This window comes from Cucumis melo, chromosome 8, assembly GCF_025177605.1.
Source record: "Cucumis melo cultivar AY chromosome 8, USDA_Cmelo_AY_1.0, whole genome shotgun sequence".
Taxonomy (NCBI): domain Eukaryota; kingdom Viridiplantae; phylum Streptophyta; class Magnoliopsida; order Cucurbitales; family Cucurbitaceae; genus Cucumis; species Cucumis melo.
This window is the reverse complement of record NC_066864.1, coordinates 12,917,006-12,989,094: the sequence shown is the minus strand read 5'-3', so window position 1 is coordinate 12,989,094 and position 72,089 is coordinate 12,917,006. Positions and strand designations below refer to the sequence as shown.

Genomic DNA, 72,089 nt, shown 5'->3' with positions numbered 1-72,089 from the left:
TCGAGAGGGCATAACGAAGGCACATCCTTTCTCTCTCTCTCTTTTTTTTTTTATCTCATTTTAGAACAAGGAAAGAATCCAAATTCCTTATTTAAAGTGAAAGCTAGTTAGTAGGGGAAATCAACATAATCTCAATTCTTAGTCAAAGACGAAGACTTCGGTACGACATCCATTTAAATAGGTAAGATCACATTAAGTCTTGCATTACGCATGGGAATTCCTTCAATCTTTCGATCAGCCTCAATGAGAGAAAAAGTACTCTTTCTAGTTCCCAAAAAAGGAAGCTATCACTAGAGTGTAAACCCCACCCTTTGATCATTAAGGCGGTTCAACTGCAGAGTGGGGAGTGGGGGCCCAAATTCCTCAACCTAGACTGGCTCACTAGCAAGATAAAGATGCTCATACTAGCTCCAAGAGCTTAAGCAACTATATCAGTAGACGGTGCCTCCTTTTAAGATTGATATTAGTTTTTCCTCTTCTTGCTTCTCTTGCTTTAAGCTCTTGCATCTTCGCTCTCTCCTTCTAAGTCTATACTTTTTCACCTATCGGGAGGCTGGCAACCTCTTCTTCTTAACCCAGGTAGTTGTTGTGGTGCGAAATAGGTTTTTCTGCTTTATATCCTACCTATCCCCCCAGGTTAGCCCCTTGTCGAGACTTCGTGAACTACATCTGCTTTCTTTTTCTACTAGCGAAACCCCTTCTTTATCTCTTTCTTCAATTAGAGCTAGAGTAAAAGATAAAAGAACAAAAGCAGCCTTGATCCGCCTTATTATCCTATTTTTTTATTAATTAGTTTGCGGTCATTATGGGCCTATAGTTCGTGAGGCGTCCGGAGGACTCATGAAATGGCATAATAAAATATTTGTGGCGAGATTGAGAACAAAGGTTGCTACTTTGCTCCTTTTCTTTAGCTCGAGCAACTGAACTTCTCTTCTCTGAATTGCTTCCAACCTCGTCTGAAGGACTTATTTATATCTATATTAACTATGATCCATGCGTAAGTACAACTCTAAAAAGAGTGGAAGAGCTCGATGCCATATTTGGTCTAGAGCTTCTTGGTCGTGTTATTCACGTCAAATATCATTTGAAAATAGGAAGAACAGGGGATTTCCTTCAATTCTTCTCGAGTCCAAAATCCTGCAACAAGTCTAGCGCTATGTGGGCTAGTTCCCTTTTTACAGGGACAACTAAGGGTATTGCCATAGGGAGAAGAGCCATAAGGGTGCTTTGAATATGCTTCTGGTACAAATACCACTAGTAAAAAGAGCTAACGTGCTAAAACCCACTCTTGGGCTACTTCGATAACTGACTCTACCTATTATGCTTTTCGATCTTAACCCTTTCACTCATAAAATGAGGAAATAAAGAAAGCCTTCTTCTAAACCTTATCTGATTGGGAAACCAAGAAATCTTCTATGGGCAATCCTTGTGGTGCCTCAACCACCCTATACCCGGTTGGTTGTAGAACAGAGAAAGCAGAACTTATTCCTGGTTCAAAAAATGCTAGAGCTAAAGCTCGAATCTATTGTCGTATTCTGATCATTGAATCACTCCGGTTAGGGCAAGTGACGCTTTATCTCGCTCCTTTGAACTATTTATTTGCTGCTTCACTCAGCTCGTTGAACCAAGCTGTCGAGGTTGAAGTTAGGTTAGTCTTGCATACTCTAATTTTGGGAAAAAATATTCAAAATGAAGAATGAGCTAGGTTTTGGCCTATGCTGAATGAAAGGTTGGGGCTTCTGCCCTTGTTATCTTTTGAGTGGCAATCCCCTCTATGTCTTTCTCCAATAGACGAGAGTGTCCATTTGGTATAACCTTTACTTCGAATCCCTCTCTTGCAACTGCTCTGTGGGCTTCACCCGTCCCTTCTTTTTTAGGTATGGCTGGTAAGATAAGAAGCCAAAGGATAGGCTTTCTCCCTTGTTCAACCACTTATTTCTCCGAAACAAGTGAGAAAAGTGATTTTCCTCCTTTTTCTGAGAAGAAACAAGAAGTTGAAGGTTTGGATTTCTGAAAAGGAAAACGGAGTGGAAGATAAAGAAGAAAGCTCAAAAGGAGTGTCTTTCTATTTCTCAAGAGGTTGAAAGTGTGAAAGGGTAGGTGCGCCTACAAGGGTTTCGAAGACATACTCTGTGCGCCCTAGAAACGGGGATTCCCAAATGAGCTCCATCCACTTAGGTCTTGAGTCATGGATTATGACATCTTATCTTGCACCCTTTCTCGATTAGGAATCAAATGACTAACCGAAAGAGGAAGAGTAGTTCATAGCTTGGACGAGATTACATAGACTAAGCCCCCTTACGAAGTTAACACCCAAAAAAATGGAATAAGAGATCATAGTCTACAATCCTTTATTCAAGAATGAAATACCTTCCTGGAAGTCTTCTAAGGTCGAGCAACAAGTGATCTGCCAATAATTGAATAAGATGCCTTTTCAATTGGGACGAGGATAGGCTAGCTAAGCCCTAAAATATTTCTTGAAATTCAATCGAAGAACTGGGTACTGACCAGGAATACGAGGAGGGGACGTAGTCAGGCCGCAGTTCAATCCTTCTAGAAAGAAAAAGAGGGAAAGAAGAAACAAGTAGGGGCAACCCTGGTAATCTTTTTCTCTTTCAGGGCATGGATAACCTTTCACTCTTCCATGTCCCGTTGGGAATTCCAGATCGAAGAAGCTACAAATCTAAATATGGCAGATGAGTGGCTGGTTTCACACCTCGTACATATATGGACGGGATTCCTCTTCTCTTCTTGCATCCTCATCCCCACTGTCTAGTTGGTGGAAAAGGACCTTTTGGGCGGCTCCGTGGGAACTTTTTTCTAAAAGGGAACAAACAAAAGAAAGAGAGGATGTCTCCTCAATTTCTTTGAGCCTCCGCCCAAAATAAAAGCCTAAAAGAACATTTCGTGCTCTGATACCAATTGTGAGGTTCCTCACCCTTTTCATACACTATTTCTCTAGGCTAAGGTAGACTCCCTCAGCCGCCAACCTCCTCTCTTACCAATACATTCTCCATATATTTCTCATACCTAGCTTACTACCCTCCCTTTGCTATTTATAAAACAAGTGTCTGGATAGGACAAATAATATTATCCTGTAGGGCTCACTTGCTGTTCCACTATCCCACTGCTCCATTTCAATTCTTTCATTCCTCCATGTTGTCTTGTGTAATTCCTTTCTTGCCCTTCCTTTTATACACATTAATAATAGGAGGTCTTACAATACCCCGAGGTTCCAAAATCACCTTGTCCTCTAGGTGGAATGAGGGGAATTGTTGGTTCATTGAGTAAACGGATTCCCAGGTGGCTTCACTGTCGGGTAATCCTTTCCATTTCACCAGCCATTCATTTGCTCCCAATTCAGGACTCCAACGGATGCCTAAGACTGTCTCCGGCCAAAGTTGCAATTCAAATTCTGCTGTGAGCTTTGGTTGTTGGGCTTGGATTGTGTGCTGTTTGCCTAGTTTAAGTTTGAGCTGCGAAATGTGGAAAACATTGTGAATTGAAGCTTCTGGAGGCAGATCAAGTCGATAGGCCACCTCCCCTATGCGATATGGGCCATAATACTTAGGAGCTAGTTTTTCGGCCCTTTTCTTTGCTAAGGAACGCTGACGGTAGGGCCTTAGCTTGAGATAGACTTCATCTCCCACCTTAAACTTAAGTTCTCTTCTCTTTAAATCAACAAATTTCTTCATTCTGTTTTGAGCAATAGTGAGGTTTTCCTTAAGCGCGCTAATCGTCAAATCTCTCTTTTAGCATTGTTTCAACTTCATCATTAGGTGTCTTCTTCTCTCCATAGGTTATCAAGGGTGGTGGGGGTCTACCATACACGGCTTGGAAGGGGGTCGTGTGTGTTGAGGAATGGAAGGTGGTATTGTACCATAATTCTGCCCATGGTATGAATTGATGCCATTTGTTCGGTTGCTCATTACAAAAACATCTTAAGTAGGTTTCTAAACACTGATTGACCCTTTCTGTCTGGCCGTCGGTTTGGGGATGAAAAGCGGTGCTTCGTTTAAGGATAGTATCCATGGCATAGAATAATTCCTTCCAAAAGTTGCTTAAGAAGATTTTATCTCTGTCTGATATGATTGACTTAGGAATGCCATGTCTCCAAACTATCTTATCAATGAATTCGATGGCTACTTGCTTTGCTGAGAACGGGTGCTTCATGGTGACAAAGTAAGCATATTTGCTCGGCCGGTCAACCACCACCATAATCACATTCATACCTCCTGCTTTAGGCAACCCTTCGATGAAGTCCATAGTCCAATCTTTCAATATGCGGTTGGGTATGGGTAATGGTTGAAGAACCCCTGCCGGTTTGGTTGCTTCACTCTTATTTCTTTGACAGATTCCACACTGTTCAACATACTTCTTAATATCTGCCTTCATACCTTTCCAGAACAACTCACCACTCATCCGCTTGTAGGTCCTCAAAAATCCCGAATGTCCTCCCAATATAGAATCGTGAAAAGTGTGTAAGAGGCTGGGTATAAGTGAAGAAGATTTGGACAGCACCACCCTTCCTTTATACAGTAGCTTGCCATTCGACAAGGAATATTTTCCCTCCATTGTCGGGTCAGCCTGCAACTGTTGTGTTATAAGTTGAAGTTCTTCATCCTTCTCGACTTCCTTTGTAACTATTTTCATGTCTACAATGCCTGCCGTTGACATTGCCTTTAATTCTAACGAGTGATCCATTCTTGAAAGTGCATAAGCTGCTTTATTTTGGAGTCCCGGTTGATATAAAATTTCAAAGTCATATCCCAACAGCTTGGTCAACCACTTTTGGAACTGTGGTTGCACCTCTCTCTGCTCCAATAAAAACTTTAGAGCTTTTTGGTCCGATATAATGGTGAACCTTCTTCCTAAGAGATAATGCGACCACTTCTGCATTGATAGTACTACATCCATCAATTCTCTTTCGTAGATGGACTTGGCTTGGGCCCTTGTAGACAACTTCTGGCTGAAGAATGCGATGGGATGGCCGTTCTAAGATAGTACTGCTCCCAATTCACTGCCTGATGCATCAGTTTCTATCATAAAAGGTAAAGACCAATCGGGTAGTGCGAGTACGGGTATGGTAGACATAGCGGATTTCAGACTTTCAAATGCAAGGGTGGCGCTCGCATCCCATTTGAAGGCATTCTTCTGCAGTAGTTTGGTCAAGGGTGTTGCAATCTCACCATAACTTTTGACAAAACGTCTATAATAGCCCGCCAGCCCTAAAAATCCCCTTAAGCCTGTTACATCTTTAGGTTGTGGCCATTGGAGCATACACCTAACCTTATCTTGGTCTGCTTCTACTCCTTGTTTTGAAATAATATGGCCCAAGTAATGTATTTGTGAATGAGCGAAAACACATTTCTTGCGATTAGCATACAATTGGTTATTCCTTAGAATTGCAAACACCATCCCTAAGTGTTTCTCATGCTCCGTTATGTCCGAACTATAAACCAATATATCATTAAAGAAAACCAATACACAACGTCGTAGGAAAGGCTTAAATACCTGATTCATGAGGGATTGAAAAGTGGCAGGTGCGTTTGTTAGTCCAAATGGCATCACCATGAATTCATAATGGCCTTCATGCATCCTAAACGCAATCTTTTCTATATCTTCTTCTTTCATTCGGATTTGATGGTAACCTAATTTTAAATCGAGCTTGGAGAACACCGTGGCCCCATGTAATTCATCCAATAGTTCTTCAATAACTGGAATGGGGAATTTATCGGCTATTGTAATCTTGTTCAACTTCCTATAATCCACGCAAAACCTCCAGCCCCCATCATTTTTCTTAACTAACAACACTGGACTTGAGAACGGGCTGTGACTTGGTCTAATGATTCCGGTCTGCAGCATTTCAGTGACCAATTTCTCTATCTCTTCCTTCTGTTGATGGTCGTATTTATATGGCCTGACATTGATTGGCTTCTGCCCGGGCATGGTGAATATGCGATGATCGACAGCTCCCTTTGGTGGCAAAGTAATAAGGATGTCAAACACATCCGAATATTGATTAAGTAAGAACTGAATCATTGGTAATCCCTCTTCATCGCCTTGCTGACCCGTTTTCTTGCTTTCTTTGCAATCATTTTCTATCTCATACCCTTGCGAGTCAATCAGAAAACCTTGATCTTCCGCTTCCCATGTCTTCTCTAAAGTCTTGAGTGAACATTCTGCTCTTATCAAGGCCGGGTCTCCTTTTAAAACAATCTTATTTCCTTCCTTCCAGAAAACCATTGTCAACGATGGCCAATGTATCTTCATGGTACCTGTTGTATCCAACCACTGCATTCCCAAAACCACGTCTACTTTTCCCAGACCCACTACTAACAGGTCAGTTACTACTTTTAGCCCTTCAAGCTGGATTTCCACTTTGCTGCAAATGCCCTCTCCTTTACAACTTGTGTCATTCCCAATGGTAACCCCAAACTGAGTGTTTCTGTCTATAGGGATTTTCCTCTCCATGACCAGCTCATAGTGAATGAAATTGTGGGTTGCCCCACTGTCAATTAAGACAATAATCTCTTTCCCTTTGACTATTCCTTTTAGCTTCATAGTTCCCTTGGTTGTCAAGCTAGTGATGGCCCGATATTCTATCATAGTTTCCTCTAGCCCCTCCAACTGATTTATCTCTACTGGCCCTGAGTTTGCGTCTCTCAACTTTCCCCTTCCTCGGTACTTTCTTCTTCATTCAAGATAAAGAGCATGAGCTCCCTTTTTTCTTTGATTTTGCAGCGATATCCATGAGAATATTTCTCATTACACCTAAAACAGAGACCCTTGTCTAAACGTGCTCTAAACTCGGTGTCGGAAAATCTTTTAACAGGGGGCTCTCCTTTTTGATAACTTCCTTTGAGTGGTATAGTTATTTGTTTCATTTGGAACTCATTTTTCCTCATATTTCCTTTATCGTTGTTCCATGGCACCTTAGTACTTGTGGCTTCGTTTCTTTTTGGCTCAACAATACCCATCTATGCTTGTGCTAATTTGAGGGTTAAGTTACGGTCGTTAACCAGTTGGGCTGCCATCATACATTCTTCTAGCGTTTGAGGGTGACGACTCATCACTTCAGCTTGTAGCGCCGGTTCTAAGCCAGTTAAGAAAGCATCACGGAGCACGCTTTCTACCATGTGTAGGAGAGGTGCCGAGTAGTTCACGAACTTCTTGACATAATCATTGTAGGATCCTTCTTGCTGAATACGTATAAGCCTGGCCCCCAAGCTTTTCTGTCCGGTGTCTCTAAAGAATTCAAACATTCGGGTCTTCAAATCCTCCCATGACTCTACCTTTTTCCTGTTGTGGCTCCACCTGTACCGGTCCACTTCATCTTGTCCAAAGCTCACCACAACCACCTTAACTTTCTCTGCTTCTGGTAAGTTATTGATCTCAAAAAAATGCTCTGCACGGTAAATCCAAGATTCCGAATTTTCTCCCAAAAACATGAGCATTTCCAGCTTTTTATACTTACTTCGATCGACCAGGTGTGTGTTTACTTCCTTGGTTAAATCTGTCTCTTCCATTTTTCCTTTCATTTTCATGATGGACCCATCAGATGTGTCGGATTCTTCCTTCTTCTTATAAGATTGGTCTCTCAACTCATCGGCCAGCCTGTCCATGCTTTTCTTCATTTCCAGCATCATTTCCTTGAGGTTCAACACCTCCTTTTCCGTTCCTTCTAACCTTTCTTCCATTTGTCGCTGCGCCATTAGTCTCGTTATCACTCCCAGTTTAACAAAGCTCTGATACCAATTGTGAGGTTCCTCACCCTTTTCATACACTATTTCTCTAGGCTAAGGTAGACTCCCTCAGCCGCCAACCTCCTCTCTTACCAATACATTCTCTGTATATTTCTCATACCTACCTTACTACCCTCCCCTTGCTATTTATAAGACAAGTGTCCGGATAGGAAAAATAATATTATCCTGTAGGGCCCACTTGCTGTTCCACTATCCCACTGCTCCATTTCAATTCTTTCTTTCCTCCATGCTGTCTTGTGTAATTCCTTTCTTGCCCTTCCTTTTATACACATTAATAATAGGAGGTCTTACACATTCACATCTTAATATGCAAATATTTTTATTTCCTTTCATTGAGCTTCTTTCTTGGGTTGACTAAACCTCATGCTAGTCTATCTTCAGGTAAATGAAATGGTATTCCAATACCAATTGGGGTTATGGATTTTCAGTTTATAGGGGGTAGTATGGGATTTGAAAGCTTAAAGAATTTGAGAAGTCCTGCCAAAAAAGCATGAGAGGAATCCTAAAAAGTGTGATCTTTTACCCTCAATTTTTCAGTATTTGCCGCCCCTAAACCTTCGTACTCTTGAAGTAGACAAGACCTGAGTGGGCTTCCTTACCTGCCCTAACTCCATTCTACCAACAGTTACCAAGAACATATGTAGATCGTTCCCAATTAACAATAGCTTCTGTCTTCTAAGTATCAACCTTAATTCCATCAGCAGCCACCACATGACCTAGGAATACAACTTGATCAAGCTAAAACTCACACTTGCTGAACTTTGCATATAACTATCGTGAATTTGCAAAATAATTCTCAAATTTTCCATATGTTTTATCTCTATTCTCCGAATATACTAAGATATTATCATAAATAAATACTGTAACGAATTTATCCAAATAAGGATGAAATATCATGTTCATAAGATCCATAAATACAGTAGGAGCATTAGTCAACCCAAATGGCATCACCACAAACTCACAATGACCATACCTGGTACAAAAACCAGTTTTAGGAACATCAGACTCCCTAACTTTCAATTAGTGATAACCTATTCTCATACCAATTTTAGAGAATATCAAAGCTCCCTTAACTTGATCGAATAAATCATCTATACGAGGTAAATGACACTTATTTCATATTGTTCTTATTCAACTTCCTGTAATTAATACATAACCTTATAGTGCCATCATTCTTTCTTACAAATAACACTGGTGCACCCAATGGAGAAACACTGAATTGGATATAGCCCTTCTTAAGTAATTCGTGTAGCTTAATATTAAATTCTTTTAACTCTGTAGGTGTCATCCTATACGGTACTTGTGAAACAAGAGTTGTTCCTTGAATTAGGTCAATAGTAAACCCCACCTCTTGATCAAGGGGTAAACATGTTGATTCCACACGAAACACATTCAAAAATTCACATACCATAGCAACATCCTCTGGTTTAGTCTTACATGCTTGAAGATATATAACAAAGGCTAAGTAAGAACTACACCCTTTACTCAACAACCTCTCAGCTTTTATTAAGGATATAATACCAATAGGAAGTTGTTTCTTATCACCTCTGAAAACCACTTCTAATTCATCTGGTTTTCTAAACATAACCTCATTCATATGGCAGTCCATGTGGGCATAATATTTAAACAGAAAGCGCATCCCAAGAATAGCATCAAGCTCTTATAACTCTAGAGGTAATAAATCACATGCATATCAACCCCTCTATAATTACTACACAATTTTTACAAACACAATCAACAACCAACACATCACAAACAAGAGTGGATATAAATAGATCTTCAAACAAATATTTTGTTTCTCTTGAAATGCCTGAGCAAATCCTCCCAAGGAATACTACTTGTATCTGATCTTCTACTCTTAATGATCCTTTATCAATCCTCTGCTCTTTTTTTAAGCAGGAACGTGGCTAATTCCACTTTTCTGTCTTCCAGACAATGCATAACCCAGAAACATTTCTCTATCAACGTCAACCATGCCTCCACTTCAACAGAATCTACAGTCCCCTTAAACGGAGTGGCACCTAGAGCTTTCATCCTCTCAATGCCATATTTCTTCTCAAGATCTGCTTGAGCTAACCTAACACCGTCAGCCAACCTCTGAGCTATCTTATTAAAGATACGCTCTTCCATATTCTCCTGAGCTAAAGAATGGTTAGAATCTCCCACTGTAAACTCTCTAGGACTTCTGGTAGCCTTGCATGTTCCAAACTCCGCAGCTTGTCTTCGTGTGACTCGTCATGGTGACATTGCTCCTATAATGTTACGTAACAATTATTATGCAGTTAACATATACTTCACGCTAAATGCATGATCTCATTTCCCTAACAGAACAACCTATGCTCTAATACCAAACTGTCGCCTTCTCTGAGACCATCTCTGAACCTAGAAGAAGATGTGAAGATATCAAGCATCACCCCATGGCAACACTCAAGATCCAAAAATAGCATAACAACTTAAACTAATATTTAGCAAAATAATAGGAAATAACATTCAACATCAGAGTACTACTGCAACATTGCTACAAAGCTCTATCTCAAGTACGCCCACAATGATATATATATACAAACACACATAAACAAGATCACGTAATCCTTAAATAGATAGGACATTCAACTATCCTTCTCTCTCAAAACTATATAAGTGACAACAACCTAAGGAGGTTGGCTATTTACAACAATGTCAAAGTCTTGATTCTTGATGCACACTCGAGTCACACAAGATATATGTTTGGAACAACTTGGCCACCTAAAAAGAAACAAAACAATGAAAAAGAGTGGGCTAATAAGCCCATTGAGTAACAGTTTTCGAAAACAACTTTGTTTAGATTTAGGTAGTCACCCAAATCTAAACGATGGTGTACAAAAAATAGCCAAATCTAAACAGTTGTACCAAAGAATCTTAAAAAAATTCGTTTGGGTAGCCAAATATAAACGATCGTATAAAGAAATAAACGATTGTGTAGCCAAATCTAAACAATCGTGTACAAAAAAAATCTTGAAAAAAAATCGTTTAGCCAGATTTAAACGATTGTATAGCAAAATTTAATCGATCATGTACCAAAGAATCTTAAAAACAAATTGTTTAGATTTAGCTAAATCTAAACGATCGTGTACATGAAATGTTGAAAAAAAATTGTTTAGATTTAGACGATCAAATCTATTTTTTGTATTATTCTTTATGGGTTAATATTTTGCCGTTTTGTTATATTTTTGAAAGGACGCCTTATAACTAATTGTATAAAATATAAAATATTTATCAATTAAATTGGAATAATGGTTAAATTTATAGTTTACAGTAAAAAGAGTTTGTAAATTCATTAAATTCGTTATTTGTTAGAGTTTTTTAGATAATTATTTTGTGCAATTAATTTCTACAGTATTTTATTTAATTGATTGTTATAATCAAATAACATAAATATTGATTAAATTGATATTGTTTTTAGATTAAAAACCTTAAATAATGAATTGATTAAATATTTTTTTATTTTGATTAATTAATTATTTGTTTTTAAAAGAGAAATTCTTATAGATATCGATATATTTTTACTGTTTCTTAGATTTATGAAAATTTCTCTTAAAACAACTTTCATTGATATATCTATAAAATTAAAATTTTGATATCAATATCAAGTTTTATTACTTTCTTGTTGATATTTTTACCCCTCTTAGATGCCTTTTATGAGGTCTTTTTTAAATAAAATAATTGAAAAGAAAAGAAAAAGTAAATCCCCTCTCTAACCTAATTGTCTTCCATAGCTTCTCAAAAAAGGAGGGAAAAGGAAAAATCCCCACCCAAAGATTAGATATCTGCATCACACAATCATAGTTTACGGTACTACCAATTTGGGCGGTAGCAGCAACGATGGCAGCGTAACCCACGGTGTCTAATTGTTCCGACGGTATAGGTTTCACCACCACCATGATGACCCTTTCAACTATGTAAGGCTTTAAATAAATGCACGTATATTTCAACTATCAAGATGCACATTTACAAAAGTATCATTTGTCGGAACAACCACCATGGCACCGCTTCTAAGAACATGGTTAACAAATTGAGCTCTGATATGTCCTACCGTGAACACAATATATATCAAACGATTCATTCTCAAATAATCCCCTTGACAAAAACTTGTTCTCTATTACTACATCGGCTCCCATTCTTCTCAAATAATCTGCATAATCATTCAGAGCATCGATGTTTAAATATGAGGATTCTATAATGAACATGACGCTTTTTTTATCCTCTATGAGAATTTCGACGGTTTCCAACTTGTCGATTAAGTCATGGAATTCTTGTTTGGTTATGGAGTTAGGGTTTTTGAAATCGAATAAGATGAATTTTCCTTGGTCCTTGAATACTGGAGTAATGTGAGGAATCAAGAGGAGAATCAAATTAAAGAACAATGATCGAGAAATTACTCTTGCGATTCTTGATTGAGGACTTGATAAAATAGGTGTGTTTTGGTTTAATCTTCTTCCATTTGAGTATCTTCTTTCATTTTCACTTTGAGTTTGATCAGAATCCATGGACAGAGTTTTCAAACAAACACAACTTACTTTTATCGGACGGAAGCTTGAACTTCAAGCTGGAATCACACCATTAAACTAAAGAGTAATTTGAGACCTTAATAAAAATAAGTTTATATGTCTTTTTGTTGATTTTTTTTCAAAAGGTTTATTTTATATATCTAGAAATCGTTTATCATATTTTCATGGGAAATGTCATGTATATAGCCAAAAAAAAAAAAAAAAAAAAAAATGAAACTTACAAAATAGAGTAAAATATAGCAAAAATTCCATATGAACTATAGGGCAATAGAGAGGGTTAGATAAATTTTATTACATTTTCTAAAATAGTTTCAATATTTTGCTATTTTTAAAACGACTAATCATTTTATAGGTATAATTTTCCTAAAAGAACAAAATTAAAAAGTTTTCAAAATATCAAAATAAATTAAAATATAGTAAAACATCACACTATATCTTTTGATTTCTTGTAATCTATTATAGATTATGATATTTTATAAAAATAAAATAATAGTGAGAATAATAAAAATCTTCCTATCCATTTTAAATTCTAAGTTGGTTAAAATAAATAATTATAGTTTACTCGAAAAAAATGTAAAATCACCGATGGATAACAATGATTTTCCTTTTACTGTCACATTATTCTATTTTTTAACATACTTTTTTTTTTTTACTTTTTTTTATGTATAGGATTGATATTTTTTTTTGTCAAAACAAATATCAATTCTGAAGACTTTTATTCATTTAGTTTGGATGTATAGCATTGATTTTTTTTTTTTTTTTGATCAAGTCAAATTATCAATTCCAAAGACTTTATTCATTTAGTTTTTGAAATACTTTTCGTAAAATTTCACCAGTTTTGTTTAACTGTAAATAGAATCAAATATTCCTTCAACAAATTCACACATGGACATATCAATTTTATAAATATATCATTTTACCAACAAAAAAATATTTCAATTTTTATAATAGACAGTATTTTTTTTATATCCATGAGTATCTAAGTTTAGGGGTGAGCATGGTGGGCCGAAAAACCGAAACGACCGATCGAAATCGAACGAACCGATGTCGGGCGGGCGAAAAATGGTATGGGCGGTCGGGTTTCGGGTTTTGTAATTTGAAAACCGACTTTGAATCGGTCGGTTCAAGATATGAGGTCGGTCGGTCTGGTAAACTGACCGAACCGACCTCCTCTTTAAAATATATATATATATATATATATATATATATATATATATATATATATATATATATATATATATATATATATATATATATATATATATATATTATATTTAGGTTTCTTAACTTTCTTTCGTCCTCAGTTCCTCGCGCCGCGCCATCAGCCGATCTCTCTCCTTTTCTTTCGCAATCGTTTTCGTTTCGCACAGATCTCTCTCCTTTTCCCCCTCGCCGTCGTAATCACCGTCGTCACGCCTCGCCATCAGCCGCAGTCCGCAATCGCCGTCAGTTATTCCCCCTCAGTCGCAACTCGCAATCGCCGTCATGCCTCGCCATCAGCCGCAGTCCGTGATCGCCGTCACGCCTTGCCATCGCCGCTGTAGGTATTTTTTTTTCTTTTCTTTCTGAATATATGTGTATGCAATAAGCTTAAATGCTTAATTATATCATTATTCATACTGGAAAAGTGGGTATATACGATGTTTGCACAGTTGCGGTAATGGAGGTGGCACCCTCCTTTGTAGATCTTGTAGAGTTTGGTGTGTTGTATCAGTTGAGGAAATCGATATTGTGTGGTTTGATTCATTGATTTTTTTTCCTTTCTCTTTTCTGGTCACTTGTTAGTGTCGTTTACTTTCGCTTTGCTGCTGTATTATTTGCAAAGATTATGACAAACTGTGAATTTTGGTTGTGAGAGTTGCTTCTTCTTTTCTTCTTATAAATATGTAATAAAGGGTGTTCCCTATTGATCTCCTCATGCTTTTAAGAAAAAAAATGTAATGTCTTAGCTTCACATTTCCCTTCTTTCTACTACTTGTCATTGTTCTTTTATTTATTTTAAAATTGGATTCTTAATCTATACTTCAAATCCATATCTTTCTTAAACTAGTCTATAGTTTGGTTGTTTTAAAGGTCTAAATCGGTTCAGTTTAATCACTTTTCTCGTTTTTAAACCACTTTGAAGTATGCTTTTAGTTATGCAAAAAAAAATTATGTTCAAAGGTATAAAATTAAGAATTAAATTTACTTTGAATGATTAAAGGCGTAATTTAAAATAACTTTGAACATAACAAAATCACTCTCAAACGCGTATTTAATGTATTTGTCGATTTTAACTGGTTCTTTTGGTTATTGAATTTTTTAGTTTTGTTTTTTGGTCAGTTTATATTTTGTTGTTTCTTTCTTAAACTGATATGCCAATTTGATGTTTATTTTGACCAAAATCTTACATTATTATATGTAGATTTGTGAATAAATATCACTAAAACGTTTTAGTAATATTTATTGATCATAGTTAAATTTGATAAGTTTTAGTATTGTGAGCATAAATGACTAGAAATGAGCCCTTTAGCATTTTGTAGTATTTAAATTATTGTCCTCTATATATGATTTCATGAGCTATTGTCTTAGTTGAATTTTATTTTTTTGTGAAATAATTGGAGATATGTATTGGGTTTCTTTTATTCTTCCCACACACACTAAAATGGAATATCTTTTTTTTACTCTTATTACAGTTAAATCAAATGGATTCAATGGATATGGAGTTAGAGTGTGATGGGAGTTGTGAAGCTTCAAAAATCGTAAGGGACGAAGATACGAATGACAAGCGTAAAACCATTGATGTTGATCTTGATTCATATGGGAGAGAAGATGTTCCAAATCCCCCAAAAATAAGAAAGAACGTCAAACAATCAATGGTTTGGGACCACTTTGAGAGGCTTAAAGGTGATCCTAATGACCCTCGTGCTAAATGTAAATATTGTGGAGTTGTTTATGAATGTCATTCTAAACGTAATGGTACTGGAACTATGAAGCATCATTTAGAAAATTGCAAAAAGTACCCTTACCAAAAAAAGAGAGACCAAACTCAAATGACATTAGCTTTTAAACCTAAAGACAAAGTTGGAGATAATTCTTCACAACTTGTATGTGAATCATTTAGTTTAGATGGCTGTCGGGATGCTTTGGTTGAGATGATAATAGTTGATGAATTGCCCTTTAAGTTTGTGGAGGGTAAGGGATTTAAGAAGTTTGTGGATAAATTAACATGTGGAAATCATACTAGATTTGTTGTTCCATCTCGATTTACTGTGGCTAGAGATGTGCTTAAGTTGTATGTTAATGAGAAGAATCGTTTGAGAGACATGTTTGTAAAAAATAAGTATAGAGTTTCTCTCACCACTGATTGTTGGACATCGGGACAAAATATTAATTACATGGTCCTAACAGCCCTTTTCATTGATTTTGATTGGAAATTACATAAGAGAATACTTAGTTTTTCTCCAATTGAGAATCATAAAGGTGATACTATCGGTAAAACCATTGAAAAGAATTTGAAGGATTGGGGCATTGAGAGGGTAATGACTTTGACGATTGATAATGCAAGTTCGAATGACACTGCTGTTGCTTATCTTTTAAAGAGATTCAATAAAGGATTATTGTTTGGTAGGGAATTTTTGCATGTTCGTTGTTGTGCCCATATATTGAATCTTATAGTAACTGATGCTTTTAAGGAACATAATGATTGTATTGATAGGATTCGATATGCTGTGCGATTTATAAGGTCTTCTCCTGCTCGTTTTTTGAATTTTAAAAAGTGCATTGAACTTGAAAAAATTGCTTGTAAGAGTTATGTGTGTCTTGATGTTTCTACAAGATGGAACTCCACATATATGATGCTTGAAGATGCTGTTAAGTTTGAAAAAGCTTTTGATAGATTAGAAGATGAAGATGCCTCGTATAGACATGATATGTCACCGAATAAGGAAGATTGGACAAATGCTAGGATGTTAATACGATTTTTAAAAGTATTTTATGATGTCACATTAAAGATTTCGGGTTCTTTGTATACTACTTCGAACTTGGTTTTCCATTAGATTACAGTGGTTCAGAATTGTATACGTTTGAATACGGGTAGTGCAAATGCATTGTTAGTTGGAATGGCTAATAACATGAAGGCAAAATTCGAGAAATATTGGGGAAACAATGAAAAGAATAATTTGTTGTTGTATGTTGCTATTGTGTTGGATCCTCGAAAGAAATTAAGATTTGTATCTTTTTGTTTGAAAAATTTTTTTGGTCCCGAGGTTGCTGAATCCATGGGAAATGTAGTGGAACAATGTTGTAGACATCTCTTTCATGAGTATAGTACTACTCGAAGTGGAAGTAGACAAGGATGTAGTAGTACTAGTACAACTAGTACACAAACTGTTTCAGGCTTGGATGCTAATATTGATTTTGATTCGAATGAAAATGTGGGTGAAGTTTTGTCTACGACACGATTGTTGAGGAATTTGAAGATGATTCTACTACACCTTTCGATCAGGGATCATCGGAGATTGATATCTATTTGTTGGAAGCCAATGTTAGGACCGAAGGTGATTTTGACATACTACAGTGGTGGAAGATGAACAGTGATTGATTTGAGGTTCTTAGTCATATGGCTAGAGATATTTTGGCTATTCTAGTTTCTACTGTAGCGTCTGAGTCGGCTTTTAGTACTGGAGGATGTGTTGTTGACTCATCACGCTGCTCATTGGCTCCTAAAACAGTGGAGGCTCTCATATGTACTCAAAATTGGCTAAATTTTGATCCAATACATCTTCAATTTCAACATGAATTGGAAGAGGCTTCAAAATTTGAAGAAGGTATTTTCAAATCTTTACATGATATCTTTTGTAGTTGTAATGTGTAACTTTAGTGAAATCTTAAATTATTTAATAAATTCTTCATATTGATTATGTAGGATTTCGGGTGGTTATGGAGAATGAAAAGGAGCTTGAAGACCTTCCAGATTTTGATAAGTTGTCAATTACCAATTATTAACTAATTCTGATCCAAGACTTGTAATATTTCTATTGACTAGATTATCATAGTGTTTTTGTTTCATACTTTGGTTGTATTTGTGACTATTAATAGTAATGTGGTGAACTGAATTGAACTTGGATGTTTCTAACCCTATAATATTTGATATATATTTCATTTTGGTAGTATGTTTAGATTCTTATTTTTATGTTGTTTATTTTATTAATTTGTGTAATACCTATGAACTAAGCATTGAAATTAATAGAACTTGATTTTATTTTTTAATCACAATTATATGATCTTATGACAATATAGAATATATATCGTAGACTTTTTTATTGAAATTAAAAAGTGAAATAAAACATAATAACGTCATTTAAAATCGTTTGTTTATAAAAAAGAAAGCAAGAAACATAGAAAAGGAAGGAGGAGGAGGAGAAGAAACAGGAAAGAAAGAAAGAAGGAGAGGGGAAAAAAAGAAAAAAAAGGAAAACCGATCGACCCGAACCGACCCGACCGTCGGTTGGACCGGCCGGTATCGTTAGAACCGGCGGTCGAGGCCGGTTTTCATACTTCCGTGCCGACTTGTAGTCGGTTCGGGGCGGTTTGGTCGGAAAACCGACCCCGACCGCCCGATGCTTACCCCTATCTAAGTTAGCTTACGTACTTCAACTAATAAACAATATTATTATTGGTATTAAAAGACGTGAATAACAAATCTTGTTTGCAAACTAATTACAATATGTTCAATTTAGAGTATAATTAAATAATTAACCTACCCATATCCGATTTAGAGTATATTCATTAGCTTACTCATCATGTCATGAGTCCCTCCATTCTACTCATCCAACTAAAAATTGAAAAAAATCAAATTAATATGATTTTGATATAATTTGAAATGGAATAGAAGTTGCTCTATTTAAAAGGGATATAGACATTTGTAAAAATAACAAAAAAATGTATGAAAATAGGATCCATGTCACTACATTTTCTAAACTGCAAAAGTAAGAAATTTAAAAGCAGATAATTCTCTGATAACCGTTTGATATCATTAATTACTTGTCATACTTGTCATATTCGCAATGCGCAAAAAAGGTGTGCTATGGACTGTTTTTTTTATTTTTTCGTCTAATGTGATTTCCCATATAAAAAACTATTATATATAAGGATTAGTGTTTTTTTCTCTCTTTTCTTACATTGAATCTAACCTCTACTGATCATGAATCACAATCCATCTATCCCATAATCTTTCACTCTTAAACTCACAGTCACGTCTTTACTCCACCAGCCAACGCTCCATCTCTCCTATAATGTTTCACTCTTAAACTCACATTCACGGCTTCACTCCATCAGCCAACGCTCCATCTGTGACTCTTACCTCATGCCTCACCTTCGACCGGCGGTCATACCACTTTTAGTCTTTCAAATTTGGTTGTCTCCACTCACAACATCTCTCACTCTTACTATTACCAACCACGCCACTCTAACTCTCTGATATGCATATCACTCAAGAAATTAAAAAATATATAACCAAACCACAGTTCAATTCCAAAAAACCCAAGCTACAAACCAAGCTGTGAACACACCCTTGTATAATAGGGTAGATTATTAATTTAGTCTCTTTTTTCACATTTTTTTCAAAATATTTAATGACAAATTTTACTTTATATAAGGAAAATTAGCTTACAATAACGTTAACACTATTAGGCCAACCAATAAATAACAACAATAAAATCTATAGGTACGTGATTTTATATATCAATACTTCATCTACCTAACATATATGTGCAACCATAACATATTGCTTATGCTTATGGATGTCTCTTAGCAATTGCCAAACAACATGGCTAATTAAGCAATAACGAAGACAGGTAAGTGTCGATGATATATACATCGATAATTGTTAATCAACTTGACTTTTTATGCTTCTATGGAGTGCATAAAGTATTTTATGTTATATATATATATCCTAAAATAATGATAAAAAAGAGAAATCACCAACATGTGCGTCCTAATTTTTTTTGAAATTGACGCATTGTCGTGTCATGTCATATCTGTATCCATGTCGTGTTCGTGTCCACACTTCTAGCTCCTATTTTAAGTTTATACAAATAATATGTGTAAATATATGATACTTTTAAATGCATAATTCTAAATATTAAAGAATCCAAATCAGGTTTGTATTTGCATTTTGTCTAATAATGTTGTGCAAGGTTGTAGGACTTTTTGAGTAGTCAAAGTGCAGAAATGACTTGAACGATAGGAGTTTGATGGAATCAATACAATCAAATAAAAAAAATTAAGAGATTGAGCATTTTATTCTAAACAAGTCACAAATACAACCAAATCAAGTAAAAGATCATATTTCAAGATTGAAATTTCATAGTCCAGGATTCTACGTACCTTGCCTCAACTGGTAATCTGTCACCCCAAACTACTAATGATTCATTAAGTCAACCAAGAAATTCCCCACACGCAACATTTCTGCTCACAAGTGAATCCTACAATACAATTATACCTTAATCAAGAATTATAATAAAAAAAGAAAGATGTATGAGGCCCTGGAGCGAATTCCAATGACCTAAAATCTTGGATCTAGAACTCATCAACAGAGTTAGAATACTAGAAAATAAAATCTTAGGTGTGCATACCAGTTCACTCCCTTCAATATTTTTCTGCAAGAAAAAACTCCTAAGAGAGTAGAATGATATATACATTTCAACAATGAATTCCCAATTTTCTATTTCAGACTAGTATATCTCCACTAAATTACAAGAAAATGGGCTCGGAGGATAGTCCTTTTAAAATGGGCTATTGAAAAGAAAGGAGGGGGGGGGGGGGATCACAACTAAAGAAAAGAAAAATAGGGAAAAAAAGGGGCAATGCGTGTTTTCTTTTCTTTTCTTTTTTTTTTTTTTGCAAGTGTACACCGAATGAAAAGGGATCTGCCAAACTAAAGAACGAGAAGGGATCTACCGAAAAAAAGAACAAAAAACCCTTGTCCCTAGATCTCACGATCTCTGTTCGTTTCTCCACTATCAACGGCCTTTCTCGACGATGACCGTTCAACTGAAAAGCGGAGCGAAAAATCCTTCCCTCTCTCAACGGCCATTCAACCGATGACGATGACGTCTCTCCCGGTAAGTAACGTTCTCTATTTCTTGACTCTCTATTTCATTGTTAAGATAGTGGTTGTGTTGGTGATTTCATTGTTTCTTTAGCTTAATACCCCAATAAAGTGTTGTTTGCAAGTCAAAATCATGTTGTGGATACAAGTTTGGGGCTTAGGCTTTTATAAATAACCTCTTCTGTTCCTTTCCTTTTTTACTCACTAATCTGAAACACAATAATTGGATTGTTTGTCGCTTCTATATGTATATATGTATTAAAATAAAAAATAATCAATAGTTGTTGGCATACCAAATCGAATCTGACAATGAAAGGGAAAAATCTGGGTTTTTTTAAATATCAAGATTAAAGATGCAGAGGAGGCCAAAGAGCAGAAGGGTTCATAGTTTGATCAATTTAACCGAACAACTTTGAATTTTCCATTTTTGTTGGTTTTAACTTGCTGTTTGAAACTGGCATTGGGTTTTTTTTATCTCTCCATTCTACTTTGACTCTAGCACCTGTGAACAAATAGTATAACCTTACAAATAATTGTCAACAGAAAAAAAAAACAAAAAATACAACATGAGATGAAATGATGGTGGGTTCTTTTAAATCATTGATTTTTGGCTAACACTCTTCTCATCTTTTATCCTGAAATAGAAATAATTTTGCAAAGGTTCAAACACAAGACCTAAGACACTCAAAACCGAAATTGAATAAAAATCGCTTCTTGTACCACTTATTTTGATAACATTTTGAACCATCAATTGATTCAATATTATATAATATAAGAAAATCAATTTTGTAGATGAAACGTAGTTGAAATAAGAAGAAGGAAAAGAATTAAAGAACCTGAGATGAAATGGTGAGAACTGGAAGATGTTGTTGGAAGCAAGTATCACAGAAGACAGTACCGACAACAACAGTAGGTCGAAGTTTATTGTTGTCGTAAAGAAGAGGCTTAAAGAAACCATTATTAAAATTAAGGTTAAGAAACAGAAAGAACAGAAGTGTTGTTGGACAGTTCATCTGCCTTGTCTTGCTCTAATGTACCATAATGTTGTGGTTTGCAACAAACATAGACACTCAACAACTTAATGTGTTTCTTAAATTAAAATTTCTCGTATGTATTATTGTTTGGCTTTTGTGCAGAACTGATTTAATGGAAATGTGACAAGAAGTATGTTGTGAAAGTAGAAACCAGTCATCAAGAAGTAATGGCATAGTAAGGCAGCCGCGGATGATGAAGCTTTAAGACAAGAAGTTTCGAATCCATCTACTCCTAAAATTGAGTTAGAAGATGCAGCTGTGAAGAATAGTTTTCCAGGCTCCCGGTTAGAATTGAGGTAACATTCTATGACAATTAGGGCTTGCTTAAGTTCTGTTATTTTAGTTATAGTTAAACATCTATTTTAATTTTTAACAGAAAAAGAGGTTTCGATGATTGTACTTATTCCATTAAATGATTAGTTAAGAAAAGATCATCTTATAGCATTGCTTCATGAACTCTGCAACATATGATATTTGAGATCACAATGTGTTTTTTACTTATCAAAAGAATTTGGTTGCAAATATTGACCTTTCAATTTTATTTATTTTTCCTACTCTTCTACTGTTTTAAGTTTTGGTGATTGTACTTATTCCTTTAAATGATTAGTTAAGAGAAAATCATCTTATCGCATTGCTTCATGAACTCTACAACATATGATATTTAGATCACTGTGTGTTTTTTACTTGTCGAAAGAATTTCGTTGCAAATATTGACCTTTCAATTTTATTTATTTTTCCTACTCTTCTGTTGTTTTAGGCTATGACATTTTCATTTTACTTGAAGGCTTACACGGTAGCATGGTTGCATAATAATTTTCTTAAGGGCTATTTATAAATAGAAGCTTTTGACCCTTGATTAAATTTTCTGATTTTATATCTTCTCTATTTCTTTTGTGCACACTAGATAGGTCACACACTAGATAGGTCCTAATTTGAAACTTCCAATATCTATTTTATGTTTTCCAATATCTTTTGTTGTTGATAGCAATGATAGGGACAGAGTTGTAGAGGCAAGAGATGAGTTGCATAGGATGTTGAATGAGGTATGTTTGTTGATGCTTTTATCTTTTCATTCTACTTGACTTACCTACTAGAAGTATTTTGTGTTCCATCTCATAGAATAGTTTCAATTTACTTGAAGTTCCAAGTCCTGACAATGACTTACCCGAAGTTTAAAATTTTTGTTTTCCTTTTTAGTTTCCTTTCAAATTTTATTTTGCTGTAAATATAGATCCCTTTCACGCATTCAATAACTTTCATTTGGACTTTCGTTTTAATTTTGGAGAATTCCCTTTAATTTTTTAGGCTACACAAGATTTTTACTATCTCTTGTATAATTCATTCTTATGGTGCTACACCATATATTAGCAAAGCTTCCTTGCAAAATAAGGAGGTGAGGATTGTCCGAGATCGAAAAGCATGTATTATTGTTTGTCTTTTGTGTAGAACTGATTTGTGAACTTTTTGTTGCTTGTCGGTTGTGTTTTCTGTAATGAAAGTTGCTTAATGAAAGTTCCCTGCAATTGAATTTTTTGTTGCTTGTCAGTTGTGTTTGCAAAGTTGTACTTTTGCGCCTACCCGATATCAACATTCCTTTGTCTATTGAGCGTAGGCCACAGCAGTAATGGACTGACCGGAAATTTCATGGGATGATATTACATATAAAGGAGCATGTTGCAGCGGTAATTCCACATCTTGTCATATCAGCTTGTATTAAATGTATAAACAGATGGTTGATTTTGAACTTTCCCCTTTATTGTTCTTTCAAGCTCATTTGGTACAGTGCATCGTGCTGAATGGCATGGATCGGTTAGTCTCTTTTATCTTATCTCTAACTTATGGTTCAACATTCATGTTCAGTTTATAGTGTAACAAGTTCCAACAAACAACTTTTAATCTAATAGTTTCATTACCTTGTTTATTTTCTAACGAGAATGGTTAGTTGGAATGCTAGTTTTCTTTTGGAGTTATCAGCTTTTTGAGCTATTGCAGAGCCCTCTACCTAATCGCTTGATATAATAAGTACACATCTGGTACTGCAAAATACTATGTTCACTCATTCATATTCCTCAATAAATGTGTAATCATAGGATAATTATTTGGCTATATATGTTAGATTTCCTTTAGGGAAATATTTTAAAAATCTTTAAATGCTCTATTCTTAGAATCAATATCATGTCTACTTTGGTTTCTAGCTTAGAAAAGCATGTCTACTCAACCCTTAAGCATGGAGCTCAGGTTTGTGATTGCATGTCTCTTGGAAAATTACTGTGCATGCTCTCTTTTCCTCTTCTTGCTTATAGTATATGCATGATCTTTACTATTCTTGCTTTTTAATACATGTCTTCTTCTCTAAATAACATAGAATAACATAGAAACCTTTGAAGGCATATGATTAATAGAAAAAAGATTAAGAGGAGAGAGGAGAGAAAGAAACCTAGAAGAAACTACTTTAGGGCCAAACAATCCTCAAGAAGATCCTACCATAAAAAACAATTTTGAGCAAAACTTAGAACAACCTAGAATGGGGCAATGCAAATGCAAGCTTAGAGAAAAACGTAAGCTTAAAACAAAATGATTTCTTTGACTTTGATTATTGCATTGAGGCTTAAAACTTTAAGCTTGTTATAAACTTTATCTTTGTAAGGCAAAAATATGCAAGGAATAAAATTTTTCTATCTAACATTTCTTGCTTTCCTCTTTCTTTTCCATCCACTCCCAACTTGGAAGGTCCTCCATCGGTAGTCAACCAAAGCTTGGAAGGTTTTCAAGAATCATAGGAAGAGGAAAGAAACCGCTAGTCATTGATCCGGGTTGAATTAGGGAGAGTACGGTCGTGCAACCGACCTTAAACAATGCAAAATTTAACTGCTTCGTTCTAAATTCTGCACATTTTTTAAGCTTTTTGTTTAACCTCTTGAATAAAATTTGATGGAAAATTTTGTTTTCTTTTTGTAGGAATAAAGGAAAATAAAGTATAACAAAACTTGTAACCTTTGCAAGCAAGCTTATATGAAGAACTAGACTACAATGGGAGGTTTTTTGTGTCCCTTCTCTTTCTTTTCCATCCTTAGAACCATGCTTAGAGTGCTTTGAGGACAAAGTAAGCTGTTAAGTGGGGGGTAAGGTTGTAGCCTTGCATGTTCCTGTCCTTTGGGAAATTTTTATTTTGCCAAAAATGCCCAGATTTTAAAAACTTTTAAATTCTCTATTCTTAGAATAAATACCATGTCTACTTTGCTTTCTAGCTTAGAAAAGCATGTCTACCCAACCCTGGAGCATGGTGCTCGGGTTTTTGATTGCATTTCCTTTGGGAAATTACATTGCATGCTCTCTTTTCCTCTTTTTGCTTATAGTATATGCATGATATTTACTCTTCTTGCTTTTTGATGCATGTCTTCTCCTCTAAATAACATAGAATAACATAGAAACCTTTAAAGACATAAGATGAATAGAACAAAAATTAAGAAGAGTGAGAAGAGAAATAAACTTAGAAGAAACTACTTTAGGGCCAAACAATCCTCAAGAAGATTCAATCTTAATTCCCCACTTTGAGCAAAACCTAGAACAATCTAAAATTGGGCGATGCAAATGGAAGCTTAGAGCAAAATGTAAACTTAGAACAAGATGATTTCTTTGACTTTGATTTTTGCATTGAGGCTTCAAACTTGAAATATGTTATCAACTACATCTTTTTAAGGAAAAAATATGAAAGGAATAAAACTTTTTCATCTAAGATTTCTTGCTTTCCATTTTCTTTTCCATCAACTCCTAGCTTGGAAGGTCCTCCATTGGTAGTCAACTAGAGCTTAGGAGATCTTCAAGAATCACACGAATAGGAAAGAAACCCTTGGTCATTGATCTGAGTTGTATTTGAGAGAGTACGGTCGTGCAACCGACCTTAAACAACACTGCTTTCTTTTATATTATGCACATTTTTTAAAGCTTTTATATTATGAAGGATCTTTACTCTTCTTGCTTTTTGATGCATGTCTTCTTCTTTAAATAACATAGAATTATATAGAAACCTTTGAAGCCATATGATTAATAGAAAAAAGATTAAGAAGATAGAGGAGAGAAAGAAACATATAAGAAACTACTTTAGAGCCAAACAATCCTTAAGATGATCCTACCTTAAAACCCCATTTTGTGTAAAATGTAGAACAACCTAGAACAGAGGGATGAAAATGCAATCATAGAGTAAAACGTAAGCTTAGAACAAAATGATTTCTTTGACTTTGATTATTACATTAAGGCCTCAAACTTTAAGCTTGTTATAAACTACATCTTTCAAAGCCAAAAATATGCAAGGAATAAAAGTTTTCTATCTAACATTTCTTGCTTTCCTCTTTCTTTTCCATCCACTTTTAGCTTCGAAGGTCCTCCATCGGTAGTCAACCAAAGCTTGGAAGGTCTTCAAGAATCACAAGTAGAGGAAAGAAACCCTTGGTCATTGATCTGGGTTGTATTAGGGAGAGTACGGTCGTGCAACCAACCTTAAACAATGTAAAATTTTACTACTTTCTTTTGATTAAAACTTCAAAGGAAACCAACTACTAGACGGTTCGATTAGTCTTTGGCCCCTATACCTAAGTCAAACGAATGGTTTGTACGTTAGTATCAATACTGGCCTCCACTAGAGTTTCCTCTGGCTTCACCTCGCTCAGGCATAGTTCACAATCTTTTGGTTCCTAACACGTATGCTCACACTCGAACCCTTTTCAAATGATCAAGGTCGGTAGGTTATGCAACCCACTAGAGGATCCCACCAGTTAGCTTCCTTATGCCTTACGGGTTTACTTGCCCATTAACTTATACACATGTAAGACTCTTTGGTTCGTGATTCAAGACGGGTTAAATGGGGAGCCTATAGGTCGATGCCAGGAGTTGCAAATGTTGAAGCTCGCCAAAAGGCGTGCTACCAACCACGATCAGAACGATGACGTCTCCACAGGCATAACAAAGACCTGGGCGTAAGCCGCCATCTTAAACCACATTAGTCCATACCCAAGTTGATTGACGGACCGACTCGTCATCGTTCCACATCAAACTGAGGCACATTACCGGCCCTTATCCGCTTCCCTCTCGACAATTTCAAGCACTATTTTACTCTTTCCAAAGTCCTTTTCATCTTTCTCTTACGATACTTGTTTACTATCAATCTCTCACCCATATTTAGCCTTGGATAGAATTTACCGCCTGATTGGGACTGCATTCCCAAACAATCCGACTCGTTGACAACAACTCGTGGTGCGATAGGGTTCGAGTGCAACGAGGCTTTCACCATCTCTAGCGCCCCCTTCTAGAGAACTTATGCTCGATCCGCTGCTGAGGATGCATCTCTAAACTACAATTCATACATCAACGATGCCCAATTCTCAAGCTAGGCTCTTCTCTGTTTGCTTGTCGTTACTAAGGGAATCCTTGTAAGTTTCTTTTCCTTCGCTTATTCATATGCTTAAACTCAGCGAGTAGTCCCGCTTGACCTGGGGTTGCATCGAGAGCGCCATCCTTTTGAGGGTGGCATTCGGAGGGTCGTAAAGGAGTCCGTAGAGGCAACGTCAAGGTTGAGATGTATCATTAAGATTGGATCAACCATCATAATGTTGCGACGATGAGCATCGAGGACTCGAATTTAAGCCATCTGCACGACGGTGCGCATGGAAGGCCAGTATGTACCCTCTACCTTCACAACGATCTCGCATAAGAAGAGTTGTATGATGGGAGTAGCGATGCATGCCACCCAGGCAGACGTGCCCTTGTCCAAAAGGCTCCGGGCGTGAATTGCGTTCAAAGACTCAGTGGTTCGTGGGATCCTGCAATTCACACCAAGTATCACATTTCACTACATTTTTCATCGATGCAAGAGCCAAGATATCCGTTGCTGAGAGTCATTATGAGTAATACGACTAGAGTGCTCTGCCCCATGTACGCCGAGCCTGGAATAGGGGCAGGCGAATTCACTTCAAGTTCCTTGGCATGATCTGTGTCAGGGTTTTGTTTAGACGCATCGGAAGGGGAAGAAGGAGGCAAAGAGCATGCTTTCCCCTACCCCTGACGGAGATAATTTGTTTTTAAACGTGTTCGCGAGTCATTTGATGTTTAGGCATCGACAATGATCCTTCTGCATGTTCACCTATGAAAACCTTGTTACGACTTCTCCATCGTCTAAATGATAAGGTTTAGTGGACTTCTCGCAACATCACAGGCAGCGAACTGCCTACGTCACCGCAATTCGAACACTCTACCGAACCATTCAATTTGTAGGAGTGACAGGCGGTGTGTACAAAGGACAGGGACGTAGCCAACGCGAGCTGATGACTCGCGCTTACTAGGAATTCCTCATTGAAGACCAACAATTGCAATGATCTATCCCCATCACGATGAAATTTCAAAGATTATCTGGACCTGTAGGCCAAGGCTATAGACTCGTTGAATACATCTGTGTAGCGCGTGTGTGGCCCAGAACATCTATGCGCATCACAAATCTGTTATTGCCTTAAACTTCCTTAGCCTAAATGGCCATAGTCCCTCTAAGAAGCTGGTCGCGGAGGGGTACTGTTTGACGGGCTGAGGTTCCGTTCGTTAACGAAATTAATCAGACAAATCGTTCCACCAACTAAGAACGATCATGCACCACCACCCATAGAATCAAGAAAGAGCTCTCAGTCTATTAATCCTGACTATGTCTGAACTTGGTAAGTTTTCCCGTGTTGAGTCAAATTATGTCGTAGGCTCCACTTCTAGTGGTGCCCTTCCGTCAATTCCTTTAAATTTTAGCCTTGCGACCATACTCCCCCCGGAACCCAAAGACTTTGATTTTTCATAAGGTGCTAACGGAGTCCTTAAAGCAACATCTGCCAATCCATGGTTAACATCGTTTATGGTTAAGACTAGGACGGTATCTGATCATCTTCGATCCCCCAACTTTCGTTCTTGAATAATGAAAACATACTTGGCAAATGCTTTCGCAATTATCGTCTTTCATAAATCCAAGAATTTCACCTTTTACTATGAAATACAAATGCCCCCGACTGTTCCTGTTAATCATTACTCCGATCCCGAAGGCCAATAAAATAGGATTGAAATCATATGATGTTATCCCATGTTAATGTATACAGAGTGTAGTGTCACATCCCGTGAAACGAAACCGAAATCACCCCCAAATTTACGATGTTATGTGCCCATAACTCCTTTGGGATGGGCACAAAGGAGCCCCAATGTGGCCCCAAGATAGCCCGTGGGTGGCCACACCTGCCCATGACACTGGCGTGTGCCTCTCGAGGACAGCTCACTGGCCCGCTACATGCCACGTCGAATGCCTAAGATAGCCCAGGTGCACATCCCCACATGCACGGCCCCATGACACGCTCAAATGCCCATTGATACGACCATAAGTCCCCAGCACTAGTGCCTAGTACAGCCAATGCGCACGGGCATATGTGCATGGCCAGGTGACCAGCCTTACATGCACGCGGACATGCAAGCCCGCCCACTCAACACCGCCCATGCTCGCCCAGAAAAGGTATGCACGGCATCATGTGTGCGCACCCCTAAAAGGCTACAGATACATGGTACGTGCAGCACAACGCATGCCCACCCCTGAGCAAGCGCGCAGTCCATACACGCGCCCATGCCTACCCAAGGCCCAGATGATCCTAAACGTCTATAGAACTTTGGATGATGGATGGGAAGAATCCAAAGGTCTGCAAACGCCCATTATGGGGCTGGAATGCGTGGAAAAGACCATGATAGCATATGTCGGTGTACGCCTAGCCTAGCACCATCCAGACACATCCAGAAGCTTCCATGACGATTTAGAAGGATGTGATGATGGTCAAAAGTGTCATGGTAGGCCTATAATGTTTTAGAGTCAATTGTAAGAAGCCAAACCGCCTTGGATGTTCTAGTAGCTCCTCAATCGACCTTCTAAGCACCTAGGTCAGTTGTGGAGGTTATAAATAGAAGTAAAGGTTGGGGCTCATTTGTAATCAACCTTGGTACTTGGCATGTCCAAGCCAACCAAGGAAACCTTACCTCATCCTTTGCAAATGGCAATATCCTGGCAAAGGATAACCCAATGTAATGCATTTTAATTTATCATTCTTGGACTAAAGGGAATAATTCCAAGGAAGTGCTAAGCGTAGCTCCCTCATTCGCCTAGACTCTCTCTTGCCCATCAAGCATGTCAAATACTTCCACTGCACATTCATCGTTAGTGCTTGGTGCACTAAACTTCATAAAAGGCTTACATGGCTAATTCAGGTGTATTATTTAGCCAAGTGCCACATGTTCGGTTAGCTTCAGATCAAACCATGTGACAGTAGGCTTGCTTTGAGCACTATAATTTCTTCAATGTAATAGCACCGGAGGCATGACTCAGTTAGTTAAGGCGAGGAGTGCATCGTCGATAGAAAGGACGAGCAGACCGATGCTTACCATAGGCGAACCGATCGACCCAACCCAAGCTCCAACTACGAGCTTTTTAACTGCAACAACTTAAATATACGCTATTAGAGCTGAAATTACCACGACTGTAGGCACCAGATTTTCCCTCCAATTGATCCTCGTTAAGCGATTTAGATCATACTCATTCCAATTACCAGACTCGAAGAGCATGGTATTGTTATTTATTATCACTAACTCCTCGAGTCAAGATTGGGTAATTTGCACGTCTGTTGCCTTCCTTGGATGTGGTAACCTTTTCTCAGGCTCCTTCTCTGATATCGAACCCTATTTCTCCGTCGCCCGTCACTACCATAGTAGGCCACTATCCTACCATCGAAAGTTGATAAGGCAGGAATTTGAATGATGCATTACCGGCACAATGGTTGTGCGATTCGTTGAGTTATCATCAATAATCAAAGCAACAGGCAGAGTCCACATCGATCTTTTATCTAATAAATGCATCCTTTCCACATGTCGGAGTTTGTTGCACGTATTAGATCTAGAATTACTATGATTATCCGAGTAGCACATACCATTAAACAAACAATAACTGATTTCATGAGCCATTTTGCAGTTTCACAGTTTGAATTAGTTCATACATACACATGCATGGCTTAATCTTTGAGACAAGCATTTGACTACTGGTAGGATCAACCAGGTAGGATTCCTACACGACTTTACTGAATGAATGGAATTCCCAAAGTGGAAGCGTATGAACGCCGTGCAAATGGAATTCAATTTGTAAAACCCAAAAAAAAATCAGAGAAAATAAAACTAAAACCTAAGCATGCTTCTACGGAAGAAAAGGGGAAAAGAAACTAAGCTTTGTAGAACCTCCAAGAAATCTTCTCTGAATCTTTCAAGAACACCATGAAGTCTTCCTCGTTATTCTCAAGGAAAGAATCAACAGAAAGTTGTGGACTTCTGTAATTTGGTGAGGGAAAATTTTGAGAGATAATTCTTTTTCTTTTTGGAATAGAGAGATCGTTCAAAAAAGAGAGAGCACGGAGATGAGAATACATAATGATTCTGTATATCTCAACCAACTTAAGAGAGATTGAGGGAAGTTATCAAAATACCTCCCTCACACTCTCTACACGTAAAATAACTTTATTAATTAAATATATATTAATAAAATAAAATAAATATAAATTTAATTCATATTATCTGTCATATAATATAAACTTTATATTATATCATATATAATATAAGCAATGATTTAAATCTCTCATATAATCTATAGTGCTAATATGAATCGAATCCATATTAATTTAACCTATAGTTTATTTATGAATCTTATTCATATTATTATTATTATTTGAATCATATTCAAATATTAACTTCTCTCATAAAAACTTTATATTATAATGTATCAAATACATTACATTAATTGTATCATATACAATTTGTTCCCTTTAATCAATTTGAACAAGTTAAACTAAAATAAATTTGATTCTCATTTATACTTATTGAGCTAACAAGGGGACCTTATGAATCTATAAATTGAAGCTCCAATGATATGAGATCAATTAATTAAACTCTGTAATTAAATTAATCTCCATTCATTAACTATCAGTCATTCCACTAAAGAGTAATGGTTGCACTCTTCTTATTATAAATATATTTATGTGTCCATTAGATATAACCAATCAACAGCGCAATGACCCTTGACAAATTTCTCGGAAGTACAGCCTAGACCAAAAATTTGCCCCTATAGTTACATCTAACTTCTTAAGTACCATTGATTTCTTTAATGAACAATAATTATAGTTCCACTATAACTGAACTCCTTTGGGGCCAAGAAAGGGTGTGGTGCCACATTGTTCAAGTCTTAAAATCAGCCCTTAAAAGAGCAATTTCTCTACTTATTCTATCTATAGAGGAGTGAATTCCTTCTTGTGTAATTGTGTTTCCAATTCCCCAATCAGACGAATCCCTAAAGTAGTAGGCATATTGAGTCGGCGACATAGACCACTCTCAACCATGCAAATCAAAGGATCGTCTTCATAGCCAGGAGTTCACAACTCACTCAAGATTCAAGTCAAGTCGCTTATGGTCATCCTGGTGAAATGTAGCCTCAACTAGTAACGGTGTTAATAAAAGAGACTATTCATTTCACGGTCCGATCTTATACAAACTCTTTGTATAGAATATCCCCGCTTTAATGTCTTAACATGAACGATTAGGATCAAATCATTTGTAGCACTTTAGAATAATTGTAACAACTACAAAGAAAAACGTATTCCTAGTGTCATCAGGATAAGGTATCCAACCTTATCCATCTACTACAGATCATTTAGATTATCACTTAAACATGATCCACTTGTATGTCTCCACATACATGTTTAAGTTATAGAATATAACCTTGGATGTTAGTTTATTGGTTTTGTGGGTTAATGCAACTAAATATCAAATAAAATAACACACTTTATTTTATTAGATAAATAAAATGTTTGTATAATATATACAATTACAAACTACAAGACCACGATATTTAGGGCATCAACACCAACAATCTCCTACTTGTCCTAAAGCTAGTAGGGTGTACAACATAAATGTTAAAATACTATAATAGTACATAAAACAAGAAACTAAGGCATACAATACGCACCCAGTAAATCTCTCACTTGCCCTAGATTAAATGTGGCATGTCATGTAGACCCAAACTCTCTAGGTGACCCTCAAACACCTTAGCCGTGAGGGGCTTTGTAAACGGATTAGCAACATTGTACGCCAAAGCTATCTGCGTGACGATCACATTCCCTCAATGCACTATCTCTCGAATCAAGTGATACTTGCATTCAATATGCTTTCCACGCTTGTGGCTTCTGGTCTCTTAGAATTAGCCACGGCCCCACTATTATCACAGTAAAGAGTAATTGACTTTGACATGTTTGAAACTACTTCCAAATCAATCAAGAATTTCCTAAGCCAAACAGCCTTTTTGGCAGCTTCACAAGCTGCAACATACTCTGCCTCCATGGTGGACTCAACAATACATCCTTGCTTAATACTTCTCCAAACTACAGCTCCTCCGTTAAGAGTGAACACTGAACCTGAAGTAGATTTCCTAGAATCTTATAAGTCTGAAAATCAGAGTCTTTGTATCCTGTAAGAATCAAATCGTTAGAACCATACACAAGCATGTAGTCCCTCGTCCTCCTAAGATACTCGAGGATAGTTTTAACGATAGTCCAGTGAGCTAATCCTAGATTAGATTAATATCTACTAATTATTCCCACTGTATAGCAGATGTCAAATCTAGTACATAACATCGCATACATCAAGCTGCCAACAGCTGATGCATAGGGGATTATGTCTCATTTTTTCAACCTCTTGGGGTGTCTTAGGACACTATTCCTTAGACAAAGAAACTCCATGCCTGAAAGGTAGTAAGCTTCTCTTAGAGTTTGCATTATTGTCAATATACGATGCTTGTGACAAAGCTAGCATTTTGTTCTTACGTTTTCTAAAGATTTGAATACCTAGAACAAATTGTGCCTTTCCCAAACCTTTCATTTGAAAGTGTGCTATCAGCCATTGTTCGATGTCAATTAATAAACCTACATCATTCTATCTACGTACATAACTAAAAAAATTTACGAAATTATTGATGATTCTTTTGTAAACACAAGACTCATCAACAATTTGATCAAATCCATAAGATTTTATTGCGATATCAAATCTTATGCTCCAAGATTGAGAAGCTTGTTTCAATCCATAAATGGAACAATTAAGCTTGCAAACCTTTTGCTCTTGACTTGGAGTTATGAATCCTTCTGGTTGTTGTATATAGATGGTCTCCTCAAGATTGTCATTCAAATAGGTAATCTTAGTGTCCATTTGTCAAATCTCATAGTCATAATATGCAGCAATGGACAAAAGTATTCGAATAGACTTTACCATGGCAACATGAGAGAAAGTCTCCTCATAGTCAACTCCCTCAAGTTGGGTATAACCCTTTGCCACTAGTCTAGCTTTAAAAGTGTGTACCCTACCATATGCACCCCTTTTTCTCTTATAGATCCATTTACAACCTATAGGTTTTACCCCACCAGGTTGATCTACAAGATCCCAGACTGAATTAAAGTACATAGACTCCAATTCAAGATTCATAACTTTGATCCACATCCTCCATTGCCTTCCTAAAAGTCAATGGATCCTTAATGTTGCCATCAGATATGATAGTTAAGGTTTCATTTAAACTCATATAATAAATAGGTAAGTTTGTAACTCTCCCCCTTCGTCGAGGTTTCCTCAACGATTGAGGTTGATGTGTCCCACTAGATGAACCAAAATGAACAACTCTTGTTAATGCACTAGGCTCTTCAACAACTCTTATTGAAGGTTCAGTAGTTTCATTAGAAAGTTCATTTAATACTATCTTACTATACGGTTTGTGCTCCCTTATGCGATCATCTTCTAAAAATGTACTATTTATCGATACAAACACTTTATTATTTTTAGGATCATAGAAGTAACCACCTCTTGTTCCTTTGGGGTAGCCTATAAATAAACATAATTTTGAACGAGGTTCTAATTTTTTAGGATTAGTCTCAAGCACGTGTGCTGGACAACCCCAGATTCTGAAATGACGTAAACTACCTTTACGACCATTCCATAATTTCAAAGGTGTTTCAAAAACACTTTTAGATGGAACACAATTCAAAATATAGACTGCAGTTTGCAGTGCATAACCCTAAAACGAATTAGGTAAGTAAGCATAACTCATCATCGACTAAACCATGTCCAACAAGGTTCAATTTATCCTTTCTAATACACCATTCTGTTGAGGTGTACCTAGTGCTGAAAGTTTGGATACAATTTCACATTCCATCAAATAGTTTTGGAATTTCAAATCCATATACTCTCCACCTCGATCCGATCAAAATGTTTTAATAATTTTACTTAATGCATTTTCAACTTCAGTCTTGTATTCCTTAAACTTTTCAAGGGCTTCAAACTTATGTTGCATTAAATAAACATACCCATATCTTGAATAATAATCAGTAAAAGTGATGAAATATTCAAATCTTCATCTTGCTTTAACATTCATAAGATCACATAGATCTGAATGTACAAGTTTCAGGGGTTCGTTGGCCCTATGAACTTTTCCAATAAAAGGTCTTTTGGTCATCTTACTTTCAAGGCATGACTCACATACAAGTAAAGAATTTTCTTCTAACTCACTTAGAAGTCCATTCTTTACAATCTATCAATCCTATTAAGATTTATGTGCCCTAATCTTAGGTACCAAAGATGAGCATTTTCTCTTGGAGAAATTTTAAGTCTTTTATTTTGAGTCACTGCACTTTTGAACATTTTAGTATTAAGGAAGACTTTAGATGTTAATGATCTTAACACATAAAGATTATTTTCTAACTTTGCAAAACAAAACTCAACACTATTTTTGCAAATAAACACTTTATTTACATTAAAAGTTAACGAGTAAGATTGTTCTAGTAAGCACTTTACAGAAATCAAGTTCCTTTTTAAATCAGGAACAACATATACATTTTCTAATAAAAGAAAAGATTTCTGTAAACAAAGTCGAAGCCCTCCCACTGCAACCGCTAAGACAACTTGCATTGTCATCTCTTCAGTCTTCAACTGCCACCAGGAACTAATCTCTTGAAATGAAGAACAAACATGGTTAGTGGCACCTGAATCCATTATCCAAGCTAAATCATCATTTTCCACTAAACAAGTCTCCAGCACTAGTAAATCATATTTACCTTATTTGGCCTTCTTCTTTTCTGCCAAGTACTTGGGACAGTTTCTCATCCAATGTCCCTCCTAGTTGCAATGGAAACATATTCCCTTTGCAGCCTTGGCTTTCTTGCTCGTTTTAGCAGCAATGGTGTTAGCTTTTTTTCCTTGACCACCCTTTTTCTTCTTCCACTTCTTAGTGCCAAATGAAGAAGACACAGACTTAGGTCCGAAGGTCGAACCACTATAGAACTTTTTTCTTGAAGTAGCAACATTTGCCTCTCCCTTCTATCCCTTGATTTTCATCAGAGACTCAAAAGTTTGTAGCTCGTTGAGAAGGGTGGTAAAGGTATAAGCAATCTTATCCATAACAACATTGCTTCTAAATTGCAAGAAACTCTCTGGCAGAGTTTCCAAAATAAAGCTAACGTGACTAGTTTCATCAATGACAACCCCATTCATTTTTGCCACGTTGAAATGAACCATCATATTGAGAATATGTTCCCACACTGAGGCTTTCCCGTTCATACGGGCATTATAAATGTATTTTAGAGCATCATGTAAGATCTAATAAGAGACCTAACCAAACATCTCCTGCAAGGAGTCCATAATCTCACGAGTAGTAAGCATTGATTCTTGTTTCTTGGCCAATACTTCATATAAGCTTGCCAAGATGTATGCTTAGGCTTTTTCATTTGTCTTGACCCACCGCTCATGTGCTTCTTGAACAGCTTGAGTTGCATTAGCAACTAGGACTGAGGACACTCCTCAACTAGGACAAATCTAAGGTCATGATGATTAGCACAGTGTTGATAGTACTTTTCCAAGATTCATAATTATTGCCATTAAGTTTATCAGTAGTCAGCATATTCAAAGTAGCACTCGTCATTATCAAATTGCTAAAAACATACAATTTATTTATATTAGTTATACTAGCATTTTTCATATAGAAAATCAATAAATTTAGCAAAATTTTAATATATCCTAAGTGATATCTATTTTGCAATGATGCTTTAATAAGGTAGGATTAAAAACTCCGCAGGGTAATTAATTATCCCTTTACTGAATTAAGACACCCTCAACTAAATATTAGACCATAATGATTGTGCGAGGTTGAGCACAGAACATCATGCGCGCTCGATCTGAGCATTGTAACCCATGTGAACATTGCTACCGAAACACCTTCATTGTTATGGGGTGAGCCCTTTCGCCAAATGGGGATCAATTGCAGCACCTCAAGTTTCGAAAGAGTCAAGCATGTTAGGAACACGCCCGCAACGAGGTGCAAGCATTATCCAAGCAAGGCCATACTCCACCTCAGCCGCACATCCTGCTCTCTATCCTCGCCTGACGTAGGGACGTGAAGGGCACCGACTAAACCCTTCCACCAAGAAAAAAAAATCACAAAACATCTCGTATTGCCAAGGACAAGCATACCTAGACTACGCCCACAACGAGGTGCAAGCATTATGCAAGCAAGCCCATCCAAGTATAAAAACTCGACATCCCGCACTCACTCCCTGCCTGACGGGGCCCGATATTCCATCAATTTCGACCAAACCCTTTCACCAAGCAAGAAGCAATCATAATACCTTTTGTATTTCCACGAACAAGCATACCGAGCATAAGCCCACAACGAGGTGCAAGCATTATCCAAGCAAGCCCATCTGAGTACATCAACTCGACATCCCACTTTCACTCCCCGTCCGACATAGGGTCTCGGCATTCTGCCAATTCCAACCAAACCCTTCCACTAAGCAAGAAGCAATTGCAAGATCTCTTGTATCACATCGAACAAGCACGTCAAGAATATGCCCACAACAAGGTGCAAGCATTATCCAAGGAAGCCCATCCAAGTACATCAACTCGACATCCCGCTCTTACTCCCCATCCAACGTAAAAGACCCGACATTCGATCAATTCCAACCAAACCCTTCCACCAAGCAAGAAGCAATCACATGACATCTTGTATCACCACGGACAAACACGCCGATAATACACCCACAAAAAAGTGCAAGTATTATCCAAGAAAGTCCATCCGAGTACATCAACTCGACATCCCGTTCTCACTCCTCACCTGATATAGGGGCCCGACATTCCGTCAGTTCTGACCAAACCCTTCCACCAAGAAAGAAGCAGTTGCAAGACATCTTGTATCACCATGGACAAGCACGTCGAGAATACGCCCACAGCAGAGTGCAAGCATTATCCAAGCAAGCTCATTCGAGTACATTAGCTCCACATCCTGCTCTCACTCCCCGCCCAGTATCTGATCGTCTTCGAGCCCCTAACTTTCATTCTTGAATAATGAAAACATCCTTGGCAAATGCTTTCGAAGTTGTTCGTCTTTCATAAATCTAAGAATTTTACCTCTGACTATGAAATATAAATGCCCCCTACTGTCCCTGTTAATCATTACTCCGATCCCCAAGGCCAACAGAATAGGATTGAAATCATATGATGTAATCCCATGCTAATGTATACAGAGCGTAGGCTTGCTTTGAGCACTCTAATTTCTTCAAAGTAACAGTGTTGGTAGTACGATCCGACCAGTTAAGGTCAGGAGCGCATCGTTGATAGAAGGGACAAGTCAACTGATGCTCAATGTAGATGGATCGATTGATCCAACCCAAGGTCCAACTACGAGCTTTTCAACTACAATAACTTAAATATATGCTATTGGAGCTAGAATTATTACGGCAACTGGCACTAGACTTGCCCTCCAATTAATCCTCGTTAAGGGATTTAGATTGTACTCATTCCAATTACCAGACTTGATGACCCCGGTATTGTTATTTATTGTCACTATCTCTCCATGTTAGGACTGGGTAATTGCGCGTCTATTGCCTTCCTTGGATGTGGTAGCCGTTTCTCAGGCTTCCTTTTCAAAATCGAACCCTAATTCTCTATCAAAGCAAGAACGTCCAAGTACATTAACTCGACATCCCGCTCTCACTTCCCGACTGACGTAGAGGCCTAACATTCCATCAATTTCGACCAAACCCTTCCACCAAGCAAGAAGCAATCGCAAGGCATCGTGTATCATCATGGACAAGCACGTCGAGAATATACCCACAACAAGGTGCAAGCATTATCCAAGCAAGCAAATCCAAGTAGGACCAACTCAACATCCCGCTCTCTCTCCCCGTCTGACGGTTAGACGTGGTACTCCAATGAAACCCATCCACCAAGCACGAAGCAATCGCAAGATATCTTGCATCGCCAAAGACAGCATGCTAGACTATGGCCACAACGAGGTGCAAGCATTATCCAAGCAAGCCCATCCTAGTACATCAACTCGACATCCCACTCTCACTCCCCACCTGATGTACAGGTTCGTTATTCTGGCCAAACCTATCACACCCCCTCTCGGACCACATACTAACTAAGATCGAAAGATGGCATGAAGCCGACCGACAACGCTTTTCTCTACCGATATCTGTTGACTCTGCTGAATTCATTAACGTGATAAACTTGCTAATCTAGTATATAAATAATTATACATGCAACACAACACGGTGGAACCTAGACTAATCATATACATACATAAAGTGTAGCCCGGAAATAACTGATTCCGCAAGTAAACCTGAAGACACCTTAACCAAAACATAACCAACAAAGGTTTACACAAACGCAACTCATAAAGCTTATACAAACTGTAAAGTATCTATATCATATACAAATATATACATCATAACACAATAGACTCTATGCACAACTATAACCACGTACTGGCAATCGATATCGGAGCTTCAGCAGACTCCGGCAGTCTATCAGGCACCGGGAACTCGATCTCTACCTGGAAAGTGGGTAAAACATTTTGGAAAGGTAAGCTATAAAGCCTAGTGAGTGAAAATACTTTAAAACTATAATTCATAACTCATGATAATCATTGAAAACTTATAAGTCTAACAAGCAAAGCGTTAACTGTAAATATTTTCAGAAAACAGCTCATTCAACATTCAATACGTATATCTATAAAATCTAGCAAGACATTTCCTGTTTATAAACTATTTAACTAACATGGCTTCATTACGTTGTGTAAGGCACGCCAAGTACAACCAACGTTTACTAGTTCTACGATGTAGTGGGGTCCGTCCAGCACTCCCATCATCTTTGACATAGTGGGACTCACCTAGCACTCACGACAGCATCGTTATCAAGGAGTACACTCAACGTCAACAACAAAACGTAACCTGTGTGCACACGGTATCCTCTAGCCTTAGGCTCAAGATCTCAGTCATGTAGTCAATGGAAATATCATAAATCATATGAAAACAATAAAAACATGTATGCTTATCTTAATCTTGCATAAACTCAAACTTACTCACCTTGTTTGTGGAATAACCAAAAATCTTAAAATAATTATTGCTTAAATTATTCTTTGCTTAAACAAATACTATTTCAACTGCTTTTCAAAACTCATTAATTACGTGCTAACATCTGGATTCCATTATGAAATCTAAGCTCGAAACTCATACTCGAAAACTAAACATAGAAATCATATATTATTTATAAACTTGTAGTCAAGCACGTTAAACATTTAGTTAGAAGAAATAGTTTTTTTAAAAAGAATCATTTTCAAAACTTGTTTTTGTCACTCACAATCTTAGATTAGTTTTTTGGTGTGTAAACCCAACCTATTTCCTCTTGGCCTGTCAAAAACCAAAACCAAGTATTAGAAACCTAAATATTATGATCTTCAAATGCTATGCTTGATATGGCTCAGTAAAGATGATGCTTAAGAAGTCTAACTTTAAGAAACAAAACCATATTTCACACGTTTCTCAAAATTTTCCAGATTCGCAGCATGACATTCAAATGATCATAACTCTTCCAATACTTAACCAAAGTGAGAGTTCTTTATGTCACAATCATCATTTTAAGGTCCTCTATAACTTACCGCAAGAAATGTAAATCTGATTCCCTGTGTATAATCTCAGACGTCCGTTGAAACAGAACCGCTCCAATAATCGTGTACACCACGACCCCTTTAACTTGTCCCTACAATTTAACTTATTTTAAGTCATTTTTGGCTCACAATATCTTCATGAAAGTTGTACTCAATTGAATAGGATTTTCAACCATGCCAAATAGAGATCCTAACTCCACTAGTACACCCTGAAATACTAAACAAACCAAAGATTTCCTGATTTCACGTGAAAACAATCTACCCCGTCTTCTCTGTCATAATTCACCCAATGAACATCAAATTTGCTCAAGCTTTCTTCATAAAATTTGTTTGAAAATGAATTAGCTTTCAGTAAATTTAAACCTCGCCTCTTAATTCTTTTTGTATGGCTCGAAATCAATAAAAAAAACCAGAGATGTGCTTAATGAACTATAGAGAAGTTTGTGTTGCAAACTCCTTGTCTTCTTCAACATACATCTTTTGAACTTCTTCTTCTTTCTTTCTCAGTCTTCTACCCTTTGAAACACCTCTAAAATTTGGTGAAGAAATGGTGAAATAAATGGTAAAGAATGGAATGAGGGAAGCTTGGCAGTGGAGGGAAAGAGAAGAAGAAAAAGAGAGAATTTCTCTTTTCTCTACTCTTTTTTCTTCTTTTATAACCTTTCTTTTCTTTTCTTTTTTCATTTTGTAAAAACCATAAATATATAAAAAAAATTATATACTTAATTTCCAATTTTTTAATTCCTTTTCTATTTTTTAAAAAAAATCCAAAGAAAATATCGGGTTTACAAAACCCCTACACCAAGCACGAAGCAATCACAAGTCGTCTTGTATCGCTGTAGACAAGCATGCCCTGATTACGCCCACAAAACGATACAGACATTATCAAGCAAGCCCATCCAGTATATCAACTCAACATCCCGATTTCACTCCCCGTCCGACGTAGAGACCCGACATTTCATTAATTTCGACCAAACCCAAACCAAGCAAGAAGCAATTGCAAAATCTCTTGTATCGCCACAGACAAGCACACTGAGAATACGCCCACAACGAGGTTCAAGCATTATCCAAGCAAGCCCATCCGAGTACATCAACTCGACATCCCACTCTGCCTCTCCGTCCGATGTAAAGGCTCGACATTTCGTCAATTCCAACCAAACTCTTCCACCAAGCAAGAAGCAATCGCAATACATATTGTATCGCCACAGACAAGCACGCCGAGAATTCACCCACAACGAGGTGCAAGCATTATCCAAGCAAGCCCATCCAAGTACATCAACTCGACATCCTGCTCTCACTCCCCACCCGATGTACAGGCCCATCGTTTTAGCCAAACACCTCCCCCGAGCACGAAGTAATTTCCAGTCGTCACGTATCACCACGGACTAGCACAGCCAGACTACGCCCACACCGAGGTGCAAGCATTATCCAAGCAAGCCCATCCGAGTACATCAACTTGACATCCCGTTATCAATCCCCGCCCGATATACATATCCGTTATTCTGGTCAAACCCCGCTACTGAGCACAAAGCTATCGCAAGTCATCTCGTATCCCTACAGACAAGCATGCCCAGACTACGAGGTGCAAGGATTATCCAAGCAAGCCTATATGAGTACATCAACTCGACATCTCGCTTTCACTACCCATCCAACAGTTGGATGTGGCACTCCAACCAAACCCCTCCACTGAGCATGAAGCAACCACAAGTTATCTCATAATTCCACGGATAAGTACGCCCAAACTACGACTACAACGAGGTGCAAGCATTATCCAAGCAAGCCTATTCGAGTACATCAACTCGACATCCTGCTCTCACTCCTCGCTTGGTAGTCAGACATGGCACTCAGGCCAAACCCGTCCACCAAGCATGAAGCAATCTAGGAAATACAAAAAAATGATCAAGCAGTTACTTTGGTTGAGATACAAAAAAAATGAACCAGTAACTGAGGAACAAAGTTTAACAATTGGCAAGGTGCAGCCATCTACTTCGACTAAAAAAATTGAATCTCAATTGGATGTATACACAACAACTGTGTAGTCCTTTGAATTAAGAGTTTGTTTCTTTCTAATATTATACATTTTAGAAAATACAAAAAATGATCAAGCAGTTACTTTGGTTGAGATACAAAAAGAAAATGAACCAGTAACTGATGAACAAAGTTTAACAATTGACAATGTGCAGCAATATACTTCAACTGAAAAAATAGAATCTCAATTGGTATGTATACACAACAACTGTGTAGTCCATTGAATTAAGAGTTTGATTCTTATCTAATAATATGCTTTGTAGGAAATACAAAAAAATGATCAAGCAGTTACTTTGGTTGAGATACAAAAAGAAATTGCACCAATAAATGAGAAACAAAGTTCTACAATTGATTTAGAATCTCAAGTGGTATGTATACACAACAATTATGTAGTCCTTTAAATTAAGAGTTTGTTTCTTGTCTAATATCATATATTACAGGAAAGACCTAAACAACAGGTTGAGATTCAAAAAAATGATGAAGCAGTTACTTCGGATCAAAATGAACTCGTAACTGAGAAACAAACTTCTACAATTGACTTAGAATCTCTATTGGTATGTATATATAAGAACTCTGAAGTACTTTAAATCAATTATTTTTTTTATTTTGTTATTTAACATTGTGCATTATAGGAAATGAAGGAAGAGCAAAAACCAATAGAAATAAGGTATGTAAAATATCAGATAAAAAAGTGTCTGATCAATAAGTTAATCCACCCACAACATCTACTGAGGTCATATTAAAACCTGACCTGTCCCATATGTCAAATTGCGAGATGTAGATAGTTATGATCTCGTGTGGCCAGTGAATCCAACATTGTGGAAGGTATACTTATCTTGGAAGAGATCTCGAAAAACAACTAATAAAGAGAGGACAGTAGTGTTCACAAAAAGAAAGAAGGAATTTTTCAAAAAGCTTAAAGAAAACACATGGATACTAGGAGATGTAAGTACTCTTTCTAAATTTTATTTTATATATAAAACTACATGATGGAGTACAATATTCTTTATCTAACTAAACGATCATTTATATATAATACACGATCGTTTTATTAGATAAGCAAACAAAAAATGTTGTACATGATCGCTTAGTATACAGAAGAATGTTGTAAACGATCACTTGTATTTGCTAAACGATGGCTTGAATTTTCATAAACTATCGCTTCTATTCACGAAACGATCGTTTGATTTTTTTTTGTAGACCATGGATTTGTTATTGTACTGCATGCAGAAAAAAAATGTTGCATATGAAACATCTTTGCAAATATACTTTTACAGTACTAGATTTGTCATTTATGGTAAGTTATTATTCTTTTTTTTTTTTTTTTGTATAGAAGTTAAACTGCATAATTATATTTTGACTAAATTTTTTTATTTGTTCTTCTAGACTAGAATCAACAAAGAACATTGCATAATTAGGCAACGACTTTTTTATAATCATGTGCTGACAGCATACAATAAGGAAGTTAAATGGACAGACACAACAGCACACTTAGCACTATGGTCAAAACTAGATTTAGATTACTATTTTAGTTGTTGGTAAAATCCAAGATAAAGTAGGTTGGGGAGATGTCAACTACGTGATTGGCTGCATCAACATAAAAGAATACTGGTTGGATATTGCAGCTGATATGAAGAAATGCAAGATTTATGTATTTGACTCAATGACAAAATATGTTGAATAAAAACTTGTTGATGCAGCTCTTGCAATACACGCACGATGCATCCTCTCACTGGTAATTGCTATTGGAATACATGCGCATAGAAAACGTTTCACGTATTGCCCCTAGCTAGTACCAAGATCGAATACCACATTACGAAAAGGCATTTCATTAGATTGCAATATTTTTTGTGCCAAATTTGTTGAATGCTTGTAACAAATGCAGACTGTGATTGTATAATTATTGGAACATGAAATTGTTTAAACAATAGTATGTAGTAGAATTTTGGACAAATAAATTCTATTAGTAAATAAAATGTTTGTTTTGGTTGATGAACATGTACAATTTTTACTTTTTAATTTTAGTTAACTTTTGACTGAATATTTGTATTCGTTTAGATAGATATCAGAAAACAATTGTACAAAGATATGAAAACATTCATGTAGAGAGACGTAAAAGATCGTGCAGATAGCTTTAAGCGATTGTTTATATTTACCACACTAATGTCTAAATGATCGTAAATTTTCCAATTAATCTAAACAATCATGTAAGACATCATAGACCACCACGTACTTAAGTCAAACCGATTTCCTAAACTATATGTAAACATACAATTATCAAGCATAAACGATCAAGTGATGCAAATCACATGATCATTTAGTAAAGTCTAAACGATCTTCTTAATACATGTAAATGATATTAAACGATCGTTTATATACCACACTAATGTCTAAACGATATTAAATCTCCATCAACTTTGATATCAAACATTTATACATAATAATGAATGAAAGAGATTACAAATTTTCATTAATTGTCCAAACCTTGCTTACAATTCTTACTATTATGTCCTCCACAATTACAATTGGACTATCTGGTTGAACTACTAAACTCACCAACAGATGGAATTCTTTGTTTTCTTGGTCTTCCAGATTACCGTTTAACGACTTGAGGTAATATTTTCATGACAGAATCTACAACTCTCCAATCGAAATAAGATCCAACAGGTTGAATACAACCATTGTATGTTGTTGATAGTATTTCTCTATAATAAAACTCAAATACATAAGAATAGGTATCTAAATTAAGCATTCGTAGAACAGCAAGAGCATGCGCACAAGAAATTTCTTCAACATCCCATACTCGATAACTACAACATCCCACATTTAACTTCACAATAAACTATTGATTTCTATATGTTACTTGGTATTCAATCATAATAATTGGATCAACCTAATACGTAAGACAAATAAGGACAATTAATAAAATAATAACAAATAGATTTCAATCTCTGTATACATCAGATATATATAGGTAGCAATTTATCTGTGCTTATTTAAAACATGAAGAGAAAATTTGATATATATATCTATCGGATAGACAAAGATAGCAATCTATCTTTAATCGTCCGAGATAAAAAAAACTTATCAATAATCTTCTCGACTTTTCATATTCTAAACGCAAAACATTCTCAATCCAAGAAGTCAAACGACTCTTCATTGTAGAAGCAACTTTACTTCGTTCATAAAATCACTTTTGCAATACATCCCTAATTGAACTAAGCATCGTAACCACAGGTAGTTCTCTAAGATCTTTAAACACTGAATTTACACTTTTGGCACAATTTGATATCATCATTCTATACCTTTGTCTACGTGAAAATGTCTGATACCACTTCTCACAACCAACACTACTAAGATAATCTCTGATATTTGGACAAACAGACTCCATGCATCTCATGTAGTACTCAAATTCATCAACGGTGTAAGCATAAGCACAGCTAAAAAAATATTTATCAAGTAATGGATCTTTAAAATGGAGCTTCAAGTTACTTAAAAGATGTTTTTTGCACACACAATACTCAATCTCAGGAAACACTCTTAAAACTCCTTTAGGGATGCTAAGATGTGTGTACGAAACAATGACTAAATTAGCCCACTCTGAAAAACTACCTCGTATCTTCTAAAAAAACCATGTCCATGATACATCATTTTCAGAATCTACAATGGCAAAAGCAAGAGGGAAGATTTTATTTTTACCATCTTGTGATGAGGCTGTTAATAAGATGCTACCAAACTCACACTTCAAAAATGTCTCATCAACAGAAATAATAGGTCTACAATATTTCCACCCCTCAATTGAAGCACCAAAAGTCATAAAAGAAAACTTGAAATGACAAATATCATCCATTTCTAAAACAGTGTATGTAACTATAGTAATTACAAACACATATCTATTGACACGAACAAAAAATAATAGAAAGAATGTGAAATATGCTAATATTGGTCTATCTAGATAGACTATGATATTAGTCCATCCACATCTATCTGCAAATGAATTTAAATTTGATATACAAAACTGATCATACATGTGTTATGTTCAACCAATTTATCAAAGAATCTTTGCATCAATGCATATGATTCAACTACACCACCGTGTAATATCTTTACCATATGTTCTTTCGCCCTCCAAGCTTTTTACTAACTTATATTAACTCCAAGATTTGTACAAGTCTTACGCACAATCTCTTTAGGAATGGAACGATTAGTAGACATAAATCTAAAATTATCTATCAAACAGCTACCAATTACTATTGAAGAAGTATGCAATTGAGAACTTTGGGCAGTACTCAACGAACAATCATGGTCAAAAGTGTATTTTCGTAGCATCCACAAATCACTCTTCTTATAACGAGATGCCCGAACATACCATTGCAGCCTTCTTACAGACATCTAAATTCAAGATACCTCAAATTTGATACTGTAGTCCTAAATTGAAAGCTGGTTTTCGCTGCTATTATGGAAAAACACTTTGAAAGTACTTATTTACATTGAAATAAACTTTTTTCCTTGAAACCTGAATAATAAGAAATGTTTCTTATAACTTCATCATTTGAAACAGAAGAAGAAAAACCTATATTGAGTGACATATCAACATTCTCCCGTACACTACTAGATGAAGAACACATTCTCAAACAATTAACACTTACATGGGCAGCTAATGGATGTCTACTAGTTGCATCTTTAGCAAAAGTTAAATACCAAACAACATCATTGTCTTTCTTTATTGGCATCACAGTTTGTACATTGGTTTTACCAAAATCAAGTAAAACAGATAATTTTACTGATTCATCCAATTCAATTTGTTTACATGCTAAAACAACCAAAGAATTAAAGTTGATTCGCATATCTACCAAAATTCCGAACACTAAGTAATTCTCATGAACATTACAGTCATTCCATTGACCTCCATAAAAAACAACAATAGGAATAGACATTCTAATATGGAACAAATATAATTAAGTATTTAATGGTGAAAAGAAGAATTAGATAGATATCTATCACAAAATAAGAGAATAAAATGTATTAAACAATAAAAATAAACACAATGCAAAAAATAAATAAATGATTGTACAAAAAAGATAATAAATACTAAACGGTCATTTAACAACAACAGACAATCATATAAAATAATAGAGATTAACGAGCAGAGCGGAAGAAATACCGAAATTCTACCCTAATTGTAATTAATTAACAATAAACCATAAATCGAAATAAAGTTAAATATAGGATTTTTTAAGAAAAACTTACGTTGAGCTTCGATTGATGCTTGAATCACCACTAAGGTTGATCTACTATCCTCCGAACTCAGAACCGGGTTGTGGGACCCGTTGGATGAAGAAAACTGGAAGAGAGAAAAAATATGGAAAAAATATGGATAAGGGTTGGGTTTTAATATTTGATTATAGAGAACCAAATAAAAAATATTATAGCCCAATGTAGTTTAAGAAAAATTACCAAGCCTTTTTCTTAAAGCCCTAAGAGCCCAATTTTGACTATTTCCATCTTTTTTGAGCTTCCGAGTATGAATCCACATTCATATCTTTAATATTGAAATCTCATTTAAGCATAAAACTCTATTAGTAATCTAAAACCGACAGATATCACATATACTTGTCAGTTTTCCTCTCCTCTCCTATTTCAAACAATTCAACTCATTCCATCGTACTATTCTAAGTTTATTCCATATGAGCTAGCAGAGGAACCTAATGGACCTATAGATCATGGGCTCCAATGATCTGAGATTAACAGACGAAACTCTTTTATACCAAGTTAATCAACATTCGTTAACTAAACGAGTCATTCCACTAAAGTCCCGTAGTTGCACTCCCTCACTATACATATATTTGTGTCCATTTGATATAACCAGGATCAATAAGTTAATCCTTCACAGGTTGTTTGTAAGCGTGGATGGGTCAAAAAGTACCATTTTACCCCTAAGACTACATTTTTCTCCTTAAGTCCCTCTGATCCACTATTGAATAATTGATTTTAAGGTACAACCTATAAACCGAATCCCTCTCGTGCCAATGAGAGCGTAGGACCCCTTTGTTCAAGATTTAGATTCAGTCCTTAAGGAAACAACTTATCTACTAACCCTAAAGAGGGTAAGAGTGAATTTTGTCGTGCACCCTATGTTCCTAACTATCCACCGATCTTACCCCTAAAATGGAAAGCTTATTGGGCTAATGCTAATGAGTTGTCCTCACTTATTGCAGATTTAAGAATAATCTCATGTGAACAGGAATTCACAGTTAGCTCAAGATTAAGATTAAGTTACCTAGGTCATCAATAATCGAGATAGTCAATTTTGAACAGTAGACGGCGTTATAACGTAAAAGTGACTATTTCATGGTTCTGTCTTATGTAAACGCTTTACATAGAATGCCCTCACTTTCATGTCTCTACATTAACAATTTAGGATTATCTCGTTTGTACTAACTACAAAGCGGGTCGCATCCATAATATCTCTAAATAAGGCGCCCAACCTTTATCCATATACTATAGACTATTTAGGCTATTTACTCGAACTTAATCCATGTTTATGTCTCTATATAAAGTTCAAGTTTACTCAAAATAGCATTGGGATCTTAGTTTATTAGATTTAAGATTATAGTATTTAATTTCTCAATAACGACTTTATTGAATATAATATAATTACAAACTATGAGTTTTAACATATAAATTCCAACAAAAATAAATTAAACTATCGTATAAAATAAACTAAACAATCGTTTAAAGACGCTATCGTATTGACTTAGATACATGGTCGTTTAAAGATGATGATCATACAAAATATTGAAAATTTTCGGGTTCATAAAGATGAATGATCGTGTTCATATAGCAAAAAAATCGTCTCTGTATTGATAAACAATGATGTTGATAGAGGTAAATGACCAAGTAATTCAATAAAAATTATCGTGAAAAACTTCAACCTATCGATTGTCATAATGAAATATACAATTCTTAGCATGATTCTTAAAAGTTCTAAACGAAAAAAAAACTTTAAATTATGACAAAGAACAAAAAACAAAAACAACATTTATACTGAAATATAAATTCTTAGTTCGACGTAAACAATCATCAAAATCTTCAACGATCTTCATAACGAAATACTGGATGTCTTATATTAATACCTACATATTCTAAACATTCTATCTAGACGTCGAAATATATAATTATGAACGAAATTTTATAATCGACTAAATAGTTCAAACAAAAAAAAATATTTAGAATACTCACCGAAACCAAAATCACTGAGATGATATTAACATTGCAATATAAACGATCTTGATTGTCCAATATGACAAGAAGAGAAACGATGTTATCGAAGATGATGAATATAAGAGCGAATGTTGTCGAAAATTATGAAAAATACAAAGAATGATCAAGATAAAAGATATATAAAAGACGAGATGAATAACTCGAAAACAACGATCATGAAAAAATCGAGAAAAAGAACTATCGTATTTAAAAGATTATTTTAAAAGAGTAAGAACAAATAAGAAATTTTAAAAAAATAATTTGACTTAATGAACTTGTTATACGGACCGTAAATAGTTTACAGTTTTGTAATATCCATGAAAATTCCCATATACATATTAAGCTTAAGAGTATTATAATAATGTTTGAAAGTTCAAATTCATTTTTTAAACAGAGTAGTAATAGTTTTCCTTCCATACTAGCCATAAGAATATTTTTTTAAAAAACATTTTGAGGTAGAATGTTATATTAATAAAACTTTTAAAAGGTAAGAAATTTAGGGATTTTTCTCCTCACAATAATTCATATCTTCAAAGTTCAAATAAATGAAAAATGGAAAATTTAGAAAGAATTGAAGTGGTCCCACGGTGAAACTGATATGAAATCACTTCTTTTAAGAATGAAAAGTAAAAAGATTCTTTTTAACTAAAAATATGACAATGCCTCGAATGGACAATTGGGAGAAAGCATAAAAAATATATATATAAAATATAAAATAAAATAAAAACTATGGTCAATTGGTTGGGAATGATGTAATGCAATATACTTCTAATTCTATTGGCCAAGATAGTGGAATCTGAATGTGTTTTTCTCAACATGGTATATTTAAAATAATAATAATAACAATAAAAGTGAAAAAAGAAATATCACCTTCGTTCTTTTTAAGTTCTCATGAGCAGCCACTCTAAAATATGATTTGCCATTTGCATAATCTACACTCAAGAAGCATCTTTCAATATCTAAAAAGGCATAACTAATAGAAGTAACACTGAACAATATCATATGGGCTTAATATTGAGCAAGCAAATGGCTTCTTTGCCTTTATTTACTGAAAATGCTACTATCAACTAAGTAGTCTTCTTAGTAACATATATAAGTTAGTAAGCTGTGCATCAAATTCTATTCACAGTATTCCCCACTAATCTGGCCTCCTAAGTAAATCTCAAACGAAAGAAGTAAGCTATCTATCTACAGTTTGGCCATTAAGGAAATTATTTCCTCTTTCAAAGAGGAAAAAAAAGGGCAAGGCCTCCCTTTCAACAAGACTTTACCCTCCCCCACCCGTCTCAATCTCAAATCAACATATGTTAAGAGACGATATACATGACCTGTGTGGTTACGTTGTCAAAGATCTTGTCCCAGCCTCAAGAATGCTCCGACTCGATCAAAAGTTGAATCAGACCAAGGAATCCCCTTGTCCGATGCTGAATTTGCAGAGGGGGCAGGTTGCGTTTATTCGAAGCCATTTGACAATGCATCGAGTATGGAAATGATGATTACAAGGAAGCATGCACAATTGTACTCCATGTACATACTGAGCAAGGCATATGCAGCATGCCTGCAGATATAATACCATAGAGTTAATCAAATAGTAAAGAGTCCTACAATGCTATAATAAAAGGCACTATGAAGGATAGAAAAAGGTTCTTTTGAGACAAGGAATCATGATTCAGTTTGCGTCAGATAAAGCATTTTTAAAGACGAAAACTCCATGGAGAAATATCTTGTAAAGGTAACCAGGATACCTTGTTAATGGTATACATGTAAAAATAGGAAAATTTTGTAGAAGTAATGATACAAGATGTCTATTTTATGAGTTTGATGATAAGGGGCAAAGTAGAAAATGTGCAGATAAATTATCGGTTAAATTATAAAAATATACTTGAACTTTGGCGTTTGTTTAAAAAAAACTCTTATACTTTCAAAAGTTGTAATAACCCTTGAACTTTCATAAATGTTTCAGAAATACTCTTGCGGTAGAAATTCTTTAGAATTTAGAAAGAAATTGAGATAGGAAATGATGCAGTAACTGATGTGGAATGAAAATTTGAATCATCTCATCATTTTAGGTCATCGTCATGCAATTCTAAATCCTAATCTTTATACAACATTCTAAAGAATTAATAATCCAAGGGTAGTTTTGAAACATTTATGAATGTTTAGAGGTAACATTGCAACATTTGAAAGTATAGGGGTATTTTTTAAACAAAGAGGGAAGTTCAAGGGTATTTGTTATAATTTAGCCTAAATTATTCCTTCCAAGAAATATTTTACAGAGCAAAATTTTTCATTTACCATGGTGGTATGAAAAGAGAATGAAAGTATAAATAAGATTGTTGCTCACCGAGTCCTCTGCATTTAGAGTGTGTTCAGTTGTATGACCATTGTAGCCAGGCTCCAATGTCATCCCAACTTCTTGTTTCTTGTCATTGTCGAACGACTCAAGTGGATTGTCTTGGTGAAACCTGTACTTGGGAAGTGCCCTAATTTCATCCTCAGAGGCACCTTCTAGGAAATTCATGGTATAACCATATGCTAAAAATGGTATTATGCAGCAAACAGCAAATAAACCAACAAACGCCATCCCGGTGCAGAAGATAATAAAAAACACATCAAAGGCTAAGAAAACCACTGCCAACCTGCATTTGATACCATGAGTCCATCAGTGAAGCCTCATATTTGACTTCCATCAAGTCAAACGAGAAGTTTTCACACACAAAAATGACAATGACATTGAAATGATAACAACAACAAAAATATATATATATATATATATATATATATGTATGTATATATATATATATGTATGTATATATATATATATGTATGTATATATATATATATGTATGTATATATATATATATGTATGTATATATATATATATGTATGTATATATATATATATGTATGTATATATATATATATGTATGTATATATATATATGTATGTATATATATATATATGTATATAAAAAGGCTATCACCAAGAAGCAATGCAGAACCCAAGGGAAATATAATCACAGGTCCACAAGCAGAAACTCAAAGGAACTAAAAAATAATATGAAAACACGACATGAGTGCTTTTTTCAGTGATGACAGGAGTTAGTGAAAAAGAAAGCGCATTAATCACAAATAACATATTTTAGACTCACACATTTACGGAAGTAATATAAGAATTGAGATCACAAAATGAAAAATGCATTATTTATTCTCATAAATAATTCGAGAAATTAGTAAATCTAATTGAATTTTAGAAGCTGCAGTAGCTAGAGATGGAGAGTAAATACATTTCAAGCAAACTGGTACGTATAATGAACATCCCATATTTCATCATTATCCTACTAAATTGCCGATAAACCACAGGCGTTGTTAAGTAGGAAAGAAAAGGGTTTCAAGACCCTAGAAGAGAGTATTTACCAGTACAGTCGGGGAGAACCTTCCAGAAGAGCTTGGCCACCCATCACAATCCAATAGAATCCAAATACCCACCAAATATATGCTACCATTGTGTTCAGTGCTTCCAACCTTTTCATAACTCTAGGGAAAAAAAAAACAGAGGAGGTAAAAAGAGAGTCGAACTACATTGGAAATACAAAGATTTTTCTACATGTGGTGTCACAAAAAGAAAAATAAGTGAACGTGCAAATATCTTGACAGGAAATAAATTCCTGCTAAAAAGTGTAAAACCCTTCAGAGACATGGAAACCAAAAACCTAATCCAACAAATTTTTAAATCGAGAAACAAGATTTATTACCATAAATGAAATAAAGATTCCTAAGGAAATCCATTACCAAGGGGAAACCCAAAGCACCTAGGTGATACATAGTTTCTTACCATACATAATCAAAGTCATTACCATATATAATACGTGCTAGATTCTTAAGATGGGACGACAAAACAACATTCCAGATATAAATTAAGTAAACAGCACATAGTAACCACTTTAAAAGCAAAAAGTTCAAATCTACAAGAACCATGTCAAAACTATCAAATTTGTCACTAGTTCACCCTCATTAGTAATGGTTGAATTCAGTAACAATGTTGCATTAGATACCAAAAACTTTCCTCCTACATTCTAAAAGTATCAATTTATGATTTGACATGGAAAAGAAAACTCAATTCAACCGACTGTCAAAATATAGAATCCATTCGAAATTAAACTAGTAGAACTCCATTCATCAAGTTGGCTTAACATCCAAAAGAACTCTATTCCAACAACTTGAGTAGTTTTCTTTCCCCCTTCCCAACACTATGAAGAAAATGAAAGAAATAATATATGGGATGACACATGCATATAATCCGATAGTTAATTATAGTGATCGTAATCCATTGGACGAAAATCTCCACAAACTAGCAGAAAATCTTCGCACAAGAATCATTCTAAGAACCCAATTAGTAAATTCATCGGAAAACCGAATACAGTCTAAAATTAGACATAAAAGAGAAACCAATTCAAACCAAAAACCACCACCCCAACAAAATTTTCCTCAAAATAGAAGTTACCTTATACGATTATGAGAAAGGCGAAGTTCATCCTGAGCCCCACGATTCTCAAAACCAAGTCGATAGCGACTACTCCTTCTCAAGTAAGCAACGAACACAAAAAAGACATGGAAAAGGCACTGAACAGCATAACCCGAAAGCCAGAATCTGAGAGGAGCAGTAGGTTTCTCTTCTGCAGACAATACCAGCACTGTGACAGATAAAAAGACGAAGAACAAATTCCAGAACAAGTCGAGTACCAGAATAGGCTTGATAAAGGAAGACCCATTCCGGAATAGAACACGACGGTCGTATTCATTATCATCTTCCTCATCGTCGACTCGAGGATCGGCACAGTCACCAAATATTACGCCGCGGTGTTCCATGATCAAATTAGCAGCGTCTTGAATCAAGGGAAGCGCGAATCTGGAGCTCATGGTTCGCTGCCAGGACAAGAAAGCGGAGTTGGATGGTCGAACGTCGTCCATGAAAAGAGAAGTTGGGGGAAGAGTGACGGGAGGGGCGGGGGGAAAAGGCGCCGGTGAAGAAAGCGAGGAGTTGTAGTGAAAGTGGGAATAGGAGGAAGGAAGGAAGAGGAATACTGAATAATAAAATAAAAATAAAAATAAAAATAATGGAATTGGGTATATCCTTCAAAACGACGTCGCCCGTTAAGTGGGTATGAATGAATTAACGCCTTTGTTCGGATGGTGGTTGTTTATGTTCGGATAAGGGATAAATGGAGGAATTTAATTGATTGTTTTGTTTAATTAATTTCATTTGATTACATCCTCTCTTATATTTTTCATTCAATTTATCATTATTTCATTAAGCAACTTCATAATTAATTAATCCACTTCGGTTTCAATTTTAATATTCTTAATTATCTATTCATCCATTTAATTCAAATTCAATATATATATATATATATATATAGTTTTATCCCACATTATTTTTTATTATTAAATACTCGCTTTTCATTTTAGTAATATTATTATTCTACATTAATTAATTTAAAAAATTAAATGATCATAAATTAAAATTTCTAAAAAAATATTTATAAATAAATATTTTAGTTTATCTTCAAATTTAAAATAATTATATAGTAACTTAGATGTCACTTTTCTTTATGAATATTCAAACAAAATTACTGCATAACTGTAAACATTAACATTAAATAGTTGAAGTGAGTATTAAGTAAAAAAACAATGTTAAGAGTAAAAATTTTGAAACTAATAATCAACTTGAACCAATACCTAAATTTCAAAAATAACATTTTAACATTATTTATGATGAAAACATGATTAAAATTAGAGATTAAATAAAAATTACATACATTCAAAATTTAAGAACCAAACAAATAATTTCAAGAACAAGAAATAGAATGAACTAAAATCAAAATTGTAATACTGACTTTTGTTAAAATTATTCTACAATTATCAAAATGTGCCTAACTCAATAATAAACGATAATAAAATTGATGATGTTTCTTAATAATTAAAAAATAAATCATACAATTTAAATTAATCATGTTTTTTAATAATTAAAAAAAATAAAATAATACATATAGACAAGAGATATAGAAAACGAATCAAAATATAACAAAATTTCATATTTATCATTCGTAAATTAGCCGATTGATATCAATTATCCATAGAATTTTAAAGTTTGCTATATTTTATAATTTTATCATTTATAATAATTATATTGAAAATAAAATAAAAGAAGTATTATAGAGTTGAAATAAAAGAGGTAGTTAGTATAATAATTGAATCAAATTAATATGGAAGGAAATTATTAAAAGAAATAAAAATAATAAAGTCGGTTGAATTTGATCACTAATACTTAGAATGATAATTGAATGGAATTAAATATAGAACCAATGTATTTTAGGAAAAGAAAATAGAAGTGATAAAAAGATGGATAAAAGAATATGCAGTCTTCTTCAAGTTAAAGGAATCTCCTTCATATTCATATTTATGGATCATAACGGTATTCCTTTAATTTCAAGGACTTTTATTTTCATTTATAATCCAACTTTGTCCAATAATATTATACATAACATTTATCTATTCATAACTAATGGTTCCACAAAAGTTCATGGGACCAACACTTCAAACTTTTTCAACTCTCTAAACCTGCATTTGATTTGGTGTGTTTACATCACATTTTCAAATATTTAATTTAAAATATAAGTTATTTTAAAAAAGAAAAAACTAGAATATTTGTAACTCACTCAAAATAGTTTTTTAAGTATATTTTAAATTATTTTCATAAAAATGAATTTAAACAAGAAAAAAATAAGTTTCTCAAAAAAACATTCTTTTTTTTTTAAATCAATCTAAACAGACCTCTAGAAAAATAAGTCTAAATTAATAAGTAGATATTTGACAGTTGTAAGATCGAGTCTCTCAATAATTATGAAAAGTAAATTGAAAAAATAAGTTTGAATTTATTGGTAAATGTGAAAGTGAAGATAAAAGAGAATATTATGTTTATCCTAGATGAAGTTGCACGGAATAGTGAAGTTAAGTTGTTTGCACCTAGTCGAAGTCGATGTACTAAATGATTGCGAAACATGTATTTGTTTCAACTTAAACTTTTAAATTGTTCTAAATAAATCAATTTAAACACTACTTTATTAAGATTATTGGTGTGTTTGCATTACATTTTCAAGTGTTTAATTTAAAAAATAAGTTATTTTGAAAAAAAACTAAAGTGTTTGAAAGACACTAAACTTATTTTTTTTAAGTATATTTTAAATAATTTTTTTAAAAAAAATGTTTAAACAAAAATGATTTTCTTGAAAAACATTTTTTTTTTGTAAGTCAACAGTTTAAAAGAGGTTACATTTGAGAAATCATCTACATTCAATTTTGGGTCTTTTCAAAAATATAAAAAAGCGGCAAAATATTTACACTGTATAGAACAATTTCAAAAATAGAAAAAGTTCAGATGCCCAATGTGTAAAATATCAAAAATTCCCCGTCAACTATGCCATCAATAACGTGCGTGTAATCTATATATTTGCGATTGTTTAGATTTGTCTATTGTTTGATACACGATCGTTTAGATATGGCTATAATTTATTTTTCAATTCTATCGTTTAATACGATCGTTTAATTGGTTACGTTTGAATTTGGTTACACGATCTCGTTTAGATTTGATCGTTTAGATTTGGATTTGGCTATTGTTTGGTACACGATCGTTTAGATATGACTACAATTTATTTTTTCGATTCTATCGTTTAATTTTGTTACACTATCGCTTAATTTGGTTACGATTAAATTTGTTACACGATCATTTAAATTTGGACCCAAATCTAAACCGTTTTTTTTTTCAAAATTTGGTACACGATCGTTTAGATTTGGCTAAACGATTATTTTAAATTCTTTTGCTACACAATCGTTTATTTTTTTTATACGATCGTTTAAATTTGTCTACACGATCATTTAGATTTAGCTAAACGATTTTTTTAAATTCTTTTACTACACGATCGTTTATTTTTTTTATACCATCATTTAGATTTGTCTACATGATCGTTTAGATTTGTCCACATGGTCGTTTAGATTTGGCTAAATGATTTTTTTAATTCTTTTGTGTAACGCCCCAAAATCCGGGGAACTTAGTTTTATTGGCTTAAGGGTAAATTTGGAATTTTGGGTGTTATTTAATGTGGAAGTACCGGATATTTGAAAAATATCGAATTGTCTAAATGTTTGGAATTAATGATTGTTTTGGTTGGCCTTAGTTTTTTTTGTGTTTGGATACTTAGTTAATGAGGTTTAAGGATAAAATAATTATTTGTGAAGGTTTTTTTTTTTTTTTTGAAAGGGCATTTGAATTTAAATGGAGACTTAAGTGATCTAATTGGTTAAATTAGAGAAAAAGAAGAGAAGAATAATACCAAGCTTATTATTATTATTTTCCCTTAAAAAGAAGCCTTTGGGACCCGTGCAAGCCATCATCACACTTTTGGAGAAAGAAAAAAAAAGAAAAAAGAAGAAAAGGAAAACCCCCTTCTTGAAAAACCCTAGGCTGCCGCCGCCGTCGTCCGCCGCACCTCCACCGCCTCGTCTCCGCGTCGCCAGCCGTTCGTTCCCCGCAAATCGAAAACCCGAGCCGTGCAATTGATCGGGAAGCCGAGCGAAATGCTTCGTCGACCGCGCCTCAAGTCGTCGACCTTTGCTGCTCCGTCTCCACGTCTCCTCCCCGTCCGAAAACATCGCCGAGCGGCCGCGCTCTGTCTCTGCCCTCGCCTGAACCCGAAGACGCGACCCACGCTCCATCTCTGCCCTCGCCCGTCCGAAGTTGACTCGACCCGCGCCTCTCCCTCACGACCCGAGCCGCCCTTTCGCGTCGAGCCACACGCGAGCCGCGCCTACCCTGTAGCCTAGCCGCACGTCGAGTGAGCCGCGTGCGCCCTGTCGAGCCGCGCGCCTCCTGCTGCAAGCCGCGTCGGCGCCTGCGCCAGCATCTGTGAGTCGAATCTTCCAGTCGAGCCGCCGTTGATTTTTGCCTCTCCAGCCGAGCCAATTGAGTCACCCAACTCCCTTTTAGCCCCGTTTTGACTCACATTTTTCGGTAAGCCTTGGTAGGTTGATTTTGATATTAACCTATCCAACTAAGATTATTTTGACCCTAACTAATTTGGTTGTTGGATTAAATTGACTTAGTTAATTGGAAGCAGAGCTGGGAACTTGTCCAACTAAGTCCAAACCGTGCCCGACCTTGATCTTGGGTAAGTCACCTCAAGTAAGTTTTGGACCAAATTCCCTTGAAGGTAAATTACTAAATTGTGGACTTTTGATCCTTTAGAACTTTCGCCGCTTGAGGGAACGTGTTGTTACTGCTAGGACTTGTCGAGTAATCTCCAGGTAAGAGATTCTCCTACTAGACCTTCGTTTTACATCAAAGAAACTGTATGTTTGGATTTATGGTTACGTATTGATGATGGCTAAGTACCCGTCTTGGGATTGTAGAGAGAGAGAGAGAAAGATAGATTGGCCATTTTTCCTACTGATTTACTTCATGGTAGATTGGCCATTTTTCCTGCTGATTTACTTCATGGTTAGCTTAAATAGTATGTCAATGCTACTGTCTTCGTTATAGAGACATAGTAGTAGTTGAGGATGACGGATATGATATGTTAGGGTTGGTACGTCATGGTTGATATGTTATGGCATGAACTGATGGAACTATGTTATGCATGACAAGTTATGATGTGATTTAGGAGATGTCATGTACCTGCAATGTGTAGGGTGTATGTTAGCTTCTTATTAGAGTCATACCCACATGGGTGTCCTTCAGGATCACCACCTTTATGACACAGACATGATAGAGAGACCCGACGGGGTCACTCCCACTTATGACTGCGTAGTATGACGGGATTACCAGTCTGACATTAACATTGACATAGACATGACGTGAGTGATCCGCCGGGACCGCTCACAGCTCGAGCGTCTTAGGTATTCCCTTGGGAATTACCAAGGACCAGCTTGTCCCCACGGGGGCACATGTTGCACGTGTTCGGGAACGTGCCAGTTCAGGGATACCACTTTCAGGGCTCAAATAAGAAGTTGACAGGCATCTAGTGGGACTAGTAGGGGTCCCTTACTGAGTATTTTTATGCTCACTTTTTCCATTTCTTTTTCAGGCAAAGGCAGAGGTAGGAACAAGGGCAAGCTGACGAGTGACCAGAAGTGATCGTGGTGGGCCATAGGAACACACTTGCTTCCGCTTGTGTGAAAGTTGGATTTTAGTATTGCATTTCAGTTTTTCGTTTATTTTATTGGTTATTTTATTTTGTTAAAAGTAGATAGGGCCCGAGTTAGGACTTTGTTTTACACTTATTTCACATTTTCTTCGTTAAACATTTTTGGCTATTTGAAACTGGAGGTTTTGACTTATTCTATTTTCGAAAATTTACATACTCATATGTTCATTTAAACAGTAATGACTTCGACTTAGTATAAGGAGTTGGGTCGTTACATTTTGGTACACAATCGTTTAGATTTGGCTACTCCAATCTAAATGATTTTTGTACAGAATCGTTTAGATTTGGTTATCCAAATTTAAACGACATAAAAAAAAGACAATGGAAAGAAATCATAGCGAAAAAAGAAAAGAAAATAAGAAAGACGATGGAAAGATTAAACGACGTAAAAAAAAAACCAGAAAAGAAGAAAGAGGATGCAAATATTAAATGACCTAAAAAAGAATAAAAAAAAAAAGAAAAGACAATTGAAAGAAATCGCAAAATCAGAAAAGAAGAAAGACGATGGAAAGAAATTGCAGCGAAAAAAGAGGAAAAGAAGAAAGACGATTGAAATATTTAATGACGTAAAAAATAATTGAAAAATAAGAAAGATTATGGAAAGAAATCGCAGAAAAAAATAAGAGGCAAGAAGAAAGACGATGAAAGAAATCACAGGAGGAAGAAAACGATTTCATCGCGAAAAAGAGAAAAATATGGAATGACAAACTTAGAATATTTAAAAGATGGCTAACTTTATGACCTTTGTTACATGGACCGTAAATAGTTTGGTATTTTGTTACATATATGTAAGTTTTCCTTCAATTTTTACACGTGTGTAGACATTTTCAAAATTTGAGTTAATGAAATAGGAGATGAGAATTGATGCATTGAGACAAATAAAGGGCCTGTTTGAAATGAATTAAGAAAAAAAAATGTTTTCTAAAAATGTACTTTCATTTAAATATTTTTTCTAAAAACTCTTTGGAAGAAAAACACGTGTGTTTGGCATTTTGTTTTTTCAAATGTGTTCTTAGGCAAAAATTTGTTTGATTTGTAATAGAGTAATATATATATATATATATATTATATATATATATATTTTTTGTTATGAATATTCAATATTAAAGTCAAATATTATTAGATGTCAATTGAGTTTTCTCTTCTCCCTCTCTTCTCTATTCTTCTTTTGTGTTTTTATCTACTTTTTGGTTCTTTATTTCATAACACGTTATCAGCACGAGTCTCTATTAATTTGAAGGTTTTGTAGCAATTGATTTTGAATATTGTTAATGATCGGCTAGAATTATTTTCATAGTTTTTGAGGTATTTAGAATTTTGTCCAAATATGGTGAGTATTTTGATTCTGATGATTTTGTCATATATGTATGTATTTGGTGTATTCATCATTGATCTTCTCATCACCATCATTCATATTTCTTGATAACTAAGTATGCAATATATGTTAATTGTGAAATTGTTTGCTAAGATACATTTGTTATTAGTTTTATAATTTGATTTGATCGAATCGAAAAACTTTATTCATATTTTCATATGTTCGATAAAAATTGTATGTACTTTATCCTCATACTTTGTAGAATAATTAAATAGAAAAAAAAATTTCGATTCATAGATTTAATGAAAAACTATCCTTAATTTGGTTTTATGTATGACATTTCATGGTAAAATTTTGTGATATTAAACTTTGGGTGGATGAGATATGTATATCATGACATATGTGTTGAATAAGTATATATTCAAACTTAAATTCTATTTGAAGTATATGTATATATATGTGTGTGGTTACTATTTTAGACCATGAGATATGTATATCATCATCTCTTATTACATTTTTGTTGATACGAGGGTATAAAAATAACCCCTATTTGTCCAATTTGATGGTTTGAGTAGAAACTCTTGAAGAGATTTCAAAGACAATAGAATTTCTAAGAATTTGAGATTATATGTTTTGTCTTAACTTGCAAATAAAGCATAAAGCAAATGAAATTGGACTAGTTATATCTTGAAGAACCATAATTTTAAGAAATAAATGCACTTATATCTTTACCAGTTTATACACCACTTGTTGTAATATCTTTAGTAATTTTGTAACATAAAAAATAATCTTTCTCCAAAAATATTTAAGTAGAATTAAACTATGTATGTTTAATTTAAGAATTATTAGCTCGCACTAATTTATTTTATTCTAATAGATCTAATTGTGATCTAGTTGATTATGAAGATGCAGGATATTTATCTAACCCATGTGAGTTAGATCTTACACGAATTACTTAGTACATATAGAAATTTTTTTCTATTATGACAGCTTATGAAGCGAATTACTTTAAATCATGCAGCGATATTGATGATATACAAAACTAGCTAAAAGTGTTCTTATGTGAAGACAAAGCATCAAATGATGATATCAATATTCAACAAAATTCTTCAAAAGACAACCTGGCAGATTTATTTACAAAGGCAATTACCAACTCCGACATTTGAAAAACTTAAGCACAACATTGAAATGTGACAACTCGGAGAATTCAAGTGATGTCCTCATGAGGGGAGTAAAAATACTGCATTCTTTTCTTGACTATGGTTTTTCCCATTAAGTTTTCCTTGCAATGTTTTTAATGAGACAATTATTAAAATATATAAAATGATGTACTCTTTTTTTCTTCACTAGGATCTTTTTTCCACCAAGTTTTTCCTAGTAAGGTTTTAACGAGGCATTTATTTTATATAATATGAACATCCAAAGGGGGAGTGTTATGAATATTATACATTAAAGTCAAATATTATTAGATGTCCATAACCTCCTTAGGTTACAAATTCATCCAATAACCTTCCCATCAATTTCCATAACTTTCTTGTCCCATATTTATGTTTGGTTTTGTAACTATTATTCTCACAACCCTACAAATAGAGGTTGTAGAGATCATTTGTATACACACCACAATTGAGTTTAATTGTCTTCTCTTCTTCCTCTCTCCTTTATTCTTCTCTTAGGTTGTTTCATTGTTCTTTATTATTTCTTCTCTCTCACGATTAAAAAAAATTCATATTTTCCTCTCTCACAAAAAAGATGTTCCTAACCGCGTAACATCCGCTCAAAAACCCACAGTCGAAAGAGTCCTCCAGCCACCGCCGTCGAAACGCTGCAATGTCGCAACGCCCTACGGAATCTTCCTCCAACGTTATCTCCATTCGTCGTCCAGTTCGTTCTCCTCGTCGTCCTATTCGTCATACCTCACTAAATTTACTACAATTTATCGATTACATTTTATATATGTTTATACTTAAGTCTTTTAAATTATTTATTTGTCAACCAAATTTACTTTCTTAATTACTTAGGTTAGGCTAGTTTGGTAACTATTATCACTCATTTTTCGTATCATATAATTTATATTTTATGTAGAGATGAATTCTTAACTAAATTTCATAAACAAAAAAAAAAAAACAAGTTTTTAAAAACTACTTTGTTTGGTTTTCAAAATTGACTTTTATAACATTAGTAAATAGTTCCACTCAAAACAAGAAATGTAGAGTTAAAATGATGTTTATATTCTTAATTCTAAACAACTAAAATATCAAATAATTATCAAATGTGACCTTAGTTCCATGACTATGTTTAAATTTTACTGAGTTATTTAGTTCCAATTATGTTAACCAATTTACTGTGTCCATCATTCTTCGAACTAAACACACGTTAAAACATGTAATCCAAGTATTGACTTGTTGGTCGAAAAATATATACTTATTATCAAACTAAGACTAACACCATTAACACTATCATTATTAATGCCACATGTAAGTTCATTTTTAATGTTAATTTCACTTTGTTTTCTTATTACAGTTATTCAAGTCTGAGATTAATTCAGTTAATGATGTATATGCCAAGATTTTAATATACTTGTAAATTGGTAATCTATTACATCGCAATCTATTAATTGGTGTTAGTGAATATTTTTTAGTGCTCTATGTTGGCTAAAGAAGTTAAAGATTGATCACAAAACCCAACAACTTTTTATTTTGTAAATAGAAGAGTTCATTATTCCATTCAAGTTTAGATCAAACTAATACTTGAATTGGTATCACAGTGGAATGATCATGATATATGGTTTCTTTGGTAAATAGAAGAGTTCATTATTCCATTCCTGCTGTTTTCATTGGCTACCCACTAGGAATGAAGGGGTACAAACTCTTTGACATTCAACATCAAAGAGTGTTTGTATCAAGGGACGTCACCTTTTATGAACATATTTTTCCCTTTCGTACAATTAATCATGCTAATGAAATTAATCCCTTTCCAAATTTGGTTCTATCAAGAAATGTAGCAACCTCTCAACAGGCAAGGGATCAAACTACCAATATACTTAACCATCAAAATGACATTCCTATCACAATGAATCAAATGTCATTCAAGAGAATGACACAATTGATGCTGCAAATACCGATACAACTTCTGCTCATATTCATCTTGAAAGTGTTGAAGGTATGGAAAATATTGATACAAACACCAACACACTCCATCTTGGCAACTTGGCAACTAGAAAGTCCTCCCAAGTCTCCAAATCCCCATCATACTTATTTCCATTGTGCCCTCTTACTAAGGCAACTCATACCCTCAAGCTACAAATTCGCACTTCAAAACTACCACTCATATGAGAAACTCTCCTACAACTATAAACCCTTTGCCCTAACCATTTCATCCACATATGAACCACAATACTACCACCAAGCTGTACCCCATCTACATTGGAGACTAGCCATGAATGATGAACTCCAAACTATGGAACAAAATAATATGTGGACAGTAGTACCCATACCAAAAAACCAACATTTCATTGGATGTAAATGGGTCTATAAAGTCAAATAGAAAGCTGATAGGTCAATTGAAAGGTACAAGACCCAATTAGTTGCCAAGGGGTACCTCCCAACAAGAAGGACTAGACTATATAAAGACCTTCTCTAGTTGCCAAACTTGTTACTGTCATGGTACTCCTAACACTTGCTGCTTCTCTTAATTGGTCTCTAACACAATTAAACGTCAATAATGCATTCCTCAATGGAGATCTTTTTGAAATTGCATGGGCTACAAACACCCCATCTCACTTCTTCTTACACAAAACTTGTATGCAAACTCAACAAGTCAATATATGGCTTGAAACAAGCTTCAAGACAACAGTTCAACAAGTTTTCCAATGCTTTGATAAAGCTTGGATTCACATAGTCAAAATCAGACTATTCATTATTGGTCAAAGGGAAAGGAAACTCATTCCTAGCCCTATTGGTATATGTGGACGACATAATCATTACCAGATCCTCAACATCTCAAATTGATATCTTAAAGAAACATCTTCATACTTGTTTCAAACTAAAAAAACCTTGGCAATCTAAAATATTTCCTTGGATTAGAACTTGCACGTTCTCCCAATGACCTTTTTTTTTATCCCAAAGATAATACACTCTCCAACTCCTTAAAGACACCGATTTTCTAGCCTCAAAACCTGCCCTCCTACACATGGATCCACACTAAGAACTTCAAGCTGATGTTGGTGATATCCTTCCTGATCACTCAACCACATGTAGAGGCCTAATTGGCAGACTTTTCTACCTCACTGTATCTCGCCCAGACATCACCTTTGCTGTCCACAAACTTAGCCAATATGTTGCCCAACCTCACCAACCTCATCTACTCGCCATCAACACCTTTTTGCGCTACCTAAAAGGCTGCCCAAGCCAAGGCATCTTCCTTAAAAAGTCTTCCACATTCCAATTAAAAGCTTTTAGTGATGCATATTGGGCATCATGCATCGATAACTGAAAATCCACCATCGAATTCTGCATATTCATCGAAGAAGCTCTAGTTTCATGGAAAGCAAAGAAACAAACCATTGTCTCTTGGTCATCAACAGAAGCAGAATATCGTGCACTTGGTGCAACAACTAGAGAACTTGTATGGATAAGGCAGTTAATGGCAGACTAACATATTCCTTCATCCTTACTTGTTGTCATATACTGTGATAATGATGTAGCAATCCACGTTGCCTCAAATCCCATTTTTCATGAATGGACGAAACACATTAAACTTGACTGTCATTTCATTCGAGAAAAATTCATTCATGGCCACATTAAACTACTACCAATTCACTCAAGTTAGTAGCTTGTTGATATCTTTACCAAGCCACAGGCAAGCAACATTCCTAATACACTGGTTTTCAAGATGGGTATTATAAATCCTTTAAGTCCATCTTGAGGGGGGTATTAGAGTAAATTAAAATTAGTTACAATTTGTTATAAATTTGTTTTAAATATTTTTAAAACAATTTCTTATAAATGTTGTAGCAACTACTGTATTCTTGGCTATTTATACGGCCCTCATTCATCATTGATAAACAAGAAAAGGTTTATTTACTCTCTGCTTTAATAGTATATGCAAGTTTCTTTTGTTTGCTACATATACTAGAAATATTTTTATTGAATTTTTCAAGATTGATTGGTGGTGACGATTGTCAGAGTCAGTTGTTGGAAGTTCGTCGATGGAGTCACCAAATATGGTGTCTGTAAGTTGGTGGGCAAACTTTCCAACCCTTGAAACAAATACTCCTAAGGTTGAAGAATAGTAAGAGTATGTGGTTTATTCTAAATCGTAATCTCAATCTTCAACTAAAACTAAACAGTGTTCCATCCCACCCACTCAACTCCTAGACCCAAACATACCCTAAATATTTAATAAGTAATTATAATTTATAATAATTTTAGAAATAATAATTAAATATATATAGCAATATCTTAAAACAAATTTCAAATATAATAAAATATGTCTAAGAAATTGTAGTTTCTTTTTAAGATTTATTTTATTGCTATTTCTTTTTAAAGTTTATTAAGAATGAGGAGTAGGGATTTTGTTTTTACGGGACAAACCAATCGATTTCGCACTAAGATATCAACATCAATACCATAATTGATATATGACATATGTAAGTTTCAAGAATCCAAACTTATTGAAAATGACAACTTATTAGCCTAAAAAAATTAAAAAAGAAATATTCAGAAAATGTTATCGTGGCAAGTGGAGAAAAATATTGCGTAATGTTCTAAACTTGGATTAATCTTTTTCTCCAACAAAAGAAACAGCTTGGTTTCTTCTTTTCAAAAATTTCCTATATATCACACAACTCAAATGGATAACTTTTTCTCTTTTAGGTAAAGAGTCCTTGAAAAAACACCCACTTAATTATTATTGTACAAAATATCGAAAGTTAATAACAGAAAGAACAACTACAAAAGCACATCAAAATACAAAAAACATATTAAACTTTGGTAGTTCAATTCGATGACACACATCTACATCTGGAGGTCTTAGACTGAGGGTACAACACTAACTTCAACAATCAGAACTATATTGTACACTAACAATTGTCATAACATTAATAAGGACAACTCCCCTTAATCAATATTCACGTGCATAGTTTCAAGCATCCTTGAATAGCTGATTGATCTCTTATGTTTAGAATGTTGTATCCTCACACTCTCGAACACTTACCACTTCTCAGAATAAAGATCCAAACTGTCCGAAAAATGTGGAATATTGTAACAGCAAGCCAAAAAGTCTCAACCACCATATTTAAATATATAATTAATAAATCAATCTAATAAAGGGAGTGAGACCACATCATAACAGTCCTCAATAATATTTTTTTTCACATATTTTAACATCATCCTTACTTGAACCAGTTCTCGCAAACCAACATGAGTTATTCTAATTCTCACGCTTAATTAACTTTGAAGTTCCTATAATCAAGTCATTGAAAAGGAAAATGCACTTTGTTGATATATCTAGTACCTTTTAATTCTTTTTTAAGTCTTTCTTAACCTTACTTTAATGTTCTTAAAATCATTCTTATTCTAATGTGATATAGATTCATTTCATGTCTCCCTTCTATACTCACATGGATGAAATATCAAAGCACAATAACGGTTGTTTATTTATCCAATATAAATATAAATTCTAAAAACATTCCTTAGTTTTGGATTATAAAACTTAATTATTATTCAATATAACTTCTATATATTTCATACATATACATACATACATATATATAAAAGGATAAAAAGATGCATGCTTATAGAAATATGTTTTAAGAACATTTGTATTCCAAACATGACATCGTTTACATTTTTACTCAAATCTAAATTTTACCTTTGCATAGACTTCCATTCCAAATCATCGACAAAAAAGATTTTCATATGCATTAAATAATTATAAAAGCAATTAGGCCTAAAGTATTACTTAACATAACGTAACATAGCTTGCAACAATAACAAAATTTTAAATCTAGTTCTCAGGATCTATTCATTATAGACTATAGTAGAAGCCTATGAACGAAAATCTATCACTAATAGAAGTTTATCAACTTAGAATCTACCAACAATATATTTAATAATATTTATAATTTTTCAAGGGGCTGAAGTGTAAAAGAAATGGTAAAAGAGTTTGAATTGAAAACTGGGAAAACGAAATGAGTTTGAAATTACAAATTCTTTGAAAAAGCTCAATCCAAGCATCTTGAGCTTTAGATAATATTACCGTTACAATGCAAGCTCATTCCATCATGGGATCTACACAACCCTTAAAAATATTTCAAATTTCTGTATAAAAAGGGTTACCCATGCAATTATATCCACTATAAAACATATGTTTAGAATTAATGGGTGAATATAAAGTAGAAATTGAACCTTAGGTGGTAATGAGCATTAAGGCTTAAGAGGAGATTATAACACAACTATTATAAAACAAACATATACCACTTAATTGAAAAGAAAATAGAACTTGAATTACCTCATACATCTCGAGATAGCCAAAATATGTGTATTATTTTATCACTTTGGACGCTCATGTATGATATGTTTCAACTATTTTTAAGACTCTCGCGTATGGATAATTAAATAACTTGATAAGAAATTTTTACGAGGAAATAACTAGAGAATTCATAATGAAAATCAAGTCATTTTTCTTTAAAAATTAAATGGAAATTACTCTCCATAAACTTTCCATGGAAAATCTTCATTCGGTTCTATAAAAATTAAATATAGAATTTGTGGAAGGACAATGAATGAAAAGGAAGATAGGACAGGGACAAAAGAACCTTTCCATTCCCTGAACATCTCTACAATACATCTTACTCTGCGATTTTTGAGTTTCACAACTTCTCCCTCGATAATTTATGCTTCAAAACCTACTTGAGAGAGTATAGTAACATTTTCACGAGATGACAAGTTAAAAACCAAAATAATGGTTAATTTTAGGATAAATGTTTAGACTAGTGTTTTTTCAGAAAAAAGCATATTTTTTTCCCATAAATACTTCAAAAAGAAGCAAGAAAAAAAACCAACTTTAGCTTAGCTCCACTACTCATCACATTTGACCAAGATATCGAAGGTTCAAATCATCAACATAACTTATGTTGTTATTAAACAACAATGAGTAGTTTTAATGGGTTCACTCAAACACATTGAAAGGACAAAGCTTGTCCACAGTATAACTGCAAATGAGCTCTAAATCCTAAAAAACAAGACATTCAAAAGTGTTTTGCTATCACGAGTGCCATACATCCTAAGAGCATCTAAATGCAAATACTACCTGTCCCTACGTACTTTTCTAAGAGTGCAGAAAATAAAATCCACTCACTAGACAATCTGCTTCAAAAGACAGAACTCTTTGTTTTTGTTGAAATGTATATTCCCCCTACCTTTCATCTCTATTCAACCACAGTCAGTACAAATTAAGACAGACGTCAAGCTCAAACTCCTGGTGATCATTCATCTCGACGTGCAATTTCATCTTAGTCTAAGTTTCTAAGACAAAATGTTTTTGTGCAAGGTTTTCTTTGCAAGATTACCAATAAAATCTAAATCAAGTATTCAAGCTTGTTGAACTGTACAGTCATCTTTCAACTCCCAATTTAGTCGTTCAAAACTAAGAACAATTTGCACATTTCATTACTCACTGGATCCTTTCAGGTATATTAAGAAGCAAATACATTTCCTTGAAAGCATAAAGAAATAAGACAGTAAATTGGAAGCGATGAGCAGAAATGGCATCTCTCGATCTGCAAGAATTGAATTCAAGGAGCTAAAAGGATTATCAAACATTCTTCAACTTCTTCATCTTTGATGGAGGCCATCGTCCCTTCTTCCTCAAATGGCGTTTCTGAACCAGCCGCTTCCTCCGTAGCCTAATCTTTTTTGCTAACTTCATTCTTGCCTTCTGTTCCAGCCTCTCTTGTAACTTTGATTCTAATGGAAGTTTATCAACTGGAACATCCTCCTTTTTAGCTTCTGCAGCGGGCTGAACTTCACTACTATCAATTTCTCCCGTAGCATCAGTCTCAGATGCAGCTTTGACAACTAACGATGCTGTATTTTCAACAAAAGGGTGGTTCCGTAGCCGGACTCCATTAAAGGTTTTTGGCTGAAACCCAATAGGCTTCATGAGCAACATAGAGCCTGAAATCGAAACCACAATAAAGGAATAGAAATTGGACTGAGATTCATAAAAACCAAGGAAATAATCATTCCAATTAAAGCCAATATGTATTATTTTGGTCTCTAAGCTCATCGAATTGTGTCTAAGAGAGCCCTTAATTTAAACGAGTGTTTAATAGATTGTAAACCTGATGATATATGAGATCTCTACAAAAATTCAGCGCCAAACAAAGACAGTTAAAAGTTTAAGACTAATATTTTAAAGACCTACCAGATATTGTTTAAAAGTTTAGAGACTTAATAAACACTTAATGGACTATTAGTTAGTAAACAAACTTTAAAGTTTCGCCGACAAGCTTGTAATACTTTCTTTTATTAATATAACCCAAGTTTAAATAGCTTGCTTAGTTGTAATATAACCAAAGAATAAACAGACTGTAATCTATTTAAAGGGCTTTTGATTGAGTTTGTTTTTTAATATGTATTCTAGCACAGCGTTTGGGGCTAGGGATCCTGATAATGTTATTTTCTTCTATTTGCTATTATGAATCAAATTAATATTCATGAAATTCACTCAAAACAATCTCTTCAATGAAATTCAACCCTAATTCAAGACAAGGAAACTTGTAGACTATATGTGAAATTGAGGATGACGAACAAGAAACAGAGCAACCAGCATATAAAACACAATATAGAGAACACAAACACATTCAAGCGAGCGAGATCGAGATCCAGTGCACATCAAAAGAGAAGCTTAAAAAATCGAGTCTCAAAATAAAGACACCAACTGTTTGACAAAATGCCTGACGGACAAATGACTGCAAGCAAGAAAATTCTCTCAAACACCACATAGTTTATCGAGTTCGACCAAAAAAAATTACCCATTTGAATAAATCGCACAACAAACAATAAGTAGAAAGAGAAAGGAAGATAAAAATTAGAATTAGACAAAGACATTCATTCGATCCCGTCGAGCAGAGGAAGGGAAAGGAAAGTTCACGAGGAGAGACTTACTAGGGATGGCAGAAGTGGGTGGAAAACATGGGTGCAACGTAGAAAAATGGAAAGAGGTGGAGAGGGGATTGGAGCAGAGGAGAAACGAAGCCATGGCGTGAACTGGGAGCCCCTCACTATCTCTGGATAAGCTTTTTGTAACATTTTGAATATATAGTTTTTTTAGATAATATAACATTCTGAATTTTATTATATTTTTGGCAAAAAGGCTTTTTTGTCCCTAAATTTAGTGAGTAAGGCAAAAATACGTTAGGATTAAATTTAAAATTTACCACCCACTAAAATTTAATCATTAAATTTAAATGAACCAATAAATCTCTAAATTTATACTTTTTTTTCATAAGCTTTTAATTAATCTATACTTTTGTGTATGATGATGAATAATATATGATATGTCAGAAGATTTAGATTAGCTACAAAACGTTGTAAATTTATATAAATTCTTTTAGATTTAGAGACATAGTAGACTTGTTTGAAGGTGGACCTTTGTTTGGTGTAAGGTTTAATTTCAGTTGAAGATTTGAATTAGGATTTCAAATAAGTCACATT

The 72,089-nt window shown here is 34.9% G+C and overlaps 2 protein-coding genes, 2 long non-coding RNA genes and 1 other non-coding gene across 8 annotated transcripts; 2 read left to right on the top strand and 3 right to left on the bottom strand.

Annotated features, from left to right (window-relative positions):
* Positions 1-20,169: 20,169 nt before the first annotated feature.
* On the top strand, positions 20,170-24,582 carry LOC103495863 (uncharacterized). Of its 3 annotated transcripts, XR_001763450.2 has the most exons (6): positions 20,219-20,418; positions 21,542-21,735; positions 22,425-22,482; positions 23,052-23,121; positions 23,209-23,248; positions 24,398-24,582. It is a non-coding gene; the product is annotated as an uncharacterized LOC103495863 (long non-coding RNA). The 3 variants fall into 3 exon arrangements; XR_007823330.1 differs by having other exon boundaries at positions 23,052-23,248; XR_001763449.2 differs by lacking the exon at positions 24,398-24,582 and having other exon boundaries at positions 20,170-20,418; positions 23,052-23,317.
* A 2,594-nt stretch (positions 24,583-27,176) lies between these two features.
* LOC127150781 (5.8S ribosomal RNA) lies at positions 27,177-27,332 on the bottom strand. The gene has a single exon (XR_007823361.1). It is a non-coding gene; the product is annotated as a 5.8S ribosomal RNA (ribosomal RNA).
* A 13,150-nt stretch (positions 27,333-40,482) lies between these two features.
* LOC127150765 (uncharacterized) lies at positions 40,483-43,813 on the top strand. Of its 2 annotated transcripts, XR_007823329.1 has the most exons (4): positions 40,483-42,904; positions 42,977-43,090; positions 43,169-43,481; positions 43,737-43,813. It is a non-coding gene; the product is annotated as an uncharacterized LOC127150765 (long non-coding RNA). The 2 variants fall into 2 exon arrangements; XR_007823328.1 differs by lacking the exon at positions 43,737-43,813 and having other exon boundaries at positions 40,485-42,904; positions 43,169-43,716.
* A 7,000-nt stretch (positions 43,814-50,813) lies between these two features.
* LOC103503203 (E3 ubiquitin-protein ligase At4g11680-like) lies at positions 50,814-54,912 on the bottom strand. Its single transcript, XM_051089393.1, has 4 exons — positions 54,302-54,912; positions 53,215-53,334; positions 52,144-52,438; positions 50,814-51,357 (listed from the first exon to the last, which is right to left on the bottom strand). Exons 1-4 carry the CDS (start codon positions 54,766-54,768, stop codon positions 51,196-51,198), a joined length of 1,044 nt encoding a protein of 347 aa, XP_050945350.1. The 5' UTR covers positions 54,769-54,912; the 3' UTR covers positions 50,814-51,195.
* A 15,090-nt stretch (positions 54,913-70,002) lies between these two features.
* LOC103495861 (50S ribosomal protein 5, chloroplastic) lies at positions 70,003-71,721 on the bottom strand. Its single transcript, XM_008457540.3, has 2 exons — positions 71,541-71,721; positions 70,003-70,547 (listed from the first exon to the last, which is right to left on the bottom strand). Exons 1-2 carry the CDS (start codon positions 71,716-71,718, stop codon positions 70,186-70,188), a joined length of 540 nt encoding a protein of 179 aa, XP_008455762.2. The 5' UTR covers positions 71,719-71,721; the 3' UTR covers positions 70,003-70,185.
* Between the last annotated feature and the right edge of the window lie 368 nt (positions 71,722-72,089).

Excerpts from the sequence above, each read along its gene's own strand:
- LOC103503203 (XM_051089393.1), bottom strand. The coding sequence starts at position 54,768 with ATGGACGACGTTCGACCATCCAACTCCGCTTTCTTGTCCTGGCAGCGA. Across the intron at positions 53,335-54,301 it reads CTTTCTCATAATCGTATAAG|AGTTATGAAAAGGTTGGAAG; the intron begins GTAACTTCTATT and ends TTTTTTCCCTAG. Across the intron at positions 51,358-52,143 it reads CTCTAAATGCAGAGGACTCG|GCATGCTGCATATGCCTTGC; the intron begins GTGAGCAACAAT and ends TTATATCTGCAG.
- LOC103495861 (XM_008457540.3), bottom strand. The coding sequence starts at position 71,718 with ATGTTATATTATCTAAAAAAACTATATATTCAAAATGTTACAAAAAGC. Across the intron at positions 70,548-71,540 it reads ACCCACTTCTGCCATCCCTA|GCTCTATGTTGCTCATGAAG; the intron begins GTAAGTCTCTCC and ends TTTCGATTTCAG.